This window comes from Mytilus galloprovincialis, chromosome 12, assembly GCF_965363235.1.
Source record: "Mytilus galloprovincialis chromosome 12, xbMytGall1.hap1.1, whole genome shotgun sequence".
Classification (NCBI taxonomy): domain Eukaryota; kingdom Metazoa; phylum Mollusca; class Bivalvia; order Mytilida; family Mytilidae; genus Mytilus; species Mytilus galloprovincialis.
In genome coordinates this window covers 65,287,111-65,359,199 of record NC_134849.1, presented here as the reverse complement: position 1 = coordinate 65,359,199, position 72,089 = coordinate 65,287,111, and the positions used below count along the sequence as shown (strand labels likewise).

Here is a 72,089-nt window from a genome sequence, read left to right as displayed (position 1 = left end):
TTTCTAGACAGTTTGGATCCCACACACTTGTAAAATGGGCCAAAAAATTAAACACAAACAGCCTACCAAAGAACCTCAAGTTTTATTTTGAACCATGTGAACCAATTTAAAACCGGACCCAAAATAAAAAAAAAAATCTTAATTTACGGTTAGATTTAGCATATTAAACCTCATTGAAATTGGTCAATAAGTGATTTATAAAAAATATTAGAACAGTGTTGTTGTTTTTTTATCCCTTTTATCCCATTCTTTACCAATAGACATGATGGATGAACGTTTTTAGTGATGAAGTGTCATAGCATTGGATATTGATTTTCCCTATATATTCAATTTAATTTAGTACCCTATCGGAACATTTTAAATGAAGTCGGTGACATATATACTTTATTTACATTTTCTGATGTACATTTTCAATATCTATCAAGTTGAGTTTTTATTTTATTTTTTAAATCTATGGACTGGTCATTTACTGAATGATCCTTGACCTTAATAAGTTTTCATTAATTTAAAAACACTTTCAACTCTTAAATGATCCACATGTTGTTATATTAAGACTACAATGTGTTACATTTGAAATAAATATCAATTCTATTGAATTTTTTTGAGTGTTCAATGAATCTTTCCTTCTCAAGGTCAGCACTATGAAATCCTTAATTAGTGTTTGAGCAAGCTAAGTCAGCTGAATTAGGAATTTAATGCATAAAAAAGGAATAAAATTCATACAGTGAAAATGCACCGCATATACAATACTAATGAATCGCTCTACAGAGAAAATGAAAGTCAAGTATCATTATTCAACAGTAAACATGACTCGCATAAATATAGCATCATATTGGAATTCAATTCAATATGGACAAACTGAATAACAAAGGCTATTCTACGTTATACAACATTATTAATTGTGTTGAAATGAATATGTTTCTGCAACTACATCTTTCCTGCGAATTTTTAATCACCTGTACGATTTGTTAGTAAAACGTCCTAAATATTCAACTATTTCGGTATATATTTCACGTATGGATGGCTATTGGCGCTATAAAACCCCGTTATCATCTCTTATTTTGTCTAACTTGAATAATTTATTACTGAACATATACGTGTGAACTGTTTTTCTTCATTTTCTTCAAAAATAATATTTATTTCGTCTGTTTATTTACCATTCTACATCAGAAATGTTTGGCAAATACAGTGAAAATGGTATTTTAGGATCCGCACTTTACCTACACTGTTACTCCTAAACCATGTAATCCGTAAGCTGTACAAACCCACAGACTTTTTACTTAAGGTTTTTAGTCCTAGCTTAGAAAATTTGATGAAGGTTATTTTCTCAATTTTTATTTTTTTCTTGTTTAATCATCTCCGCCATAATTAGAAATTTCTTAATTTGTACAATGTTATAACTTAATTTCTTAATTTGTTATATGCACTTTTTTAATTTGTAAAAGGTAATTTTTTATTTTGTAACATGTATTTTTTTCCTTCCGATACATAATTTGTAACATGATTTGTTTTTAGCTTGTATTTTTTCTTTATAGAAACGGAACTTTTAATTGGCTGTCAGTGGCAACAATTGCATTGCAACAAACTCTCAAAACGTGACTCAAAAAAAGAACAATTTACATTTCACAATTTAAAAGTGTTAGAGGAGATGGTTAAAAAATGAAAAATTAAAATTGAGAATATGACCTTAACCTCTGATCTTGAACACATTTCTAATTTAGGACTAAAAGACTTCAGATCAAATGACTCTTGATTTATACAGCTTACGGTTTATAAGTAAAAAAAAAACATAATATATGGTATAGGTAGATAACTCAGGTGGTGTTGAACAAAACTAGCTAAAATTCCTGAAGATAAGACTTACAATTAAGAAACAAAGATTGAGGTTTTGGTAATTTTTTGTTGTTACGAAGGAGTTGCAATAACTAGAAGAAAAAGTGTTTAAGGAGATACTCCTACAAAAGGGGAGTTTCAAAAACTGCTTGATATACTGACCGACTTTCGAAATGCAACACTAGATTATTTTTTTGTTATTTTTGAATAAATGTGTCACCTTCAAAGACGATGACTGCCTGTTACAAATGCCAAAATGATTGTCAAAAAGGTCAACAAATTATGTGTCTGACATGTTTTGGGTTCTGTTCCACACCTTCTCATTTTGCATTTGTTCAACCCATTAATTGGTTTTGGCAATTATGCGGTTGGAACTTGAGGGCTTTAAAGGTTTTCCTTCAGTCGATTCTTTGGCAATTCAGTTGATGGGAAACATTTATGTCATGAATCTGTACGTAATGGCATTTGGCAATTTGATTAGCAGTTGACGTTGTGACCGTAAACATGTCTGGCAAAAGACGTTGCGTAATCAAATTCTGTTGACTTTTTATTGTCACTACACGTTGATCTGTTCTTTGATGGCCAGCAACAAATCTTGTCTTCTTGTATTGTTGTCAGAAGGACAATAAAACGAGATTCTGAATGCATAGAGTATGGTTGCAGCACGTTTATGATTTCCTGTTTGCAGTATTCTTAAGGACTGATTCAGTTTTTATTTCTCAGTCTTGGCAATATGGAAATGCAACATTTTTCAACAGATTCAAGTGTGGCAAAGGATTGAAAGAACTGTTTCACAAAGCAAAAGAAAACTGAAACAATCTTTCATGGGTCCAAAATTTTGATTTAAGAAATTCGTGCGACTTAAAAAAATCAGTATGTTCAATAACCACAGGTAAGTCAGATTTTGATTTTTTGTAAAGAGAAAGAAGTATGGTAAGCATAAAAAGTAGAATCAAACAAGATTTGGTACAAAAAATCAACAAAATGAATGTTGCGTTTTTAAAGTCGTTCAGTATATTATACATGTTATATCCAAAACATTTAAGCGATATCTTGTGAAAAAATTTGAATCGCAAGAAAAGGGATTGGCGAACAGCTGAAAAATAATAACCAGAAAACAATTAAAGGGTTCTTCCACAGAAAGGTGGAAGGACGTAATAATAATCAGAACAAAGACATAAAAAGTCTTTCCAGGAAAACGTTGAAAGAACTTATGATGCTAGGTTTGAATCGCACTATAATAGTTTTCTCTATGTGCTAATATTTTAAAGAACATGTTAGATATTTGAAATAAACGAACGATTAATTAACCAAAAAATGTTATATACGTAGGGAATTGCTAATTCAAAGAAGGAGGTACATTAAGCCCATATAAGGTCGAAGTCAATACATTTTTAGAACTGCTCCTCATTTCCTCATCCTATAGGAAATGCCTCAAATAAAGAAATATTCATGAATGTCAAAAGGTTTTGCTGTCATGATAAAATATAATATTGTGCGTCTACTATAAACGCAAATGCAAATTAGATTGTTACTAAGTAAGTTGTTGAAATTGTATCTGTTTAATTTTTCAGCTTTAACAGAGCTTGAAATCGAGGGACAGATAAAAAGAAATAATTTTGTAAAGACCAGAGCTGTCGATGAGGCTATTAAAATAATGGAATCTCAAAACATGGTCGTACTCACAGGATCAGCCGGCTCTGGAAAGTCTGCAACTGCTTTTTGTTTATTGAAACATTTTCAAATGACCAAAAGCTATCAAGCCTTGAAAATATCAACATTTACAGATCTTTCAATTCTTGTTAAACCAAATACTGACGAACCTTACATAGTGCTTTTGGAAGACATATTTGGTCGGACAAATTACACATATGTGGAAAACAGTGATAGAAATGTGTTAGGCGAATTGGGTACATGCATAGGTAACACATTGAAAGTTATCATAACAATAAGGACAACAATTATGAAATCATGCATGTCCTTGTTTTACACAAGCAATGTATTCTGTGGGCTTCATGTTGTGGATTTATCAAGGAATTTTCAACTAATTAAGGCAGAGAAGAAAAGATTGTTAGAGAGATATTTAAAGTTGAATAACATAACTGTATCGGAATTTGGAAACTGCATGGACGATCAATTACAACCAGATGCAGCTGTTACTATCAGCAATAAAGTAATAGATGAAATAGTACACTTAGATACTGTGGGTGGTTTTCCGGAAAATTGTCGTCTTTTTACAACCATTCGATGTTTTACTAGACTTGGTATCAACTTCTTCCGCCACCCTACTATCTCACTTAGAAATGAAATTGATGCTTTGAGAAGAGCAGAAGGAAATGACAACATATGTTTCAAACTAAAGTCCAAGTTCACTGCATTAGTATACATGCTGCTGAGTAATGACGTCCTGCGTAAGAACTCGTTAGATTTCTGTAAAGTTCAAGACATTTTTAGATCTGTGAATGGTTGTGGTACAATTATGGAACACCAGTTTATTGATGCAGCTGATGATATGATAGACCAGTACGTGACATACAGTTCTTTAGAGAACGCGTATTACTTCCAGCATAGAATAGTTGCAGAAGCTGTTATGATTTCCTACAGTAAATGTAACATATCACAAGTAATTAGTTTGTTGAATCCTGACTTCATTGCTGAAATGGTAAAACCAGACTGTTACATGGAAAAGGATGGTGAAGTGGTTTTGAAAATTCCGTCAAATAATTACAGACATCTTGCTAAAGTTATTAAAGAGTTGTTGCTTCTAAATTGTATTGGGGTATGCTTTATTGAATATATTCTCACCAAAAGTGAAATTTTTGAAAACGTGGAATTTCTGCATGCAATTGTAGGGACATTTGAATATCTATTCAAACCAAAAGATATTTTTTCAAGTGAAGATATCAAGTTGAAGACACGTGTGTGTACACTTTTGGATTTAACATTAAAAAAGACTGCTTCTTTGGATAATCTATCTTGCTTTAAGTTCATCTGGGAATTTTTCGCTGAAAAAAGTAAAACCCCATATTTTGTACATTCAATGTGTAGCGTATTCATTAGATTTGATAAAGAAAGGAATCAGATGAAGTTACTGGAATGGATGGTTTGGAATAGCAATCAAATGTTTATTAAACAATGTTTGGAAAAGACATTTTGCTATCAATCTCATTTCTTGGAAACATTAGTAGTTAATGACGCTTTAATAACAAAAATGAATGAGGTCTTTTATTCACCTGGAGATAATAAGGTCCAACAAATTATCATTGATCAAGCATGTCAGATAGGCAACAATGAAATCTTTCTAATGCTGATGAGCAAATATGACAATGATATCAATTTAGAAGAGACATTTTTAAAAGCATGCTGTAATGATGATGATGAAGTAACAATTGTGGAATGGCTACTTGGTCAATACGATTTGCATCGATTGAATATCAAAAAGGCTTTTGAAAACATTTGCGAATTTTGGGATATGTACAAAAATATTTTAAAAACTTTATTGAAAACTAGTGCAAATTACGATAATGAATTCACAAATAGGCTTTTGATTGAAGCTTTCAAAACTGGACATCTAGAGTCAGCTGAGTTTCTAAGACATAGAATCGATCTTCGAACATTTGATTTTAGAACAGCTGTATCTATGGCATGGGACAATCATAAATATAATATAATTGAATGGTTATTACAACGGTCACGTGATATGCAGATATCGTCACAAATTGATGCCATACCAGTTATACGAATTATGAAATGGAAAAACCTACCTCACTCAAGTAACATAAGACAATTGCTAGACGATTCAATGAGTGCAGGAGATTATGGAATTGATCTCATAACAGAACGAATTAAACCCAATATGATAAAAGCGTTAAATGTATTTAAAATTGTAGCTGAATATAGTTGTCACTGGCAACAATCCTTCATTCAATCTTGTCATCGAACACATTTTGACATAGAAGGTGTCTTCCTAGATGCATGTAAATCAAAAAACCTTGAGGTGCTTGAAATGATTTTAAATTATTATGACGAAGAAACTTACGGTCAATTGATAACAAAAGCGGGTGAAAACTTTTACAGCCTGAACTTTTATAATGTCTGTCATCTCTCAAAATTGCCTTCTGTTATTTTACAGAATACGCCAATAGGTTTTCTTCACAAAAATCCTAGCCTATTTCCTTTTGCAGCAAAAGAAGGAGATATTGAGAAAATTAATATATTTTTGAACGAAGTAGAATTTAGTAAGCTCAAGGTTGATGAGGCATTCGTTTACTCTTTGGATAATAATACATTACACGTAACTGAATTATTGTTATATAAGTTTCCTATTTCAGACCTTAAGATATATGAATACCTCATAAAAGTTATCAAAGCAGGAAAAGCTGAATGTTTTGAACTTCTTCTTCTTCGATATGGTAATATCGATTTATTAGATATTGACGAATTACTCACTGTGATAATCAATAAAGGAAAATTCAAAGACTTGTTGTTGGACGTTCTTAAAAGAAATATTTCCAAACTCAACCTACAGAAAAAATTGCAAAATCAATTAGTTCAAGCATTTTACAGAACGGACTTAAAAATATTTGAATTGCTCTTGCGAAACGTAGATCATGAAAATATCGATGCCAAATATATCGTTATGGAAGCATTAAAACAGGCGAATTTTGACTTCGCACTTCTGATTTTGAGAACTGTGAGTGTAAATGTACTTAACATGACCAAGGAAGTTATAGATGAACTTGTAAATGCTATTGATTTGCAAGATGCAATGTGTGTACGACGAATACTCATGAGCTTTCCGAAAGTTCATTTCTTGACATTATTGAAATATGCAATAAAAAAAGCTGATGATTCGTATATCAACGATATAATCATGATACTAAATGAAGATAAACAAAAATATCAAAACTTTCAATTTGATATCAAAGAATGTATGAATATGGCCTTAGAATATAAACAGATATCAGCCTTAAAGATTTTTTGGGAACACAGTTGTTATATTTGTAACTTGGATGTTAAATTAGAACTAATTGCCTTTGCAGAAAAAGGCAAAACCAGGATATGTGAGTTATATTTGGAAGTGATTGATGCTTATAATAATATATGTAATAGATGTACACAAACCTCCAAAAAGAAACCTGTAATTGACAGCTCTATTTTCATGCTATTTGAACGTAGTTTTGCAGATGACCACATAGAACATCAACTTATGTCACGATTACATCTGATGGAATTAATAGATTTACCGGCTTTATTTGAAGAGGCGTGTTATCGTGTTTTATCCAAAGATTTTCCTCCCTCGGACAAGTTGTGCGCTAGCATGATTTTGATTAATTTCAGTGAAGATTTTGTTGATAGATTAATAACAATAAGGCCTTCAACTCGTTTTCAGTTAAAACCTATATTTGTTCATGTATGTCATGAATGTAAAGAAGGAAAACAACTTTGTGCCACAATTTCAAGATTGGAAAAAAAGTATGACACTTCATTCTATGAAACATCATAGAACAAAGACCAACGAGTATTGTACACGTAGAATATGTTTGATAATTGAAGACACTAGTAAGTGATATAAAGAAAAGATATAGGACATATTATTCAAACGAAACGGATGTAGCATTTCTAATTTTTCAATAGTTAACTCATTAAATGTTTACTGGATTGCTTATCTCATTTGCATCAAAGGATTAAATCACTATATAGAAGTTGCAGTCATCATTTATGCTATATGTTATTTTAATCAAGCAGCCAGGCCTAACAATGTAAGAACTCATATAATAATATTAAAGCAAGCTTGGTTGATTTTATAGTCCTTTTGAGTGACATTACTGCCAAACAAAATTATGATGCTATGAACATGCTTGAACAAGCAAGCAATATGTCGGAAGAAATGTACGACTAGTACTTGTAGCAAACGTTTTGTGACATTATATGAAAACAGTGTATTCCGACATATTGGCCATAAGCGTTTATAGTGTCCTTGGTTAAGTTACAGAAAAATGCAATGTAAACGTTCTGAAATAATTTGACAAAACTGCAAAAATGCTAGCCTTAACATAAAAGAAGCCATGTGTATGGTTTTTTTAACCGTGCATGCCTTCGAGGAAATAACCTTTTGATATAAACTCAAATACATCAACAGTTTTCGTTTTAACACTGAATATGTTGGAGATAGTCGCAATAGCTTTCGATCAGAACTTACATTTTTGTAGTTCCTTGGGCGCTAAACTACAAGAAAAGAATATATACTCTAATCAAAACGTAGTGAAAGAGAAATAAAAATAATTGCAGAACAAGCGTGTTTAAATATTATTCATCTTTGCGATTTATTACTATGCTATGTACTTTTTGTTTTCGGTTAGAGTTTGCAGTATTGTTTATATAGTTGATATACGAGTTTAAATTCCTGTTTTAATTGTTTTACACTAGTATTTTTTTACCCTTTATAGCTTGCTGTACGATTTAAGGACAAGGCTCTGTAGTGAAGGCCGTACTTTGACCTATAATTGCTAACTTTTTACACATTGTGACTTAAATGGATAGTTGTCTCATTGGCACTCATACCACATCTACTTATTTATTATCAATATTACATAATTTAGCCTAAAAAATGCTAGAAGACAACACGATGAAGTTTGAATTCCACGGTGGTTTTTTTTTCGAAAATTATCGTAAAAGCTATTTTTTCATTTAAGTATTTTAAATATGTAATGAAAAATACACGTTAGATATAGTTTGGGTCAATTTTTAGACATTTACTAAAAATTTCTTGGAAATTTTTCTCCTTTTGACAGACCATTTACAATACAATTGTGTCCTTAAGTTACTAATGTAGTTACAGACCTGTACTGTTATAAATCACAGTTTATGACCAAACTCAGTAAAGACCTATTTAAATTGCATTTGATTGATGAATTCGACAACACTTATCATTATTTTGATGATAGTTTCTCTTTAAATAATAAAGAACTTGCTAAATATACTCACGAAATTTATCCAAAGAAACTTACTTTAAATGAATGAATTATAAACGGTAATAACTGTCCTTTTCTAGGTGAATATATTTCAGTTTTACACGCGAAACTGTACACTTAAATTTACGATAAAAGGGACGATATTTTTCCTTCCCTATTGTCAATGTTCATCATTTAGATTTCGCACATTCTTGCGGTGTTTATATATCACAACTCGTTGGCTTTGCCCGTGTCAGTTGTGACGATCTATGTTTTACTAGTAATTAATTTATTCGTAGATTTCGTTACAACAAATTACTTAAAACCTTTACCAAATTCTTCCATACGTATAAAGATTTGGTTTTAAAGATTGATCGATCTGTAGAACCTGCATACAGGATAGCACATCCTTATTTTTACGGATATGCCGATCGATTTAGACACGATCCGGGTAAAATTGTCGATCCTTTGATTAAACTTATTCTAAAAGGTAACATATTGAAAAATGTAATTGAATCTTTGAATATTGTTTTTATTTGTATTAAATATTGATTTTGTTATCTGTAAATTGAAATCTATCTTAATAATATTGTTCGATACATATGCACATACATGGCTCTTCAGTATAACGATACCTGTATCTTGACATTGCACAAGTTCATGTTTTTCTCGGACTCTTCTTGACTTCTTTACACAAAATCCACTGAATTGTAGATATGTACTAATTTATAAGATAGTCTTAGATGCATGATTCTTTTCAAGAGTTGTTATTGGCTATTACTAGCTGTCAGTAATTGCGAGTGCTCTCAGATCTTAACTTAGTGTATTTTGTTGTGGAAATGTGTTAATACCCGTCCACGTCCACTTTTTGTTGTGTGTTTTGGTGGGCTTTTTTGTTAGATGAATTTCAATGCTTGTTATCGTTATTCCAAAGAAACTGTGACAGTAAATGATATGATGTGTTTGCCAAATAACTGTTTACAAAAAGGCGCAACTTCAACCTATTTAAGTCGAAGAGTTTTGGTTAACCCTTATAGGAGTTTTCTCCACTTTTGTATTTGAAATCAATATTTCTCCACAACCATACAAGGGATTGACTTGAGATCACTGACCTATGACTTCAAAATTGAGGTCAAGGTCAAAGGTCAATTTGACGTTCTAACTTTTTACCTTTGCTAATTTCTGGTTCATTATGAAACAATTAAGTCTTCTGCATAAACCTATTAATCTTATCTTTTTTATAAAAGTTTGATTTACTACATAACATCAACACGGCGTGACATTTTCTTACATCGTTTTTTAAATTTCATTCTTATTATCGAGGTGGAAAGACCTTCAATTGTTCTCTGAAGAATTGGTTTTTAATTTTCTTATTGTAATTATTATTATATATATATTGATGATAATTTATAAGCTTAAGTATTGTTTTATGATTATTGTAATTATTATATGTATTGTTATAAATATAAAGTGATATGCCTTTATGATCATCAGTATGATAACCCAAATTGTTATATCGAGAAAGGTTATTTAAATATGAAGATATGATACCTTTGTTGCATGTGTTGTGTTTTTGAATAATAAACTCATAATAGATACCAGGATAGAATTTTGTATTTTCGCCATATTCGCGTTTCGTCTACAAAAGACTTAGTAAAGTACGAAGTTAAAGAGCATTGATGACTGCAATTCCTAAAAGTTTGCCGAATGCAGTTAAGGTAATCTATTCCTGAGGTAGAAAAGCCTTAGAAGTCAAAAATTAAAAAATTTTGTAAATAATTAATTTATAAATATGACCATCTATAATACTAAAATTACGAGGTCCAATTTGTCAGCCGTCATCACGTAAAAACGAAGAATCAAAGAATTCAACTTTATATATAACTAATATAGTACAAAGGTGTAGATTAAAAATTACACCACTCCAGGCCCTTTGGTTTTCCATGTAATTAATATTGCCAATAATTAAGAAGTTCCGGTTCGAGTCTGATACCGATACCAATAGTATATTCACTTGTTACCGATCACCTTAGCTGTACGTTCCGCATCTGACAGGCGCACCACCAAACGGTGTATTCAGGATTAATACGCTATATAGTATTACACGGGTCATAATCACAGGGTTGACACTACTTAATTGTCAAATTGTTACCTATTGTAGTATTTTAATCAGTTAGACTTTCTAAGATAACAATACGAATACTTAAAATCTGGACTAAAATAAGGCGTATAGGTACAGTTTTCAAATTGTTAGCGGGCATGACGTAAAACAGCGAATCAAAGAATTCAATATTTATAACTAATATAGGACAATGCTGTTGATTAAAAAATACTCCATTCCAGGACCTTTTGTTTTCCAAATAATTAATATTATCAATAATTGATGAGTTCCAGTTTGACGGGTTCAAACAGAAAGATTTGAAAGCAGAGAAAACTATGTATCTTATAATCAGCATGACATTATCAGATGACAATACTAATACTAAAATAAGGCTTGCGCATAGTTATATACTTTAATTCAGTCACGGACCCGCGATATACGGGTGTGTTCTAGTATCAATGATAATTCTTATCAGCACAGAAGTACTGACTCACGTGCTGGTAACCCTGGTTTTCTTTTTCTTATCTGAAAGCATAATATTGAAACTATCTTCTCATATTTTATCTCAAAATTCTATGGTGTAGTTTTCGTTTTATGGTGGAAAATTGGGTTTTCCATCCATAATCTATACATAGTCTGACAATTTTGCACAACCTGTAGTTTGAAAATAAGTCCCGTGATCCATAATTTTATTTATGTTTTTAAACAAGCAGGATATAAACTACATTTTGGCAAATTATTATAAAATTCTATGGATTATAATTTAAACACCCCATTTACCTTAACATTGTTGTGCTAATCATGTTTTTAGTCGTTTATCTTCTTCACTGGGATTCAAATGGATGATTTTGTCGTAGAGTTTATTTGTTTAGACGTACTTATATACACAAGTTTTGATGACTGTATTATGTTTTGCTTTATCAAACACATGTTGGATTTCAAATTGTTGTTCAAATATCTAGCTAGTGGAAATAGCTTATGATAGAAATAGTTCATAAATTGATGAAATAAAGTGGATAGATATATAGATATAGTAGGTCTATGTTGTTTTAGACTTTATTGAGTATGATATAGACTAGGTCAGCATGGTTAAGTATTGGTAAGGAATGGTTAAGACTTATGGTGAGTAAGGTTCAAACATGTCAGCTGTGTATAAAATGGTCGAGTAAAGATCAAGCACAAGATCAGACAGTTAAGTATGGTTCCGGCTACAGTTGAGTAATATCAAGTAAATGGCAGACCAATTCAAACAGCTCGAGTAAAAATCAGAACAATAGTATAGATATAGGCAAGTGTATGTAGGCACTGCTTATATGTCTAAATAAAAGGAGTACGTTCACTGGGGGTAAAGTTTGATTTTTTTATAATCCGGGCACAATACTACAAAATTTACACAGAAAAAAGTTTAAAATAATTATTTATACAAAATCTTCGATACATCACCATAAAAATTAGACAAAGTTAAACTTATCCTATCAGATTTTAAATGATAAAATTATGAAATTCTGAGTTAATATACAAAATAAGATGTGGTATGATTGCCAATGAGACACCTGTCCACAAGAGACTAAAATGACACTTACATTAACAACTATAGGTTACCGTACGGCCTTCAGCAATGGACAAAGCTCATACCGCATAGTCAGCTATAAAAGGCCCCGATAAGACAATGTAAAACATTTCAGACGAGAAATTAACGGTCTTATTTATATAAAAAAAATGAACGAAAAACAAATATGTAACACATTAACAAACGACAACCACTGAATTACAGGCTCCTAAAACTATAATTATATAAATAGAAGTATATGTTTACTGATCAAGTTAAATCAAATACATTTATTTTTATAGATCCATTCGCCACACAGGCTCTTGTCACAGATTGTTTCTCCCTATATACCTTAACATAACTCAAGGTACTAGACTCGCATTTTCAAAAAATGTCAGCCGGTCGCGAAATTCCGTTATATGCCATTTCTCGGTTGTCAACACAACTAAAACTTGTTATGTCAAAAATCTAAATTGATTTATCTAAACTATGATGTATAACACGTCTACTGTTGTTGTCAGAATCATCCGTAGCCGGTCTACAAGATGACAATAGTGGTTAACTTCTTGTTTATTTCCTGGCTGCACTGACAGTAAATGGTACCAAGATTATTTTACTTGATTGTTTGCTTATTTAGTCAAGCAACACTTATATCTCGCTTAAAAAAGATTCTCTTATTGTCTAATTCTATTACAATTTATACCTTTCTGAACCCATTGTATAAAAAACAATTAATCTACATGCAGTTGCCGGTCATATCTGAACATTATTGGATGAATTTAAGGATCATAATTTGTAACCAACTGGAATCTCTCAATATATTACAAATGATTAAACAATTGGTTTAAAAGAATTTAAATCCACCATTGTTCTTCTTTCGTAATAATGTGACATATTAAGTTCAGTGGGAATATCTATCGTGCCACTACACTAATTGTGTTTGCAAATATCGTAATCCATGTTGAACATTATAGTTGTTAATCGGTCGTCTTCAAAGGTTAATATATTATTCCAGTAGCGAATGATGTTTGTCCTATGTGGAAACTAACTTTTTCTGTACATTATCTTCTGCTTGAAACTTCCTATTTCCATATTATAAAGATGCATAGTCAAGAATTTGAGTAGCACACGACTTAAAAAAGTTTGTCATAAAACTGTAACCAAAAATCCTTCAAACTATTGATGTACGAGATAACTTAACCGGAGATTCTTACTGCACCTTCAGCCAAAGTCTCTGCATGTACATCAAAGACAACTTACAGCTTATTGTTGATATGTATACTGGAGCTTGTAGGCTGGAGAATGCTTTGAACTTAATTATAACGGTTTTCGTCTATATTGTTTAAGCGCAATTTTTACAAGATAATGTCTATATATTTGATGTGTTACCCTCAGTTTCAGTTTGTACCCCGGATTTGTTTTTTTCTCTATCGATATATGAATTCTAAACAGCGGTATACTGTTGTTGCCTTTATCAACGTAATCAAAGCCCATTTTTTAAATCAATGAATGCCACAAAGACTTTCATCCTTACCACATTACTTTTCAAGGTAAACATTTGATCTCCAAAAGACATAATTTTCCTACATCCATACGTCAGTGTATCAACTTAATTGTGAAATTACCAATCAACGTACCTCGCGATCGATTGTGCATGATGCCTGGTTTGAACTGTAAATTAGCCGATAGGAATCTATTCTGAAAGATATCAAAACTTTAGAAGGAGTAACAAAAAATCTGATATTGCTATAAAGAACCTAGTCGGTTTGGTATTTCAGATCCGATGGCATTGAACACTTATAGTCTTAATCATTTACGATCTTAAAATCCTATTTTTGCAGATAATTCCTTTTTTGCAAAAAATTTAGTTATGCTCACACAAAATAATTGTAAGAATCATTAGAATCAACGACTTCCTTCACGATCCTATATGTCATTCTGTATATCTAAAAACAAATTGCGAAAGAAAACCAAAACCTAACGGAGGTCAAATGTTGCGATTGGATAATGAAAGATTTGGTACAGAATCGCGAAGGCAAGCTTATCGAGAAGACATCTACTGATCTGTTTAAATGAACTATACGGACTAATTAACTAAAAAAATAAAACTATTTGTCAACCAGATGATCCGCAGGGTGCAGCTTTATACGACCGCAGAGGTCGAACCTTGAACAGTTGGGGCAAAGTTGGACACAAAATTTAAGCTTGATACAGCTCTGAATTTGTATTGTGATTAAATAGTTGACACTACATAGGTTTCTGACACAGAATGAATGGGGTCTAAGAACTTAAACTTAAACTTGCAAGTTTTAAATTGGACATTTACCTATTATGGTCCAATATCCAAAATCTAAATACATGGTTAGATTCTGCATACCATTGAACCTCAAGCTATAAATTTTTGATAAAATCAAATAATGTTCAATTTTAGACCCTTTAGACCTCAATGAGGACCAATTTTAAAACCAAGCCCAAATATTAAAAATCTTAATACATGGTTAGATTCAGCATATTGAAGAACCCCATATATTCATTTTTGTTGAAATCAAACAAAGTTTAATTTTGGATCCCGATTTGGACCAACTTGAAAACTGGGCCCATAATCAAAAATCTAAGTACATCTTTAGATTCAGTATATCAAAGAACCCCAAAAATTCAACTTTTGTTTAAATCAAACTAAGTTTAATCCTGTACCCTTTGGGCCTTAATGTAGACCAATTTGAAAACAGGACCAAAAATTCAGAATCTAAATATACGGTTAGATATGGCATATCAAAGAACCCCAATAATTCATTTTTTTATGAAATCAAACAAAGTTTAATTTGTGACCCTTTTGGACCCTAATTCCTAAACTGTTGGAACCAAAACTCCCAAAAACAATCCCAACCTTCCTTTTGTGGACATGAACCTTGTGTTAAAATTTCATAGATTTCTATTTACTTATACTAAAGTTATTGTGCAAAAAAAACCAAGAAAAATGCTTATTTTGGACCTTTTTTTGGCCCCTAATTCCTAAACTGTTTTGACCAAAACTCCAAAAATCAATCTCAACCTTCCTTTAGTGGTCATAAACCTTATGTTAAAACTTCATAGATTTCTATTCACTTTTACTAAAGTTAGAGTGCGAAACCAAGAAAAATACTTATTTGGGACCATTTGGCCCCTAATTTCTAAACTGTTGGAACCAAAACTCCTAAAATCAATCTCAACCTTCCTTTTATGACCATAAACCCTGTGTTTAAATTTTATAGATTTCTATTTACTTATACTAAAGTTATAGTGCGAAAACCAAATGCCTTCGGACGACGACGACGACGCCAAGGTTATACCAATATATGACCGTATCAAAATGGTTTAACATTATTATCTGAATCTCAGAAAATGTGGACTAAAAGATAAACATTTTTTTAAATCTACAAAAAGCAAATTGCTCCTCGATATTTCAATGACATTAATTCTGTAAAAAAACATTTTTTTCTACGTACACGTAGTATGATAATGGTGTAAAGAATATTGGGTGTGCAAATTGCACATATGAAAAATACACAATGTAATCATGTTACAGTGCAACGTTTAAGGAGTAAATATTCATAAATAAACAAAAAGCATTATACTTCAGTCAGTACTTGAGAATGATGATGTTGGTAAGAATAGGCTAATTTCATTACTTATAATATTTGTTGTCGGTTTCCAAAATCTTACGAAAAACATTGGTCGTAAGTTATTCTGAAAATGTTATGGACTAGCAAGTTCTTTTACCCCTTAAGTATGTGAAAACAAGTAGTGGAGGATATGCACAAGAATTAACAGATGCAATATATATATATCTGCAATAGTAGTATACCGCTGTTCGATCGAAATCAAAATAAATGTGTAAAAAACGCCCTGATGTTCACGTGGTAAGGGTCAACGGGGGTGCTTGCCTTGACTCAAAACAAAGGGTGGACAACCCAATTATTTTATAATTGGTATTAATTGTGTTGGATTTTTTTTACACATTTTGCAGTATTTAGTAAGACAAAATTTAACAGATGCAATATATACATCTTCAATAGTAGTATACCGCTGTTCGATAGAAATCGAAATAAAATGTGTAAAAGCGGCATTAGCATTCTCTTTTTCAAAATCTACAAGAGTGTCTTTAACGTGCAAGAGATATGGCTCTCTCTTAACACGGGTCAGCCATTTATCGTCCCCTTCCGACGGACTATTATGGTCTCCTGGTGTTCACGTGGTAAGGGTTCTTGTCTAGACTCAAAACATAGGGAGGACAACCCAAATATTTGATAATAAGTATAAATTGTGTTTGTTTTGTTTTTACACATTTACGGGTCATTTTACTTGTCACATAGCTGTAGCATCGCTTGTAAATACCAATCTTGGTACCACGTGTTCAAAAAGATCAGATATCTTGCTAAAAATACGTCAGAAATTAGACAGACTAACGATCAAATGGATGAACATTAATAGTAAGGCTCAAAGTCAGGAGATAGAAAGACAAATTGACCGGTTGATAGACAGACGATGGTATGTGGAAAGAGGTTATTAAATACACCCTTGGAACAAGTGCGTAATTCTTTTATTTAAGCCAGTGATGATAACAAAGGACTCATACTTAAAGAAACTGGAATATACAATCATGGCAATTAACATTCGAAAATTATAATAAAAACACATGAGGCGCTGATTATTTTGACTTAATCGAATTAGAGGTACTAAAAAAGGGAAGAAATTCGAATATTATATAGTAACCTCTGGAACCCTTATGGGTTATTTTAAGGGTTCCTTTAAAATACAGAGTACATGGAAGTCTTCATTTATGGAGTATCGAATTCAACGTACCAATTACAACCGGACGTGCCTGCTTATTTCACCATCTGCTAGCCACTTTACTATAGCAATACTTAAACATGTTCCAACGGACGGCACAAATCCAGGAATGTTTTCAATTATCTTAGTCAACTGGTAATGGTTTGAATAATCAGAAATTGAATCAGTTGAATATGTTATTGTTGGTGAATATGCCATCAGATCTGAAATACAAAACCGACTAGGTTCTTTATAGCAATATCAGTATTTTTGTTACTCCTTCTTCAGTGTCCATGTCTAATAGAATAGAATTGTATCGGCTAATTTACAGTTCAAACTAGTCATCATGCACCACTACTGGACGAAAAAACAACTGTCCATACCAGTAACAGTCATTGTACGACTGTTTTAGTCTGTAAAAGACCAGCAATGACTGTCAAATCTGTCATATTTCGTTGCAACAGTTTATTTATGTCTGTCCCAACTTTTCTACGGGTTGTGAAAGTCAAAAAATGCTACCATCAGTCATTTCAGAACTGTTGCAGTGGTTTACGGTGTTGTCACAGTCAAAATCTATTTATTACAGTCTTTCTAATAGTTGTGGCAGTTGCATAATGTCCGTCCCAACCTTTTCATAGTTGAGACAGTTAAAATTTGTTTGTGTCAACTATTCAGACGTTGATGCAGTCAAAAAATGTTTGTCACAACGTTTTTAGAGTTGGGACAGTCGTTAAATGTTTGTTACAACTTTCTAAGGGTTGGCACAGCCATTAAATGTTTATAACAACTTATAAAAAATTATAACAACTTATAAAAGGTTGACACAGTCGTTAAATGTTTAAAACAAACACTTCATAGGTTGATACAGTCGGTAAATGTTTTAATACAAATATTTTAGCGTAACGGTAGTCGGCCATCAGTGTAAAAAAATCACGTCGCACCCGGCTCTCAAGATTTGATTTTGTTGTGAAATAGTCTTTACTTATAATATTATCGTCTATTGTGCGATTGTAAACTTGTTTTGCTGTTTATTCATTTACTTTGCGATCGTTGTTTGTCTTTTGTCGTTTTCTATTTATTGCCGTAGCATTGTCCGTTCATTTTTGACAGTCATGTGCGTTTGACTTTAAATAATCCTTCTGATATCCTTACTTTTTATTTTATAATATCTGTTTTATAACATTTTCGTTCATAACTGGTTTTAAAAACCAGCAGCTTTTGTTTAAAATAGAGTTTTAATATTATTGCAGAAGAATAAGAAGATGACAATGAATTCATTCAAATTATAATTTACAAGTCTTTAAATTTATTTCAAGTACACCCTTGTACATTTTTCTATCGCGCAGAATAATTTGTACTTGAAATAAATTTAAAGATTATGACTCAGTTACCAATATTGTACAGCATAATAAAACAGCTTTAATTCGAATTTCACCAAGAAGGACATTTCCGATGATTAAAAAAATAATTAGCAAAATCTGTCAAGTTTCATTAAAAACGGAAAACAATTCTTCACCGTAAACGATTTACCCTCTTTAATTTTTTGTCGGCAAAAAACCTTTGACCTCAGGTCGGCAAACTATATTTTTACACAGGTAACTACAGATGTTAGACCACATGTTCAATAATCTTAGCTGGAAATTACAATCGGCGAGTAGAAATTATCAATATTTTATAGCATGTCTATCGAATAATCATGGATTCATAATTTTGAGGGGAAAATGTGCACATTTGTCGGCTTACCACAGGAGGTTGAAATCCTATCAATGAGGGTCTATAAATATGTCAACTCGACTATCACAGTAGAGCTCTTGGTCAAATTAGACACGCTATTTCTTTTTGGCCCTTTATGATGCTTTATGGATGTCACAGAGTCCATGTGATGAAATAATGAAATGTTTCGCTGAAACATTTACTCCCATTTCTCAAAGCCTTTTATTGTCTGAGAATAAATTTCTATGTTAAGACCAAAATAAAATCTTACTAAAAGCTTAAAATCTTTAAAAGGTTAATTTTTTATATAAAATGTGATTGATTATTGTGACATTAAAGTCGAATTCCTCTCTTCATAGCAACATTGGACTTATTTCTAGCTGGGTTCAAAGGACATGGTGTTGTTGCTGTGAAAAAGGAGGCTGTTTTTCCAGAATTCGATTTATTGGAGACAGTGCATTGCCCAAGAATTATAGCCGTATTTGCAGGCCCATACTGTGCTAAAGTTGGGTTTGTGTTGGCACCATTCCTTATTCCTCTTTGTTGGCCAAACAAGTTTTCCACTAAATCGGAATTAAGATACCCAGGGTTAATGCTATTACCATTCTTAAGCATAACTTGACAAAATGAAATAAATCCCATTATTGACGAATTAATGTCTTCTCGGGTTTCTCTGGTTATTAAATTTTTGGAGTCTACCATCATAACAGATTTTTTTACAGTCTCTTCCCACGAATTAAAAAAGTTAAGAATGTTCATTAGTTTTGCAAACTTTGGATTATCCATTGATGAAACTGTCTGATTCTGGGTACAAAATATTTCTACCAACTGGGAGGTATGTTCAAGTAGCTCTACAGTTGATGCCAACATCTGAGGCCTGGGTAAAGTTGCCTGATACGATTTCATGAGATAAAGCATGTCCTTGTTTAATACATGAATTGCCAATTGATTGCGCATTTTTGATGCAGGTGTCAGATATATATGTTCCTCTGTAAGCTTATGATGTATTGCAAAGCCATTTTGAAAATTGAATTTAAATGCTTCAATCCAGTGCTCCCATATTATTGGTTTATCATTAATAATGAGATATCTTCCAGCTTTTGTTTTGTGTTCCTGTTTACTAGACTCTGTATTATTTCTAATTTTTTTAATGACATGCATTATATCCTGAATAGCAAACATTTTGTGACTTTTACAAAAAACATCACGAAACACAAAATCATGTTCCCTGGGATTACATTTGTTAAATAACATATTTGTGAAAGTGCGATTGGTTGAGGCTCCATCAGCCATAACATAATCAATAGTAAAGCCATGATCATCCATTATATCAACACACTTCCAAAATGTTGTGTAAAGTTGATGTGCTGTTGCCGGATAAGATCCAAAATATGCAATAGGCCATCTGAAGCCAGTAAGTCCATGGAAAACAAACTGGAGAGCATGAGTGGCAAGCGCCACAGTTTTTTTTCCTTTACAAATTATATCAATATTATTGTTAGTGGTGTCCATATCAACAAAGCCAACAATATTCCAGGAATCACCAGATTTTGTGATAATTAGGTCATCCTGAATAGACATTTCGTCCATGTTTTCCAAATTCAGAAATTTTTTGTTTTTCCATTTCTTAAGTCATCCAAGTAATATTACCTTGGTTAAAACCAGGAGTTTGTTTTACAGAATTTTTATAGTACTGCAATAACCGTTTTGATGGCAATTCAAGAAATCCAGATTGTTTAAGGTCATTGTATGTTTGTGGAGACCTTATAAAAAGAGTTAGGCACAAACTAATTATTTTAGGGTCCCACCTTCTCTGATGAACATCTAAACCTTTTTTGCAGTTATTCAGCTGCGATATCAATAGAAGTACAAAATTTTCTGAGACATCCGTTTTTAAAACTAATTTCAAAATTTCTTCTAGATCATCATGATCCTTCTCTGAAAGTTGGATTGAATTTTTCACAGTTTCATCAGGAATAGAAATAGGTTGATTTTCATCGATTGGATTTTTCACAGTTTCATCGGGAATAGAAATAGCTTGATTTTCATTAATTTGAGTGGTTATAATTTTATTTTCAGGCAAAGGTTTCAAAGATTCTGGTTCAATACAATTCATACTATTTTTCATTTCTTTTAAAGCTGGTTTTTCATCGACACATTTTTTTTTAACGTTCAGTTGGGATAAATTTTCATTTTCATTAAGCCGTTTCTTGCTTTTATTCTTGGATTGTGTTTTAGAATATGAATCTACACATCTCATGCAGGTTACACTTTTTCCGATCCAGTTTAACATAATTTGACAGGATTTTGATTTCAGTGTTTCATAACTATTTTCAGGGTCAATCAACAAACAACAAGTTTCCTTATGAAATGCACTTGAATTGACTTCAGCATGAGTTTTTATCCCACTACAAAGTTTAAGGGAACATATAACATTAAGCATACCATCCACATTTGCCTGGTTTATCTGCAGTGGAAATCCACTTTTGAAATTTGTATTATTCAGTGTCAGCCATGTGTCATCTTTGCCAAATGTTACATCACAAAATTGTTGTTCATTATTAACCAGAGTTGGTAAAGGACATCTTATTTTATAATGATTTTCTTCCTCAAGAGCTGAACAATAAGCTGGAATAACTACAGGGCTGCTATTCTGAGGCCTCAATTTTAACTGTTCGTATACAATTTTTTTTTTGTAATCACTTTTAAAGAATTTATTGGTAGAACTGACACCAAAAATTCTTGGTATCAGCTTACCTACTAAGTCTTTACTAGGAGGTGCTTGTTTCTTCAATGAGTAGAATGCCAAGCAAGCTTCATATATGTCCAGCAATTTTGTCTCGCACTTCTCCTCCTCTACATTTACATAATTAACTGCCAACCTGCAATATAAAAAATAATGTAAGTGCTCATGTTAACATCTAGCAATATAACCCAAATAAAATATATGGTTTTAATTATGATATATTTTTACAGTATAAAAATAAGATGATGTGTTAATGTGGTATGAGTGCCAACCAGACAATACTATCAAAGACACAATGTAGTTTTATAAATTATATTTTCGCACTTATAGCTTACAATAGGACCTTAAGTAGAGCCATATAGCTTTCAGTAGGGCCTTCAACGTAGATCGGTATAGCTGAAAGTAGGGCCTTCAACATAGAGCCATGTATAGCTTTATGTAGGGCCTTTAACATAGAGCCATGTATAGCTTACAGTAGGGCCTTCAATGTAGAGCCATGTATAGCTTAATGTAGGGCCTATAACATAGAACCATGTATAGCTTAAAGTAGGGCCTTCAACATAGAGCCATGTATAGCTTAATGTAGGGCCTATAACATAGAGCCATGTATACAGTATAGCTTAAAGTAGGGCCTTAAATGTAGAGCCATATAGCTTACAGTATGGCCTTCAACTAAGAGCCATGGCTCAGACCAAACTGTTTACAGTATAAATGAACCCCAAATTTACCAGTGCAAAAATTAAAGATATAGCAAGAAAACCAACTGATAATCAAAGCGCGAAGGCGCTGTAAAGGCAGTTAATTAAAGGTTGTGTGTATTTTTATTCCAATTCTATGGTTACCTTAGATGTTAGTAAACCAGGTTTTTTTTAATGTTATATTCCAAAGATTATATGGAGGCGATTTTTCTTACTTTTATATGAACTTATGCTTTTATAGCTGACTATGCGGTATGGGCTTTGATTATTGTTGATAGGCGTACGCTGACCTATAGTTGTTAATGTCTGTCATTTTGGTCTTTTGTGGACAGTTGTCTCATTGGCAATCATACTACACCAAATATTCTTTTTTATATAGTACATTGTGTCCAGCTGGTACTTTTTTAAACATACTTATAGTCAAATACTGTTATACTTTAGTATATAGTGTGGAATTTTTTTGATAGTAATAAATACAATTTTTTAACTGCATTTTATTCAAGTTTGCAAATGTGGTTGGTTACTGGTAGTCATGAATTACAGTCGTTTCATTGGCAATCATACTACATCTTTGTATTTATAAGGATCTATATTGGAACGACCTGTGGTTCAAATATATATGGATATACTTTCAGCTAAACTTTGATAAGTAATATTTGTGTTTGTCTTTTATATTAAGTGTTGATTTGGTACTATAGAACTATGCAAGAATATCCTGTTGCACTTATGTATTTGTCCATCTTTTATGTATGATGGTATTTACCAGTTATCCTTGGATACCCCAGAATATTAGAATATGGTGAGCTATATGCAATGTTTATGCAACACAGGTCACGGTATAGTATTTGAACTAGGAAGTTGGTATTTAATCTTAGTGCACTTTGATGTTTATGATCAATTTGTATGACTGGTTGATATAACTGACTTACACATAGTTTATTGTGTATCTGTTGATTTATATATTGGCTATACTAAGTTTCTACTTTTGCATGGATGATAATTGATATAGTGGCCATATTATAAAATACATTTTGCATTGAGATGTTATATTATATTTATTTGTAAACAATGGCAACATACTGACAATCTCAAATTTATAGCAATGTAAATTTTAACAATGAGGTAGATATAAGCTACACTTTTAACAAAGTATATCTTCATGTAAATATATAATCTTGTAACTATGGCAACATACTGACAATCTCAAATTTATAGCAATGTAAATTTTAACAATGAGGTAGATATGAGCTACACTTTTAACAAAGTATATCTTCATGTAAATATATAATCTTGTATTGCACATCTTAATTGATAAGTAGTATTTCATAAAAACATTAACATTAAATATTAATACTGTAACTTATGATGAGAGATATGTTATTTAATGGTTTTGTATAAAATAGATGATATCATGAAAAGGACTATTTACATTGCACTATACTTTGTTAGTTAATTGTGGATTTCTTGCTATTTTGATTATATTTTCAACCTGGCAACAAAGATAGAGTGTGTATAAAATAGTAATTAATAGTATTTAGACTTATAATAGTTGCATTCACTTAGCAACTTCTTTTTGGAGTGATTTTTAGTGTAGTATATGGGTATAAAAATTACATTTACTCTGTATATAGGAACAGATATAGTAGCATAATTATCCTTATACTTGGTAGTACTGAATGACAACATTTTAGATTTGTTCATACAAATGATTATATTTGTAGTCCTTTAACATTTGTCTGTATAATCTGAACCAAACATTCATTGTAATCAGATATATAACATGTATTACATAATAGGTTTTATTTTGATGTTGCTCTCCACCTGGCAACAAATGTTAGTACATGTATTACATATTAGGTTTTATTTTGAAGTTGCTCTCCACCTGGCAACAAATGTTAGTACATGTATTACATATTAGGTTTTATTTTGTAGTTGCTTTCCACCTGGCAACAAATGTTAGTACATGTATTACATATTAGGTTTTATTTTGTAGTTGCTCTCCACCTGGCAACAAATGTTAGTACATGTATTACATATTAGGTTTTATTTTGAAGTTGCTCTCCACCTGGCAACAAATGTTAGTACATGTATTACATATTAGGTTTTATTTTGTAGTTGCTCTCCACCTGGCAACAAATTTCAGTACATGTATTACATATTAGGTTTTATTTTGTAGTTGCTCTCCACCTGGCAACAAATTTCAGTACATGTATTACATATTAGGTATTATTTTGTAGTTGCTCTCCACCTGGCAATAGATGTTAGTGAATATATAATACTTTTATTTTCATATATACATGTATGTATTTTGATTTGCTGGACCCAACCAGGGGTATTTATTTTTTCAAATCATGTTATTCTAATGTTCTGCTTATATTGGTGTGTATTATATGTGATATATATGTATTGACTGTGTTGGGTTTGAGATCTGTATATCATAATTATTTGGGATATTTTTTGTAACTCTTGGTTTTGTATAATATATGTTTACAGTTATATGACGAAGTTGTGTTAGAAATAATTTATATTCCAGGAAGTGAATATTATTGTAGTTGTATACATAGTTTACGATACATTTGACATAATAATAATTTATATGGATATATGTTTTTTGTTATAAAGATATATGTAAGGTAACGATTGTCTTTCTGAAGCTTCATGTTTCATAAAATACTTAAGCATTTTATAGTTGCAATATATAATAGATTATCTTATAACTTAGATTAGTTCAACATATACATACACATGACAACTATATGTGTGTATATTAAGTTTAGTATCTAGTCATATCTCATGGTGTCTATAGTAACAATAGTGCATCATTATGATGCATATATGCATCTCACAGTGAAATTCTTCTAAAAACTACATAAATATGTCAACATATATACATATAAGAAAAAGTTAACAATAGTTTATCATACATTTAAATATATTACTTGCTAAAGCTCTATGTATCTATGTTGCATCCTATAGATGCACATATGTAGCACCAAATATTATAAATTTCTTAGAACTTTAGTTATTTCAACATATACATACATATGATAACTGTGTGTGTGTAAAGCAATAGGCAAGCATCTAGCCATATCTCTAAATATCTTCAGTAACAACATGAACAATGGACATCATAGTGATGTACATATGCATCACAAAGTAAAAATATCTTCTTAAAACTTCATAAATATGAATCACAAAGCAACAATATCTTCTAAATACTTCATAAAATGCATCACAAAGTAAAAATATCTTCTAAAAACTACATAATAATTTCAACATATATACATATAAAAATCAACTATAATATTTGACTTATCCCATAAAGTTACTATCAAGATTGTAGTACCCTTTGGACATGTCTTTAAATCTAATACTGTTGGAAAGTTTAATATTTGCATTATTTTTACATCCCATCCCACATCATCATTGGAAGTTAGTTTAGTGCCTGAGACTGAACATGCAATAAATAATAGTTATCAGTATGATATGTAATATATATAAGCTTGTCATGCTATTGTTTATTTATTTCAGGATAACCTTTTATGTAGACTCATAACCTTTGTAAAATTTATAACTTTATGTTAACAGATTATCCATAGATATTTGCACCAAGTAACAATATTCATTCATATAATCATGTATTTGTATACAAGGTATACTATGTCATATCACAACCAAGTTTACATGGGCAGATAATATTTATAATATATGTTAAAAAATATACAAGGTATACTATGTCATATCACAACCAAGTTTGCATGGGCAGATAATATTCATAATATATGTTGGAAAAATAGCTAGTGTTCTCCCCAGAACCTTCATTGATATTTGATGATCTATTGTAAAATGTGATGCTATCTTAAGTACTTTTCTTTACAGATTATTATATGGATGGGATTCTTTAATACTTTAAGAAAAAGATTGTACATTAACCATGATGCTAACAAGGGTGGTAATGATGTTTCTAACGTAAGATGTTGTTTTAGAGACGTCTAATTGTGACATATCGGGAGAAGATGCATATTTCTACCGATTCTTATCAATTAAACTAATTTAATTTGATTGCAAGTGCATGGACCCCTATTTTTTAAAACAACATTTTGTTTCATTTTGCAGGGGGATTATGTGGACCAAATTTTATGAACTGTATATTGCAAATAGTGCATATTTTTTTTCATATTGATATATAGACAGCAAATGTTGATATTTATTAAAGTTGATATATATTTTTTGTTACATATTTGATTAAATCAGATAAAAAATAAATGCTATTTGAAAACTATATTGTATGCCCTTAATAAATATATCTGGGGAGAACACTGTCAAACAGCAGCTATACTAAATTCTGTAATTTAACATATATTAATTGTCAGTATTTCACTGTCGTTTCCTTTTACCTCTATCATAACAGACAGAGGTAGTAGGGGGGGTAGGACAGTGTCTACCTCTTCTCCATCACCAACAATGGATGACATCAGGTCTTCTTCAATTTTATAATCTTTGTATTCTTCTGTTCCTGGTATATTACATACCAACACTATATGATTGTCTTCCATGTAATAGCCATCTACTATTACATTAATACTTCTTACTGGTGCTTCTCTAATCTGAAATATTGTGTTGTTATTAGTATGATTGGTTACATTTGTTTTTAGACTTCTATATGGATTATATTAATTGTGTACTACATACTGGTTATTTTACATATAACTGGTGATTGTTGTATGCAACTATCAATATCGTCTTACAGTATACACAATGTAGCATGCAATATCGGTATTTTTGGAAGTTTTTGCCTTACAAATTAAAGGTGCTGACCTTGTAATTGATGGCTAAATTTGACAATATGTGACTTGTATTGTTGTCACATTGCAAATCACACCACATTTTCTTATATCTAATTATGAGTTAGATGACATGTGCTCTGTTTTAACAAACCTATTTTAGGAGTTTGTTACATTCTCTATTTTTGCTTATTTTGCTCTTTTTATATATTGTTGTTCTACTGTTATTGTCTTTTTGTCCTCTTTGACTAGTACAACTGTTTTGTAGGATCTGATTATCATTTGTTAAATAATTATTTTTGTGGATTTCATTGTCACGAAGAACCTCATATGCCTTTGTCAAACGTTTGTATATTAGTTGCCTTTTGCAGAACGTAAAACTCCACAGTAAATATAACCCACAATAGTAGATGACAGTAACAATTTATATATACATACATGTATATAGGAGTCTAAATTGAAAACTACGTTCAAACCTATGACTGCGTTGGATAAGAACTGCAATTTTTATACGTGTGCATGTCAAACAAATTTCGTTGTAGAAGGGTCTATAAACAGCACAAACAACATTTTCCAAAAGACCATAAGAGTGAAAAAGTATATTTAAACAAAACGCATTTGACTAACAGGTCGAACAACTGATGTTCTTTAACCCTGCTGACTGCCATTGACTATTGCCAAATAAAATTGATCACAAGATGTAACAAACTGGATCTTAATATAAATTTAATACGTCACAGAAAAAAAATAGTTGTTAACTTGTGGACAGGATGTTGTGCCACAAACATTCGGTGTCAATATTTCTTTAGTACAACATATCCGGATTTCGACAATATATGTGTTTTCAGTGATGTTATATATATATATATGTTTCTTACTAACCTCTATTTTAGTGTTGTATGTATTGTTCAGTGACATTTCATTGTTGAACACATGAGTCTTCACATTAGCTATATAGTAAAACTCCCCAACTGAAAGGGCAAGACTGGCATGCTGTCTCCAAAGTGACAGTTTGATTTCACCACTGTCATCTTTAAGGGTAATGGCCTTGTAATCAACCTTTTCCTGAGTTTTGGATAGTGTTTTCTGAGTAGTAGCTTCTTCCTGTAAATATATATAGAATCATTTTACAATTGAACATACATGCTATTAACTTGATATCTAAACAATGTTTTAATATAGTGCTTTAAAGAAAATAATTAATAGTATTTACCAGCATATCAGACTATTTTGAACAATCACTCTGCCATTACTATCTATGTAATCAATTGATGCAATATTAAACTATGATTTCAAGTATATTGTTCAACTTTATGTTTTTTTTAAAAGATTTATCTATTATTTGTTATTTTTCTATTGATGATTATTTTAATCAACATTGGTTCTGTGATCTATATGATTATTACCTTAACCACTTTTGCTATTATAGAAACAGCCTGGCCTAATCCTGCTGTTTTGGCAGCACTTATCATCATAGTTGGACTATCTACGTCCTCTATCAGGGTCTTTGCTGTCGTCAGGTATCCAGTAGGTATACTACCCATTGCCGATGTCCTTGATAGTTTTGTTTGGCTGGTTATAATGATGGTATTGTCCCTGTAAATGTAGTTTCTCATCATTATTTGGTTGCCCTCTTTCATCATGGTAACTTTTCCTTCATCATAACATAGAGCCAGCATGGCTCCAGTAACATCGGCAAGGCCCATTTTGGTGGTGGATTTGCTTTTACCATCTAGCTGGTAGTTCCTTGTTTGGCCTTGTTTTACAACAGTTGCCTTAAGTGGTACATGGTAGGGTTGGTTCCTTCCATTTGTCTTGAGAGCTTGTATAGTGTTCATTCTGAAAGTAAAATGCAAAGTATTATATATAAGCTTGTTAAATTAGTAAGTCTAATATGGATATTTAAACATATAGGTTATCAAGAAGATAGCTTGGTACTGAATTCAATTATTTCAGAGATATATTAATAAACAAATGAAGTAGTTATTACGAGAGTATATTGATGTAGTGTGAATGTTATTTAGATTCCTCTCAGCTAGATACAAATTGACATCAATTACATGTCATGATGTGTACATGTATACAAGTATAGCATTATACTTACTTTTTAGCTTGTCAATACTAACTGCAGGAATGCAGAGGTATTGATTAGTATATATATATATATAGTTCAGGTCTATGACCTGAACCTGATGCATATTTTAGTTATTTATAATATGTAGTGTTTAGTGATTAATAGTTGACTGTACAAGTACTTGAACACACATTTTCATACTGTATAACATGAACATAATGTAATTTTCAGAATAAAAACTTATATTTACATATGCCACAATACCAGGCTGTTTAACTTATTTACTCATAATAGTAAGGGAACGACTATTCAACTTCAAGGTGGGGTAATGGTTTTATATATCATAAGTAATATTCTGGTGAAGCTGATGACATAAAATATGTTAAATGCAAATTCTCCTCATACATGTACTGTCAAGTGGTTAATTTTGGAGATCTATTTGATTGATTGAGTAAAGATAACCTATGTATATAGATATCTTTTGCCTCAGGGTATAACCATAGCCATTACAGTTAAATAGTTCTTATCTTACTATATATATATTCATCATTTACTAAACAGGCAGGCACATGTATATAGGTTTGTGATCAGAGTAGTAAGATTCTAATGCACCATACTTTAAATCATCATTTTCAATGTTTGTGAATATTCGATCAAGACTGCTCCGATAGTCTGTTGTTATGTGAATAGGCAGTTCAGTATAATTCAAATTTGTAAATATTTTTTTCAATACATCATCTTTTTGTGAATCTATGTTAAAATCACCAAGTATAACAGTTTTTTCTCCAAGGGGGATAGTACAGGCAAGACTGTCTAATAAAAGTTTGAAGTTATTGCCACTTGCAATTTTAGGTGGACTATATATAAACAATGCTCTTAGCCTGAAGTTATTCTTGCATATTATAACAGATGTTACTTCAATTTGTCTGTATGTTATCTTTTTCTCGAATGTGACACAATTTCTACCATAAACAACAGATCCATGGTATGGTCTTGCTCCTGGTCTTGCCTCACAGTCGTTCCTATAAATTGTAAAATTTGGGAGCTCATAATCCCCATCTTGGTCTGCTAAGTGGAGCCGTGTTTCAGCAATGCCAATTGCATCACTTTGTAATATGTTATTTTCCTTCTTTAATTCGTGTATATGTAGATGCAAGGATCTAATATTGTGGAACACTATGGTAATCATATTTTCACTATATGACAGAGTGGGTATTACCAGAGATAAGTTAGCTGTGGACCTCAGTCTGTCCATTTCTATCATTACATCTGTGGAAACTGATATTTTCTCTTCATATAGATTTAAAATATGCAGACCTGACAAACTACGTACTCGGCTTAGACCAACATAGTGCATATGGCAATTCTTTCTATTACTGAAGTTGACAACTACATTATTTAATGTACTTCCTTGGGATTTGTGTATTGTTTTCGCAGCTGATAAGCGTAATGGGAATTGACGTCTGATTATTTGGTAGCCTGAGTTGTAGCCAACTCTAAATTTACGGGTTATTTCAAAGACAGGTGTCCAAGATGGTTCAACATTGGTGTTTCTAAGATAACTGTATTTTTGTCTTTGTTGCATTCCTATGTTAACATCGTCAAATAGAACCCATATTATGCTACAACGCTTTGAACCTTCTACACGATAATCTAAGAACTTGATACAGCATGAAGCTCCATTGGTCAAGCCATCTTCTATACTTATATTTGTGCAGATATCTGCATTCAGATTTTCAGCTAATTTTAGTATAGTTTGCAAACCCATGGTTTTAGAAGGATCATTTTGTGGTATTTTTTCAAGGATTGTTTTGTGCAAAGTAATGTCTACATCACCAGTTACTATGTCAATGCTTTCTATATATGCATTCTTTGTTGTTGACAACTCAAATATTTTGTTATTGTATTGTTCAACCTCTGCTCTAGTGGTGTATAGATGTTGGTACTCCTGTATTGTGTCACTTTCAAATTCTATAACCCTACTTTGTAAGACTGTGATATCTGATTCAGACTGTAAACCCTCACGTAAGCGATTTAACAGATTTGCAAACTCACCATCTTCCTGTTGACGCATAACAGTTTGGAGTTCATACAGAGTAAAATTATCTTGCCATAAATTGGCAAACCCATATTCATTACAAAATGGTGAAAATATCCAATTATCCATAACTGGTTTTAACTGATACAAGTCGCCTATAGCTATAATGCTAACACCACCAAATATACTTTGAGTTCCCATTATTTCTTGTAACCGACAGTTTATGAAATTAAACATTTTACAACCAACCATAGATATTTCATCTATCAAGACCACTTTCAACTCCTTATATTTAAGGCGATAAACATTTAATTGCTCCATGTCTAGGGGTTTGTATTGAAATCCTTTACTAGCAGGTATGCAGAATGTGGAATGAATAGTATTGCCATTGATATTGTGGGCAGCTTTTCCTGTTGGTGCACATAGCAATACCTTTACTTCATCTGGATTTGCACCTGGATATGCATTTAAACAGCGAATTAAAGCTTGATAGATAGCTTTTGTCACAACTGACTTTCCCACACCTGCACCACCAGACAGAAAATTATACAAGGGGTCAGTTTTAATTTTGAACCAGTGCAATATATGATAAAAAAACACTTTCTGCTCATTATTCAAAGTGCTAACAATCTGTCTATACTGGGACTCTGGTATCTTATTTAACATATAGTCATCATCTTCTATTTGTTTTCTAGTAACACCCATATCTGCACCTACATCATGTGTCAGCTGTTTCCCCGGATCAAAGCAACCATAGCGTTCAGTTAATGTCTGACCCTCATACATGTCTTGTTCATCAGTGTGCAAACATTCAGGCATGAACTGCGTATCTATAGATTCATCATTATCATCTCTGTTTTCTGCATTCATTTCAACTATTTCCAAGACTTTCCTGTTTCTTTCATATGCATTTCTTGTTTCTTTGATCGTATTTTCATGGTGTTTATATAGGGCATATACTTCCTGTAAAGATGTTGGTATATCATTTACTTCCTTTCTCCAATGGTGAAACAACATAATTAGTTCTCGATAATGATTGGTAGGATCATTTTTCTCATTGTATCTGACATATCGCAGAACCTTTTGGAATTGTCTTTTTCTCAATATTCCACCATCAGCCATGTTGTATTCTGTTCTTGATTGGATTGCTTCTGATAGCTCATGTTCATTTGGATCATGTGGATTGTCATCTTCGTTTTCTATATCATTGGTTTCAGGCAAATCAATTTCAGTCACAACTTGTCTTTTCAATTTTTCCTTTTGATAAGATATTTCAAACCACGAGACAAAATCAGCTAAACACCACTTATCTAGAGCTTTTGGTCGTCTTTCATATCTCTTTATCCAATTGTCACTTTCTACATCAGTTGAACTTTTAGACATATCTTCTAAATCAGAATATGATTTTAGGAGAATCAACCGTTCTTGCGGTGGACTGGTATTGATGAATATAACCTTACGAGAAGATTTACGCAATGGCATTTGTAATACCAAATACACTGCTTCTTGTGCTCCTATTTCAACATGAGTCAAGAATTTATTACTGACACAGCGAATTTCTTGTTGGATACTAAGATTATTTTCTCTGCACTCTTTCACTGCCCTATACATTAAATTTGACATTCCTCTTTGACCTTTTGATACATATGATACTATGTATGCAGCACATGAGTAAGCATCTAGTATAAACTGTACATCTATATTAGCAGACCAACAGTTTAACATTACAGGATTGTACGAGTTAATCCTAATTTCTGACAGTTCTCTTTTTAGAAACACTCTTGGTCTGGTCATAGACCAACGTATTGCCTTTATATACTCAGACTCTTTTAATTTGAGCTCAATTAGAAAATCTTCATAGCTGATGTCACTACCAGATTTGTATTCATCTAATTTCTTTGTAATTTTACCATATATATTTGCACAATCACTTGCCTCTTCACGCTCTCCTGCAGACATAGGTTGCAATATTCTGGTTTTAGACATAGGAGGTTGCGGAAAATTGAATCTGCAAATTGACTTCCCCTTCTTTCTACATGTTCTAGCATGACGATGTGTTTGATAAGCTAATAAATTTATGAGATCTGGCTGCTTTAAACATGTAATGTGGTCATCTATGAATTGCTCTATCCTTTCATCTTGATCATTTGATATATCAGGAGCATTCTTCACCCATAGGACCATGTGTATGTGTGGAGACCCACGTTGCTGGAATTCAACCCTATAAAAATAATCAGTCACCTCTCCTAGTGGTTTTACTAATTCGTCCATTAAAATATCTTTAAAGAACTTTTGGACTCTATAATCAAAATAACGGGCACAGGTAACAGGGTCAGACTTGATTAGCCTACACTTTTCTTGCCACGGCATTAGGTTTATTTGCAGTTCTGAATACTCTGTATGGTCAACTAGTCTACCTAGACATTGTAACAAACTAAGCCAATGTGTTTCTGCAGCAGAAAGCGAGCAAAACCAGGCTGGTATCCCTAACTGTTTTATAAGTGCAAACAAATCTTTTTTAGCAGCTTCCCAATAAGCAGGAGAACCCCTTAGATTTCTCAAAATTTGATACCCTTCCTTATGTCGAACAAAAGTGTCTGCAGCACCAGGGGCCAATACATCCTGAACAGTAATTTTTTTCCCTTGCAATTTACATTTTCTCATTGCTAACTGAATTTTATCCTGCAAGAGCTTTAACTGAATTTTTTTTAATTTGAAGAATATATTTGGTATGGACAAAGCTACTCTTCTATCATAATGTCTCAGTTCCCATTTGGAGATAGTACTGTAATGTAATGGGACAACACGTTTATTGTTTGGCATGCGCGATTGTCCACAATATATTGTAGGAAATGACAGAAACTCACTATTGATGTCTTGGTAGATTCCTAAAGGTGTATTACCTTCACCGGGTGCTAAATTTAGTGTTTTACCAAATTCTCTGAAATCAACTGGCTGCAAAACTGTATCCATATTACCTGTATTTCTCCTGTCAAGATCAGTTTCTTCAGTCCAGTTATCACTATCAGAATCATTATTTGTATCTTCATTATAATTTGGGTCCCTTGGGGGATGTTCTACTACATTATTGTTTCCTACATTTACAGGTGGCATGATATTATTACTGTCTAACCAGTTCTCATTTAATGATATTCCTTCACTTTTAAAAAGGGCTGTTTTTACTAAATAATTGACTGCATTTTACACTCTCTGTAAACCAGGTCTGATTACATGATGTACAAACATAAGAAGGACCCTTGTTTACAGACAGTTGGAAACACTCTTGCAACTTTTCAAGATCATTGACTATAGTACAAGTTTGCCTGCCTACATTGTATGAGGACAGATTTGCATTTTGGTTCTCTATATTTGTACATGTATTATCAGCAACACTTATCTCTGCATTAGATATAATAAATGGTTCTGACACTTGTATTAACTCTATCTCAGGGTTATTATTCCCTGTAGCTGCATTACTTCCCTTATTTTTAACTCTTTGCTTTGAAGTCATATCTGATGGTGTATCATCTTTTAAACTGCAGGACCTTTTACTCATTATCACACCTTCATCAGAAGCTATATTTTTATTTTCTATATTCTTAGGAGTACATGTGCTTACATTTGAAAACATTTTATTTTCTGCTTCACTTTCATGTAATATGTGTAATAACCCAGTATCTGTGCTAATCTTTCTCCGTTTTGTATTAATGTCTGTATAGGTATGTATGGTACTACTTGACAGTGTTCTTTTAACGGATGATCCATTCCCTTTTTCTCTATTTTTCAAATCTGTGTGTACACGGTTTAATTGAACTATGGGAAAATTCATATTGTTCTTGTCTAATGGTTTTTTTTTAGGGGGGAGTTTAATTTTATAAGAGTGGTTTTTCTTTGTTGATGGTTTAGCTTTAGTTAGCTTAATGCACACCATATCATACTGTATTTCTTGCAACTCACTTGTAGTGAGGGTACCACAAAGATTTCTTAAAAAAGAACACAAAGACTGCAAATTATCATGAAAAGAAACCAAACATTTTCCGTCACCAGAACAAAACCCAAACTCATTACGGCTATGTGGATCATACACAGCATACCTATTACCATCTTTTATAATAGCTATAGCACAGTCACAAAATATCACTATACATGCCTGATTATGCACTGCTGAATGGAAAATTAAATTTATGGCAAACTCCAAGCACATTATACTTGTGTCTACATAATACAATTGAGACTTTAAATTTCCGCTATATATTAATTGGTCAATGCCATTGTTTAATTTAAATATACTACCTCCAACTTGTAACAAAGTAGGTAATTCTGACACAGTTAAGAACCTTGGCGAAATATTTAATGTCTGACAAATGTGTTTGTACATAGCATCACCCTCATGTAAAGTACAATTTAGGTCTTCAGTTGTCCAGTTACTCACAGGATTAATTGTAGTAAAAAGAATAAAGGATATACAGTTTGGAACACATTGTCTTCCTATACTTATATCAGAAAATATATCTGAACCTTGATGATAATCACCATATATAAATGATTTTCTAAACCTCGACATGGTACACACTCTTACACCATAGAACTTTTTCTTAACAATATAAATAGACTATTCTGTAACATTGGATGCATAAACTATTTCCATGTACATGTATGTCTCCAAGAAACTTTTTCCTAGATAAATCAAAAAATTATTTCCGAGTACATGTATATCTCCAAGTAACTTATTCCAAGATAGATCATTATATTATTCCCAAGTACATGTATATCTCCAAGAAACTTATTCCAAGATAGATCATTATATTATTCCCAAGTACATGTATATCTCCAAGAAACTTATTCCAAGACTGATCAATAAAATTGTTTCCAAGTATAACTCGAAGGAATGTGTTTCAAGATAGATCATTAACTAGCGATACAAATGGTCAACTGTCACCTTTATATATACCGGGTCCTAACATATTTTATGTGTATACTATAGTTAGTAAGACACAGAGTTATTACTTGCTACTAATTTATACTACAATAGTACGCTTTTCCTTAATTAACTCTCATTGGGAAGCTACATGTAGCAATGTCATAATTGATGCTATCACAGTCATCTTGAAATGTATCTATTTAGGTTAAATTACATGACTTGATGGATAACAAATACTTAATTGAATCTTGTGCACTGATAATATAGTATACCTTCTACTTCTTTTTTGCGGTTAATACAAAACAACTTAACAAGAACTTGAACACACTAGTCACTACATGCTCATCCAAAAGTGGCAAATGCATCAGTTAATTGATGCATATGATGGTAGCAGCAAAATGGCAGAGGTAGAAGTCCTCTTTTCTAGTTAGCACTATTATGTACAGCCCTAGTCTTCAGTATACATGTATATAATTCAGTCGTTCAAAAATCTAAACATCAACAAATGTTTAAGGCCAAGAAAACACTAGGTCTACATCAAGAGAAAAGAAACGTTCATACAACTCGTGTTTATGTGTATTTGAAAGAGAATATATCTGGTTAAACGATTTACAAAGGAGGATAAATAGGTAGATATTTTCTACCTAATATCACGTGGATATGTTTACATATTTAGACTTGACCCAGTATGACCCGTACAAGCAGTCACTGACCAATTGTTGTAGGTCACCGCCGTCGTTCAAACACTAGACTAGAGTTATAAATGATTAAGCCTGTACTATTTGTGAGAAGTGCATCTGTTTGTTCTGTACAATTAAATTGTTTTACCTGATATCTAACTGTTTTCTTCTCAATTCACTTTGACTGTCAAATTCTGCGAGCTTGTTCAAAACATACGTATTACTGCGCCCGGAAGTGAAAAATTATGAGAAATCCTCGTAAAATAATGCTATTTTGTATTTTGTGGAATCCATTTTATTATACTTATCAAAAAAGATAAAAAAAAATTACGATTAATAATTAAATTGCATATCATTATACGCAACTTTCATGAACTATTTTTTTCATAGCTGTAATCCGGTTATTTTGGCGGGAATTCATGCAATCGTCACAACTCGGCCGATTCCGTACCGATATATAGAGAGAATCGGAGTCACCCGAGGATTGCCGATTGGGAAAACATGTACACACACACACGTAGATTGACTGGTTCGCTGATCGTAATGGTACACATCAAATAGGTAATGCCCGGAACGTAGTATCGGGAACCAGGATAATACGTAGACAACATACATAACTAATTCCAAAATTGATAACGCCCACAGGCCTACGGTTTCTCGTTCATAAACGGAATTCCGCTTTGAATAATAGAATATGCAACATTAATCATGTGCAGTCGACCTTTTATTGTTATATCAACGTCTGAACTAATTAAAATATCTTTAGATGTCAGATAACACTCGAAATTGACGCGACCTCTTTACACACGGAATATAAATAATGATCCTGATAGTTTGTAGTCAGGTTGACTGCTTATAATGCAAAATACACATTAATAAACAGTTTTTTAAAACGAACAATACACACTGATTGTTACTTTAAGCCCCAATGTAAATGAAAGAAACAAAAATCATATCATATTATAAAAAGATGAGGAGAAAATTGAACATTTCCGGATCTATTCCTGGCCAAAAGACCCCCTACATAGATTTGATTGACGTTGCGTATGAAAAGATGTACCTCATGACTTAAAAGTCAGGCCTGAAAGCACTGCCTTTAAAAAAAGCAAAACTAAGGACTATCACCAAAAAATCAAAAAAATCAACATGTTCAACAACCCTTTCCTTTTTATTTATATATAAGAGAAGTGGTGTAACAATATGACACACAAAAAAAATACAGACTAAGAATTAATTTTTAAAAGTATAGTCAAGTCTCGAGTTTATATATATTATAAGAATGATCAGATTAGATAAGCTTACATACAAATATTGACAACATGATGCTTTTTAATTAGCTCTAAGAATTGGTTTATATTTCCGAACTAATTGTAATATTTTCTTTATAGAAAAATTGTGCAATCGTTAAAATTAAATCTTAATGTGGCAGTTACTGCAACTACTGGAATGGCAAGTCTGCAGATTGGCCATGGTGCAACTACTTTGCACCATTGGGCCGGGATACTTGATGGTCGTCATACATATGAAAAGTTGGCAGAATTATTTGACAATGATGACCAGTTTTCTAATGCCAAGAAGAGAATTGAAGAAGCTGATACACTGATAATTGATGAAATATCAATGCTGTCATTAAAAGTGTTTGAAATGGTTGAATTTGTGTGCAGGCATGTCAAAAAGAATACCAAAATTTTTGGTGGTATATAGGTATTATTTGCTATTATAATGTGTTTGATAATGTGTATGAAATGACTGACAAAGGTACATCAGCTATGCACAAAGCAAACAATTATACATGTATATATTTTTTTAATTTTTCAGAATAAAGTAGCTAAATTAAGGACATTTAACTTTTTAAGAACATCAGCCAAACAATAGATACAAATATATACCACTATTTAGATGTTCAGCTCACTATGATTTTTCTTAATTGTCTTGTTCTATATGAGTTAAAGAATTATGGTCTTTCATGCATGATTTAAAATGGATTTGTGCAATTAAATTCATAATTATTTATATTAATATAAAAATTCTATCTGTGTCTTCATAACATAGAAACCAAATAATTACAAATGATAACATGTGATATGAGTGTCAATGAGATAACTCTATCCAAGTCACAATGTATAAAAAGTTCAACAATTATAGGTCAAAGTACAGCCTTCAACACGGAACATTAGTTCATATTGAATAGTAAGCTATAAAGGGCAGCAATTTAGGTTTATTATACTCCCACTTTAAAAAAGGGGGTGTACTTTTTTACAAATGTCTGTCCATCACTCAGTCCGTCCCATGAAATTTTTGTCGCATAAATTATTGATTTATATATCACCAAGATCATAGAAAATGTAATTCATGTTTTTTCCCACAGGTGATAGGATGTGGTGATTTTAAACAGTTGCCACCAGTACCAAATCGCCGATATGATGATCACGGTGCATACTGCTTTGAAAGTGATAAATTCAATTTGTCATTTCCTCATCACATCAATTTAATAGAGGTAAAATATGTTCAATTCATGCTAAAACCCTATCAAGTATATATACCGGTACACATTTTTGGATCAGATTTTTCTCCCTTTTATTCAGGTTATTGTGTATGCTATTTTAATTATGCCCCACCTACGATAGTAGAGGGGCATTATGTTTTCTGGTCTGTCTGTCCCATGACCGGTCAGGGTAGTTTTTGATGAAGTTGAAGTCCAATCAACTTGAAACTCAGTACACATGTTCCCTATGATATGATATTTCCATTTTAATGCCAAATTATAGTTCTTAACCCAATTTCAAGGTCCACTGAACATATGATAGTGCAAGAGGCACAAATTTGATACATTAGCATGACTGAGGACAAGACTCATAAAATATAGGGAGCAAACATTTATTGCTATGCCTATTTATTCCTTGGTCATTGATTTCCTGATGATATCTTGAGTATCTATTACTTGATTGAAATAAATCTTGTACCCATGGAAAACTGTATATTTAAACAAGGAAAAAATTAGTATATTGTAAAAGCTTTTATTTGTCCTTCAAAGTAGTATATAATTAGGGCCCTGTCTAGTGGCAGGTCGACATATATATGAACAGTCTGTCCGTCTGTAACAAACTGTGTCTGCTCTATATCTTGAGAACCATTATCATTTCAAAATTTTGTAGGTCAAAGTTCTAGGTAAAAAACTTAGGTTTCAGTATAGAACCCCATGGCCATGGTCTATTGAAAAGATTGTGTCGGCTCTATATCTTAAAAAACATTATGATTTCAAAGTTCTTACTTGACATGTATATCAATTGACATCAGAGGGTGTGTCCTTTTATATGTAAAAAGATCAAAGTCAAAAGCTTAGTTAACAGTTGAGATTCAAATGTCATATGGTAAAGATAATGTCTTGTTATTTACAGCGGGGCCCACAGTGATGGCTTCTATCTCTTTGATGTCTATATAAAAAAAAAGATTTGGTGTAATTGCCAATGAGACAACTCTAAACAAGAGACCAAATTAAATGACAAAGAAATTAACGACTATAGGTCACCGTACCCCCTTCAACAATGAGCAAAGCCAATACCGCATAGTCAGCTTTAAAAGGCCCCGAAATAACAAATGTAAAACAATTCAAACAAGAAAACTAACGGCCAAATTAATGTATAAATAAAAGAACGAAAAACAAATATGTAACACAGCAACAAACGACAACCATTGAATTACAGGCTCCTGACTTGGGACAGGCACATACTTAAATAATGTGGCGGGGTTAAACATGTTAGCCAGATCCTAACCCTCCCCCTAACCTTGGACAGTGGTGTAACAGTACAACATATAGGAACGAACTATAAAAATCAGTTGAAAAAGGCTCAACTCATCAGATGGATAGAAATACATCTAACAAAAACAGAGTGGCTCAGCACTTAAACATCCCAACAACAGAATGACTATTAGTACTGATCTGAAAGTACTCGCAGTTACTGACAGCTAGTTCAAAGCCAAAAACGACTATTAAAAAAAATCATGCAAAATTTTAGTTAATTTAAAATCTTAGAAATTCAAACAATTTCTGAATTGGTAGCTGCTTCACACTTCTTGTAAAACATTAGCCACTTAAAGTATTTGATTCACTTTTTTTTCAGGTTGTCAGGCAGCATGAGGTTATGCTCATTAAAGCAGTAAACCAGCTTTGTGATGGAATGCCAGATGAACAAACTGTTTCTTTCCTAAAACAACTGGATCGTCCATTGAATGTACCAAATCATGAAGTCACAAAATTATTTGGAACCAATTTTGATGCTCAGTTTATTAATCATGAAATGTTGGAAGAAATAGATGAAGACTTGGTGGTTTACAAGGCTGAAGATGAAGGGAATGTACGTATTTTGAGAGACTGTGTGGCTCCCAAAAGCCTACTGTTGAAGAAAGGTGCCAAAGTCATTTTAGTCAAAAATATTACTCAGGGACTTTGTAATGGCATGCAGGGAGTTGTACACCATGTGGCAAAGGATATTCTTCCTATTATCAACTTTAATGGAAAGTTAGTTACTCTTGAAAGAGCTTCCTTTGATGTTTTTGATCTGAAACAACAGAAGAATTTGGCTAGCAGGAAACAGTTTCCTGTAATATTGGCATTTGCACTTACTGTACATAGAGCACAAGGACAGACACTGCAAAATGTGGAAGTTGATTCTTTTTCATTTTTTGCTCCAGGACAGATGGGTGTTGCAGTTGGGCGTGCAGTCAGCATTGACGGTTTAAGGCTGGTTAATTATAACAGTTCAGCTGCTAATAAGAAACATCCAGATATTGTTTATGAATTTTATGACAGAGTTTTTAATGATTTTTTAGATGATTTATCCTGTTGTAAGGATACATTTGTTATGCCATCTGTCGAATGTCCCCCGCCAGATGACCCAACTGATCAGGATCCAGATGATACTTATATTTGTATGGACATGGATGAACTGCCAGTTTTAGCTTCACCATGGGATATTTTTGAATTTCAAACAGAAAATAAATCTGCGCCATTTATGTCGGATATATCTCCTGATTTCTTCGTATCATTACCTTTGAAAGACCATGTGAATTATCTATATTATAATGTTGATGCCATTGTTAGTGCGAAATTGGATAATTCTGATAATTGGATTAATGCATACACCAAGTTGAATGAATTTGTGTTATCTGATAAACATATATTGTCTATTCAGAAACTATTTAAAGTGAACAATATAAATAAATATCAGAATAAATTGTCCACCAAAATAGTATTTTGGTTAATGAATAAAGAAATAGAAAAAAAAGCTAAAGCTGTAACTGCTAAACAGATAACTGACATTGAGGCTGAAACAAGCATAGAGGAAGAATTGTCCTCAGCAGGAAAAAGCAAAATTAGGTATTTGACTGGAGCCTGTGTCCAAAAAATTACTAAACGTTTAAAAGAGTCTGTATTAAGAAAAATGGGTCAGAGCACCAAAAAAAGCAAGCTGGCTATGAGGATGGACTATAAAAAACAGTGTTTGCTGAAGCAGTTTCGCATTAGTGAATTAGATGTTGCTGACAATGATGAAAGTATGGTTGAAATTGATTTTAAGCAAGGACCATCGAGGGGTTTAACAATACCAAATGACAGTGTATTTAACTTTTTCCTGTCTTTACATAGTGTATTACAACATAAATTAAGTCTGAAACAAATGCATTTATATTTGGAAGACTTGCATAACCATTGTAGGAATGCTGTTGATAATGATGATGTACTAATTGGCAAATGGATTTCATTATTTGATATTCAGGATGATGGTAAAATTGAAGATGAACTATTTTTAACACTTATTATGGAATTATATCGGGATGTAACTGAACATTTTATTAGAATTTCTTTTGTTGATTCTTTAAAATATTTCAAAAGAACCATTCCAAGGAAAAAAAAACAGGCATTAAGGACAAAAATACAAGCCTTGGGCGATAGGCAAACCCCTTCTTCTTCGAAGGTTGTTAGTCCTAAAAGGAAGAATAAATGTAGTAAAGATGATGAACACTTATCTCTTTCAAAAAAGAAAAACTTTGCACATGAATGGTCTGAAAGTGAAATATATATTTGTTCCTTATGTATGTTGGAATGCGATTGGGAACCAGCAGAAATGCAATTTGAAAGTATTGCATGTGACAAATGCAACTGCTGGTTCCATTACAAATGTGTAAATATCAAAGGAACAGAGAAATTTTTGAAGAAAGACCAGAATAATTGGTTCTGTCCTAATTGCAGCAGAAAAGGTAAAGGAAAGGGAAAAGGTCGTGGTAGAGGAAAATCCACTTGATTAATCTAGACTTTAATTTAAAAAAAATATAATATGATGTCAATTTTCATATACATACATATATATGGAAAATTTATCAATTCAGTGAAATGCTTCATTATTTCATCACAAATCAAATGGAACATTGCATAGAAAATTATTCAATTCAGTGAAATGTTTGGTTATTTCATCACAAATCAAATGGAACATTGCAGCAAGATATGTTTTGAGTCAATCGCACGTTTACAGAACCATTCATGTGCCAAAAGAAATCGCAATCAGTGAAATGTTTGGTTATTTCATCACAGCAAAAGTCAGCCATGTATGCATTTAACTTTCAGCAAGATGTTTGGTTATTTCATCACAGCAAAAGTCATCCATGTATGCATTTAACTGTTTCAGCAAGACATTTAGTTATTTCATCACAGCAAAAGTCATCCATGTATGCATTTAACTGTTTCAGCAAGACATTTAGTTATTTCATCACAGCAAGAGTCATCTATGTATGCATTAAACTGTTTCAGCAAAACGTTTGGTTATTTCATCACAGCAAAAGTCATCCATGTATGCATTAAACTGTTTCAGCAAAACGTTTGGTTATTTCATCACAGCAAAAGTCATCCATGTATGCATTAAACTGTTTCAGCAAGACGTTTGGTTATTTCATCACAGCAAAAGTCATCTGCGTATGCATTAAACTGTTTCAGCGAAACATTTGGTTATTTCATCACAGCAAAAGTCATCCATGTATGCGTTAAACTGTTTCAGCAAAATGTTTGGTTATTTCATCACAGCAAAAGTCATCCATGTATGCGTTAAACTGTTTCAGCAAAACGTTTGGTTATTTCATCACAGCAAAAGTCATCCATGTATGCGTTAAACTGTTTCAGCAAAACGTTTGGTTATTTCATCACAGCAAAAGTCATCCATGTATGCTTAAACTGTTTCAGCAAAACGTTTGGTTATTTCATCACAGCAAAAGTCATCCATGTATGCGTTAAACTGTTTCAGCAAAACGTTTGGTTATTTCATCACAGCAAAAGTCATCCGTGTATGCATTAAACTGTTTCAGCAAAACGTTTGGTTATTTCATCACAGCAAAAGTCATCCATGTATGCGTTGAACTGTTTCAGCAAGACGTTTGGTTATTTCATCACAGCAAAACTGGGACATGTATGCATTAATCTGGTTCAGCAAGACGTTTGGTTATTTCATCACAGCAAAACGGGGACATGTATGCATTAATCTGGTTCAGCAAGACGTTTGGTTGTTTCATCACAGTAAAACTGGGACATGTATGCATTAATCTGGTTCAGCAAGATGTTTGGTTATTTCCTCACAGCAAAACTGGGACATGTATACATTAATCTGGTTCAGCAAGACATTTGGTTATTTCATCACAGCAAAACTGGGACATGTATACATTTATCTGGTTCAGCAAGACGTTTGGTTATTTCATCACAGCAAAATGGGGTCATGTATGCATTAATCTGGTTCAGTAAGACGTTTGGTTATTTCATCACAGCAAAAGTGGGACATGTATTCATTAATCTGGTTCAGCAAGACATTTGGCTATTTCATCACAGCAAAAGTAGGACATCTATGCATTTGCCAATATACTTAGGAGTAAGTCATCTGTTTCAGCAAGACATTTAGTTATTTCATCACAGCAAAAGTAGGACATCTATGCATTTGCCAATATACTTAGGAGTAAGTCGTCTGTTTCAGCAAGACATTTAGTTATTTCATCACAGCAAAAGTAGGACATCTATGCATTTGCCAATATACTTAGGAGTGTGTCATCTGTTTCAGCAACACATTTAGTTATTTCATCACAGCAAAAGTAGGACATTTATGCATTTGCCAATATACTTAGGAGTAAGTCATCTGTTTCAGCAAGACATTTAGTTCTTTCATTACAGGAAAAGTAGGATATCCATTTGCCACTTGGTATATTCAGCGAAATGTTTGGTTATTTCATCACAAGAACACTGGGACGAACCTTTGCCACTGGAACATTCATTTCAGCAAAATGTTTGGTTATTTCATCACAAGAAACTGGGACGAACCTTTGCCACTGGAACATTCAATTCAGCAAAATGTTTGGTTATTTCATCACGAAAAAAATGGGACAAGCCTTTTCAACTTGGTACATTCAATTCAGCAAAATGTTTGGTTATTTCATCACGAAAAAAATGGGACAAGCCTTTTCAACTTGGTACATTCAATTCAGCAAATTGTTTCGTTATTTCATCACAAGAAAACTGGGACAAGCCTTTTCAACTTGGTACATTCAATTCAGCAAAATGTTTGGTTATTTCATCACAAAAAACTGGGACAGGCCTATGCACTTGATCATTTAATTCAGCAAAATGTTTGGTTATTTCATCACGAGAAAACTGGGACAAGCTTTTCACCTTGGTACATTCAATTCAGCAAAATGTTTGGTTATTTCATCACAAAAAACTGGGACAGGCCTATGCACTTGATCATTTTATTCAGCAAAATGTTTGGTTATTTCATCACAAGAATCTGGGACATGCAGTTGCCACATTCTGGGACAAGGAAAAAGGAAGTTAGTAGAAAGGTGTGTTTTATTAAGCCACATAATTTTGTTATTTGAGGTTAATTTCAACTTCTTTTTGAGATTTCCCCACTAATAATAGAACCTGATGTATAACCAAAGAAAACATGAATATAAAAAAAAGAAGTTGTGTGATTGCCAATGATACAAATCTTCACAAGAGACCAAATGACACAGAAGTTAAACAACTACAGGTCACTGTACTGCCTTCAACAATGAGTAAAGCCCATACTGCAGAATAAGCTATAAAAGGCACTAAAATGACAAATGTAAAACAATTCAACCCAGAAAACAAGGCCTAATTAATGTAAAAAAAATGAACGAAAAAACAAATATGGACACAACAACAAGCCACAACCAGGGTTGGGGGGGGGGGGGGGTGATGTGGAGAAGAGAATATATTAGGTTGAATTCATGATTATTAAGTTTTGCAGTCTGCCTGTTAATATTTTGAATATGAAACATTATTAATTTCACAATTTATATGTAACTATTACAGGAGGATATAAAATAGTTTCATCACAAGAAAACTGGGACATGACATTGCCACATAAAATTCAGCAAAATGTTTGGTTATTTCATCACAAGAAAAGCGGGACATGCCATTGCCACATAAAATTCAGCAAAATGTTTGGATATTTCATCACAAGAAAACTGGGACATGTATGCCATTGCAACCATGTTAAATTCAGCAAAATGTTTGGTTATTTCATCACAAGAAAACTGGGACATGCCATTGCCACATTAAATTCATCAAAATGTTTGGATATTTCATCACAAGAAAACTGGAACTTGCCATTGTCACATTAAGTTCATCAAAATGTTTGGATATTTCATCACAAAAAAAACTAGGACTTGCCACTGCCACATCAAGTTCAGCAAAATGTTTGGATATTTCATCACAAGAAAACTGGGACTTGCCACTGCCACATCAAGTTCAGCAAAATGTTTGGATATTTCATCACAAGAAAACTGGGACTTGCCATTGCCACATCAAGTTCAGCAAAATGTTTGGATATTTCATCACAAGAAAACTGGGACTTGCCACTGCCACATTAAGTTCAGCAAAATGTTTGGATATTTCATCACAAGAAAACTGGGACTTGCCATTGCCACATTAAGTTCATCAAAATGTTTGGATATTTCATCACAAGAAAACTGGGACTTGCCATTGCCACATTAAGTTCAGCAAAATGTTTGGATATTTCATCACAAGAAAACTGGGACTTGCAGTTGCCACATTTTTGGACATTACAGATTAAAATGAGTGATGAGAGGAAGGTATGTTAAGCCATATTTTTTTTTATTTGATTCTTTATTACACAATATCAATCAAAACCAAGCAGTAAATTATAGTTCTATAAAATCAAATCAAAGGTTTGAGGTCATTTTCAACTTCTTTTGGGGATTTTTTTCTTTTATATTTGTTGATAGAACTTGATTTTATACCATGAATACCAAAGACAACATGAATATAAAAAAGATGATGTGGTGTGATTGCTAATGAGACAACTCTTCACAAGAGACCAAATGACACAGAAATTACCAAATATAGGTCACCGTATAGCCTTCAACAATGAGCAAATCCCATTTTCTTAAGATTATACCATAGCAAACTATGATATTATTTAGTTATACCATGGTTTATTTTTAGCAATTGTTCTATTTAAAAGCGACCTTGACCACAATTATACCATAGTTTTATGATGTCACAACAATTTGAATTCTTTTTGAAATATCTTTTTGGCTCTGAAAAGAGCCTTTTCAGCAAAAGCTGTAAACTCATCATCAGCTTTAATCTTCTGATTCCCCGTTGACAAGATTCTATTTCTTCTGACATGTGTCCTTGCTGCTCTCCCTCATTAAAATTTATTTAAATCGATTCTTGTCCATCATCAGCTTTCACATCTTTGTGTCGTTTCGTCCATGCAATTCATCCTGAATCTCCATTGCAACAAAATTATAGCTGGACAAAAACCATCTTTAAACATTCATTCTTAAAATTGTCCATGTAATGTTATTTTTACGTTTGCAGCAATTCGTGAAAGTCCTTGTAATTGTCATTGTCAAGGATTGGATCTTTTCCTATATACAGGTAAATCTAAATCTTCACATATTTGAGTCAGGCTAATGTCTCCTTCTCCATCATTATGTCATCCCAGACTTTTTTATTTTTTTTATTTTTTTGGGTCCGAATTCAGTATGCCTGAAGTTAGAATATTAAAATTTAAATATAACGTATACATAAATCCGGACATCCTGGCATTTCAATTTTTCAGGTGGTGATGCCAATAGGAATCCTCTAGATTTTTCCTCTATTTGAAGGTAATGACTGAATATTTTTATTGCTGATTATTTTTTAACCGATGGATATAGTACATGTAGTATGAAAAAAATCAAAATGGAGATATTATATAGTGTCTTTAACAACATTAAAAGAGTAAAATTGTGATATTTAACTGGTGTCGATACATATCAATTAAATTCATTTGCATTGAAGTCTATGAAAAGTCTAGAGGATTCCTATTAGTTTCATCTCTCAACATTGTTTACATAACTAAAATGCCCGAGCAAAAATGCTAATCATTGATTGGTCAGTTATAAGTTGTGATGTCACTGCAAATTTATGTATGTATAAAAAAGAGGATGTGGTGTGATTGCCAATGAGACAACTCTTCACCAGAGACCAAATGACACAAAAAATAATGGCCTGATTAATTTACAAAAAAATTAACAAAAAACAAATATGTAACTCAACAACGAATTACAGCCTCCTAACTTGGGACAGGCACAAACATACATAATGTGGCGGCTTAACCATGTTAGCGGCATCCTAACCCTCCCCTAACTTGAGACAGTGGTAACAGTACAACATACGAACGAACTATAAAAATCAGTATTGTTTGAAAACCCATGGACAACCTCACAAGACAACGTCCAGGGATGTCAACAAAAACCTTGGTATCATTTACAGTACACTGAAAAACTATCCAAAAACTATAAAATATGTATAACATAATTATTTTCATAACTAACTATTACAGGAAGAAGTGAAATATTTTCATCACAAGAACACAGGATGTTAACTGGATTTTTTTTCAGTTAAGTATATATATATATTAATCAGTAACTAAAATAGAAAATCAAAAATGCCCCAGATTTAACAGTCAGGGGTATGACTCAAACAAGTGATTTCATTATCGCTTATTTCAGTGATTTTCAAATTTCAGTAATCACCTATTTAAGTGATTTTGGTGTTTTCTTTGATCTTCAAATGCTGATTTCACTAATTTTCCATGAAATGGCAATTTTTTCTGAAATTTGTCTACATAGATCAATTATCTCTTTATCTTGATATATCAATTTTATCAGTGCGCTTGGGCAGCAAGTTAGTGCGCTGAAGCTTTTAAAAGAACCCTTGGGACTATTTCTGTCTTCTATATACTATATTTCTAGAGTTTACTACTCTACCAATAACATAAAGGTCAACACATTTATGTAATCTGCTTTGTTTTCTTTATAATTAGTATGATTTACTTCAAGGTTTTGACCGTATCTACAAATTATCCCAGTTTAAGCATAATCCAAATAAATTTTAAAAACTGACAAAATAATTTAGCAAAAGAGCATTTTTGCATGTATTCAGTTGTATTTTCAATAGAATAGTTTTTTTAACCCTATGTAAATCTAGATTGTGGGTAAATTATTGAGAAAATGTTATATTTTTGAGTGTAAATTCACATTGCGATAAGACGTGTCACGGTACTTGTCTATCCCAAATTCATGTATTTGGTTTTGATGTTATATATATATGTTATATTTGTTATTCTCGTGGGATTTTGTCTATATGTGTTACATTTTAGTGTTATGTCGTTGTTCTCCTCTTATATTTAATGCGTTTCCCTCGGTTTTAGTTTGTTATCCCGATTTTGTTTTTTGTCCATGGATTTATGAGTTTTGAACAGCGGTATACTACTGTTGCCTTTATAATAAGTGATTTAATGTTTACATCTCAAATCACTTATGCAAGTGATTTTAAAAAGTGTTTCTAATTTTATAAACATTTTTCATTTTTCAATAGCGCAATCACTTTAATAGGTGATCCTGAAATCACTTGTTTAAGTAGTACCCCTGACTGTTTAATGTTTAGTCAATAAATTCAATGTTTTAAATAATATCAAACGTACCAGGCTTTTAATGTTAACCAGACACCTGTTTTGTGTAATCAACACTTATCAGTGACTCAAATCGAAATATTAGTTAGGCAAAAAAAAATCTAGAGCATAAGACAAAATGATATTTGATATAAGTGCCAATAAGACAATGTAATAGTTATGTAATTTATGACACAGGTATTGACTCACTCCAAAGAGCAAGCTATAATGGCCAAGGCATTGCCAGTGTAAAACAATTTAAAAGGAAAACCAACACATACAAAACAGGAAAAACTGATGACCAATAAATGATTTTTTCGTGGTAAAGTCAATATTCCAGATACAATAAGAACTAGACTTGCCATTGCGAGCAATAGCAGATGTCACCCCGTTCCCCCATTGCCAGGCCATCTGGCCGTTTCCATGACAACGGCAGCCATTTTGAAATTTCCAAAAGTCAAAAAACATATCTTTATATGCTAAATCAACTGTCTATAAAGTTTCATAAAATTTGGAGAATTTTGAAAATTTTCGAGTTTTTTGCCATTTCTATGGTAATAATAACAATGAATAATAAGCTAATAAGAATAGATCTTTTATATTTGTCGTTTGGAATGATTGTAAGGTACACACGTCCAACTTTCAGGACATTAAGTTTTACATCATTAAGAATTGCATTTTACAGTCAATACATTGTAGTACTTTTATTATTTCAGTGAAATATTTGTTTATTTCATTACAGGAGCACAGGAGCACTGGACATTTATTGATTCTTTCCATAGCAACACCACCAACAGCAGCAAAAAAGTTCAAGCATTTCAAGAATGGAATGTTCTGTCCAAACAAACATGTCTATCACACCTTCAAGAGCTGACATTGGAATCATTATTAGTAGAATGGAAAACAGGGATAAAATCTAGCAAAAGGCCCAGTCGCACATGGCCCCTAGATTTTGAGCTGGGCTACTAAATTACCTGGAAAATATACTGACTCAAAGACAGACTGAAATACAGACATTGACTGAAGAAATGAATGAGGACAAAGAAAAGATGGGAGCAGATTACAAACAAAAGCTTGCTAATATAGAATCCATACTGAAGAAAGAAATGGCAAATCAGAATGATTTAATGAATGAATTAAAACAAAATAAAGAAATAAAGAGTCAATGAGCTTCAGTCTGCTCTTCGTGAAAAAAGACCAAGCTATGAAACTTCTCTAAAAACCAGTAAAAGTGCTTGGGACTATGAACTCATTAATTTTAGGGAAGAGTATAGTGTGAAAATGTCAGAAATTGAAAGAGAAAAAAACAGACAAATAGAGGATGTAAAGCAAAGAAGACTGAACATGGAAGAATCATGTCATATTCTGGAAGATAAATGGAAACATCCTTGGCTGAAAAAAATAGTTTAAAGCAATAGGTAACAATTTAACTAGATAAAAGTGATCTTGTTCATGTATTTTTTTGCATGTTAACTTTTTATACATTGTGATTTGGATGGAGAAGTGTCTCATTGGCACGCATACCACATCTTATTTATATTTGAATACTTTCATCAAACTTTTATTGAAAAAGTCACCTTTAAAAAAAAAATAGTGATAAAAACATTAAAAAAAAACAATTGAGACATGATGACAAAGCTATACATTTTGTATGAAGCCATTCTTAGATTGCGTGCACGATCAACGGTTTGACAAGCCTATTATATTGCTCAAAGACCATTCAATTCTTATAATTACATATTTTTGCTAGGATGAAGGAAAAAACAATCTCTATCATTTTTTTGTATATATTTACCTGTACATATAAAGCATGTGCTATCATGGGTGTTACATATCATTGTGCTATGAAGAATGATGTGAGATTGTTGTTAGCCAATCAAAATAACAGATTTATATGTTGAAATATACTAGTACTGTAATGTAATTATTTGGATTAAAAGGGGTGTTTTTTTTACCTGCGTCACCAACGGTGAAAGCAGGTCTAGTAACCGCTCGACTCCGTCCGTCATTCCGTCCGTCCGAAAGACTTGCATATCAACTTTAGTCAAAGATTTCTTGGCTTCTATGAAAGGGAATGATTTTATATTTGGTCCAGAGCTTGATCATGTTGAGTTGTAAAGTGTAAGCAATTTTTAGATCTGCGATGCAGCCACTTCCTGTTTGCTGATAGTTTGAAATTTAGCTACTCAGTGTACAAGGAAAATTTTTCGTCAAAGTTTTCTTGGCTTCTATGAAAGGGAATGATTTTATATTTGGTCCAGAGCTTGATCATGTTGAGTTGTAGTGTGTAAGCAATTTTAAGATTTGCGGTGCAGCCACTTCCTGTTTGCCGATAGTTTGAAATTTAGCTACTCAATGTACAAGGAAAATTTTTCGTCAAAGTTTTCTTGGCTTCTATGAAAGGGAATGATTTTATATTTGGAACAGAGCTTGACTATGTTGAGTTGTAGGGTGTAAGAAATTTAAAGATCTGTGGTGCAGCCACTTCCTGTTTGCCGAAAGTTTGAAATTTAGCCACTTATTGTACAAGGAAAATTTTTAGACAAAATTTTTTGGTTTCTATTGAAGGAATTGTTTTAGATTTTCTGTAGAGCAAATATATGCAGTGACGCAGGTCCAGACCAGTATTGGTCTTGAATGCTGGATACTATCCATGCATGTCTGTGTCCACACAGTAAATTAATTATAAATTTCCGGATCTGCATTATTCATCATACGTAGCTGTTATAGTTTTAAATGATAAAAGCAAACAGTTTTACAATTTTTTTTCTAATTATTCATTTGACAATATATAGTTTTCTTATTATTTCAGTGAGACGTTTCAATATTTCATCACATGAACACTGGGACATCTATAGAAACAAGTGGGACATGCAGTTTATTGATATTCTAAATAAAAAAAAATTGCTTCCAATTTCATTTCAAGCTTTTGTATTTGACCTTTAGAATGAGAAGATTTATATTCAATTCTTTACACCGCCTCGGTGATGTAATGGTTAGTGTGGTCGCCTCGAGTGCGGTAGGTTGTGGGTTCCACCCTCGGCGGGGTCAAACCAAAGACTTGAAAATTGGTATTTGCTGCTTCTTCGCCAAGCACGCGGCAATAAGGAGTTAGAGCAAAGACTGTTCGGCCCGGACTGTTCAGTCAGAATAATGTGTCTGGGTAAGTGACATATATTCCTGCGAACTGTTACCTTGTGAGCTAGCATGTTAAAAATCCAGGTCAGTGTGTCGGTCGAGTACAAAGCAGGGTTAATATTCATTAATCATTATCATGTTCTCATCCTGAATATGCATCTGACTTGCCACTGGACTTTAAACAACCATCCATCCATCCATCCATCAATTACTTATTGTTTGATTGCTGGTAACCCTTAATTTAACTGCTACTGTAATTTCCTTCCACTGTAGTGTAATTGTAGTGTAGTTTGTAATTGAAAACAGACAACCATTTTGACTGACATATTGCTATCCACATAAGTTGCTTTAAAAATCTTCCCTTCTATATAGACTGATCAGAATCGTATTTAGAACATCTAATCGTATAAATAAGAAGATGTGGTATGAGTGCCAATGAGACAACGCTCCATCAAAGTCACAATATATAAAAAGTTGATAATTATAGGTCAAAGTACAGCCTTCAGCCTTCACCACAGAGTTAAGTTTCTGTTAAAATTATACCCCATGACGCCATCAACCAACATGATGAAAATAGAGTTATTTTTTTCAGTTTCATGCAGTTTTCAATTGATATTAAGTACATAATTTTATAATGATAAAAGAAAGGTAAAACCGACTTGAAAGGGACAATCAAACTTGAATGTAGAAAGGAAACTTACATAAACATGGATAGATATGTATTTCATTTTTTTTCTGCTTACAGACCCTTTGCATATAAGCTTATTCCATACAGAGATTAATAATTCAATTAAATGTGTCCTCTATTTGAATTGAAACAGGTTCTCTGGTTATTGCAGTGGTCAGTCTGTCTGTTGACCATTTTCAGTGTTGAGACTACAGAATTTAAGATTTGGTCCATTTTCAATAGTGGCCTTTTCTAAATCTTGCTTGTAACAGAGTTGCAGGAGATTCATATTGGTTTTGGTTTAAAAAACTTACAGATTATACTCTCAAGATTATTTTTGTGGTATGCTATTAATGAGAGACATGTAGATAATTTGCATTGACTCTTATACCAGTGGTGCTATTTATATTTATAGGCTTTCAAATCTTATTCTATTTTGATATTGGTATAGAAAGCCTCATAATTAAAAAGTTGGTCTATATACAAGGTCATAGGCATAGGCGGATCCAGGGGGCCCCCCCCTTTCGTGGGAAAAATTTGGTTGATTATATAGGGAATCACTGAAGCATGACTGGAGCGGGCTCCCCCTTAGGTCAGTCAGCGCCCCCCCCCCCCCCTTATGAAAAGTTCTAGATCTGCCACTGATAGGTCAACCCTTGATTTGTAGTGTACACCATATATTGTTACATGAATGGTGTGATACTTTATGAAAGTCATTCTGCATACATGGTCATAGACATATATGTCAACATTTTATTTATATTATGCTTTATATCTTGGTGAATAAATATAATCTGGTAAGTAATTCAAAGGTTTGGTCTTCTAACACGGTCGCAGAAATATTGTATGTTTTGACTATTTGTATAGTTCACAAGAATTGTTGCATGCATGCTTCATACGAGAACTAAGCTACAATTGTGGTCAAAAGGCAGATTATTTAATCTAATACATTGGTTTGAGTTGAGTTTACCCGAAAGATATCTTGTATACTTGCAGCTGTTAATTATATTTATAAACTGGTAATTTAAACTAGTAAACAGAATACCCAATAAAAATCTAATCTGGTGATTAGTTAAAAAGTTTTGAATGATCATGGACAGGCCCATCTTCTTATCACTAGTCTATTACAGATTATTATGGAAGACAGTCGTCCTACAATATTTAAAATTGTTGACGAGCAAGCACACTACAATATATCTGTTTATGTTATGACCAAGCATTCATGCATGTGGTGGTATGTCAAAAGAAACTGCTAAAAACTGCCAAGTATCTAGACCAAAAATTGAGTTTACTGCTACATACCAAATAATAGGGTAGGTGGGTAGAAGATCAAATATTTTTACTATTGCTTCCTTATTATTAATATATAGAAATAGTTTATAAAAAAAATGAAATTCTGTTTATATGCAAACAAGAGGTATCCTTAATTTATTTGATTCAAAGTATGTTTTTTTTCCATAAGATGAAATGACTAACTTGCAAATTCATAACCTAAGGTTATTTGTCAATAAAAAAGCAAAAGTAGGTAAGGTGAAAGTACATAAGTACATATCCACTCAGATGTGGGTGGGGTTTACAGAATGGAGAATAAGGAGTGGGGGCTAGAATAAAAAAAAATACCTGCAAATATTACAGAACAGTCAAAAGTATATCTGAAAGCAATTTCCAGACAACAGTAAGCAAGTAATTATTACATAATAGCCATTGTTTTTATACAAATAAAGTTTGATGTGTGAAAAAATTAAAGAATACACTAACAGGAATGATCCATCATTTCAAGATTTAACAGACATAAATATAAATTTGATTAGACTTCATGAACTAATGAAATAAGGCAAAATAAAATTTATGTGTGCATTCAGTTACATCTAAAAAAAGAAAGTTACATGAAGAGAATTTTTAAAGCCTTTTTTACATTGGGTCTATAAGAACAACATTCTTACTTTAACGGTGCTTAATGAAAAATGACAGAAAAATCTGTAGGGTAGGCAATTAGTAATTTTAAGACTAAAAAGTATAGGGTAACTGAAAACTCACCCCATATATTTTTATTTGTCCTAACCAAAATGAATGATTATTATTGCACCATCTGTAATATGTATTTAATTAATTATTAATTATTTTTCTAAAACCATAAATCATTAGTTGTTGAAATCTTTTCAATTTTTTTTGACACATCCATTGATAAAATTTCAAGAACCTGGGCATATTTTTTTCCAAAGTACTAATATATTTTTCCAAATAATCATTTAGTTTACATCCCCTTTCTACAAATATTTCTAACATAAGGACCCCTTCATTTTTTTAAAAGTGCAAATCAAGCTATCCACTGCTGGAACTGATACTGAACATAAATAAAAAATTACAAATTTCTTATTTTGGTCTGTGCTCCCCCTTTTTTGTTTTCACTTAGAAATTCTAATTAAGGATATAATTGGGCAGGTTACAGGTTTAAGGTACTGATGAAAACATGTATTACCATATAACTGTATCTATTTGCTTTGACATGATCACTTGAAACAGTAATAGAAAGAAGAATTCTTCACAGCCGGGAAGCAATTCTCATAATGGCGTCGAAAATGCGACAAAGTTGGGTTACACTAAAGACCTGAAAGTGGACCTGAAAAGACCTGAAAAGACCTGAAAAGACCTGAAAATATACAACTAAAATTATTCAAATTGCAATAACTTTTTTATTATTGAATGGAATTTCGTCAAGTTGGAATTTTATTAGTTGTCAATATCCACATTTCATTGAAATTTAAATTTTTTGAATTAAAAACAAAATTTTGATGCCAAAAGTTGGACCTGAAGGGAGAAATTAAAAGACCTGAAGGGACCTGAAAATCTATGTTCGGACTAGTTCTAACTTCAATAACTTTTTTAATATTGAATGGTTATCTTTCAACTTTAGATTTTGTGAAACTAAAAATTCAGTATAAAGATAAAATAAAAAAAAAAGATATGAAAAATATCGTTGGGGTGTGAAAACTCGGACCTGAACGGAAAATTAAATAACATAAATTTGCTTGAAAAGACTGTGGTCAAATTTATTCAAAATCTTTAACTGTTTTCAATCAATCTCCTTGAAGTATGAATTTTGTTATAGGAAAGGTATAATTTATCATTAAAATGATAAAGAATTTTATCGAAAATATAATGGTTGAGCTACAAAATTCGGACCTTGTCGGGGAAATAAAAGACATGAATAACAGGATCATAGGGGTAGATGTATTTAAACTCGCACAGCATTGTCTTTTCTATTTGTTTTAATTTTAGACAAGTGTCCATTGAAGAGAAAGAATGACTTTATATTTATACAGGAACATATTTGAATACAAAATACCTTGTTGATGATGAATCCTAAACCTAAAGAGAAAAAGAAGATTGCCCGGTGAAATTATTCAAACTAATTCAACTTGCTTATACTGCGTTAATTTATATATCTTAAACTGTTTTATTTATAAAATAAAAATAATAGTATTGCTACCCCATGAACCAAATATGTAATTTAAAGCCGTGTGTTCGTCCATTGGAATTTTTATTTACATAACGTGTGCCAGTTGTAATTTACACCTTGTATTGATATTAAGTGATAATTGGATCAATAATCTAAATAAACATTTCACTTTAATCTTTTAATTGGATTATCGTTAAAATTAAATATTTTTATCACAATTTAAGTTGCTTTTGACTCTTCTTGAATGAAAATGCAAATGTTTTATAAGCTATGTTGAATTAACTATATATGTACACAGGTTCATTCAGGACTTTATTTTTCATCCAGCAGGTCCGACATTTGTCACAAAGTGCAGGTTCCAGACTTGGGACACACACACAACGATTGTGATGGGGTTATCATAGTTTAAAGACACCAAATCTTTTTCTTAATTATTTATTTCTATGGTATATCATGTCTCTTTGACTTATGAGTTTTGACATGTGAGTTTTGATTATTCTTTGGTATCTCCCGTCTTTTTTGTATCAGTTTTGCGTATCATATTAGTATCTTCCGTCAATAAAAATTAGAAAGAAGGATGACCGAAAGAAAGTGTGATCCCAATGAGACAGTTTTCCAAAAGAGAACAAATGACACCGAACATGAAATGTTAACAACCATATTTTTCGTTTCTGTTTATTATTTTCTTTTGAAAAAAAAATAGCGGATTTTCGATTCAAAAAATGGCATTTTTTAAAAACGGCCATGACGTCCCGAAAAAGGCTGCGTAAATACATTTAACCTTTTTCTCATTCGTAACCAAGTATACGGTTAGATGCGGCATGATCCAGACTTTCACTACGTTGTTATTAAACGGCTGAACAATATTTCATTGCAAATTAGATGGTGAAAGATGAAAATACGGGCCGCGGAAGTGACACTTGAAAATAAATATATTAAGATTGAAATGACACACCAAATAGTAACGTATATTCCTATAGATGAGATGATAACTATTAATATTTTGTTGAAGAAAAGCTCACTGATAGAAAAACTCGGTAGGTAAACCAGCTGTGTGACGATTCAACAAGTCGAAAAATGGGACGTTCAAAGGGGAATAACTCGATCCCTAAACAACAACAACACGACGGTGATCATATTATGACTGAACAAATGTTTGCCCCTTATTATTGATTTGTAAAGCAGTGTTACTAAGCACAAATTTGAGATTATTAAAAATGTGAGTTTCAGTTCCTAAAATTAGCATTGAAAAAAACGGTAAATTTGTTAAATACCAGGTCTGCCTGTCAGTGTCCTGTCCTGCAACTGTAAGGAGATTAATAGATCAGTTTTGCCCATCCTCTGTTATTTAAAAAAAAAAAGTAAATAGTGGTCTCCAGAGACTGAGTATTTGAATATAACACGTCCACCGGTTTTATTGGTGGATACACTCCTGATAATTGTAAGAATGTATTGAAAAATATTTCATGGTTTCATTTCAGTTATTCAGCTGCCATAAAAAATGTCATCCCTAATTTCTGAAGAAAAGAACAGCTCATAGTTGATAATTAAATTAATCAGAGACATATTAAACCACATATTTTAGGTAAATAATTGTTTGTAAATATTGCCAATGACAGAAACAAAATGTTTTAATATTTATTTCTTTTTAACAAAAAATGAGACCACAGAAATATATTTTTGTCCATACTGTTCTAACAATATCTAGAGGCCCTCTAGCAATCCAGTTCAAAGAACAATTAAACAATAAAAAAATAATTTAAAAAGTATATTAATCTTCATCTTCATTAAAAAAAATCCAGATGAAATAAATTGAAGTTACTAGATTATATCTGGTAGGCTATCTACAGAAGTGCATTTTGTAAATTTTATGTTAAATTTTTTCAATATAAAATAATCATTACCTTTGAACTGAATTATGAGCAGAACTCGTGTTCATTACCCCTTTATTAATAATTTAAAAACCCTTATTCAATTATCAAAAGAAAAAAAATACATTTGAAAAATGAAGATTTGTTTTTGATTATTGGTTTCACAGCTGAATCACAATTTTAAATAAATCAAAAAAGGAAATACAATACATTTCAATAGTTAAAAAACTTAACTAAAATTCAAATGAATAGAAATTAATTTATTATTAAAGTACTTACAGGAATAAATTTAGAAAATGCCAAAATAATATGAATAGTATTAAAATCTATATAATTTTGAATGCAAACAAATTATTTATCATTTATTTCGGACCCTTTTAACTGAAATAAGTAATTTGGGGACACAAAGTCTTTTATTTTATACTTTGAAACAAGACAAAGAAAAATGGAAAAAATACCTACTATTCACAAGTTTGGTTCCTAACAGTTTAAAAAATGTATATAACCGGTATGTATAAAAACATTATTTTTAAACCAAATAAAGACATTTATTAATAAGGATTTAAAGATTTTGATTAAGAAAAAAATACAATTTTCATTTAATAATTTATCAACAAATATATTCTGAATTTCATGTTGAAGATTTACATCCCATTTTTAGAATAGAAACATGATTGCTGTGTTTAGCAGTACACAGAGTTCTACTCCTGGCTTTAACATATTTAAAACATAACAACCAGCAAAGCCAGAAAGGGGTATTTGCAAACTATTTATAAACAATAAACAAACAATAAACAAAACAACCTACAAACAATGTAAACATACTTACATTCAACCTGACAGTATTTTTACACTTTACCCACCAATTATTGAAATTAGGTTAACCTTATGTTAAGAAATTATTTTAAAGAGAAGTCTGAGCTAATTTATCTATAAAAAGGTTACCTTTTAAAGTTAACCAGTTCTTTGAAAAAAAGTTGGTCTTGCTATTTTGGTTCTTTTCTAATAGGACTCTATAGATTTTAACTGATTGTGTCTTTTTAAAATTATACTTTTCATTCTTTTTTAAAAGAAATAAATTAGAAGTAAACTTTGAAATTTTACCTTTTTTTTTTAAAGAAAGCATTATAATGAACTGTAAGGCTACATAACATTAAAAAAAAAGAAATATTAGTATCACCTCCACCTACTATTAAATCAGCATAATATAACCAACCTCAAAAAGAGGGAAACTTACAAATGCTTGGTAATCTGAAATTTCATAATTGTAAGTTTTATAATTAACCATGAAATGGTATGTGACCAGTTTTATTGTACTATAAAACAAAAGATAATGTTGTAAATAAGTAAAAATATAAATAAAGGAAATGAAACCAAAATAATATAAATCATATTAAATAAATAAAACTATAATAAATAATTAATAATAAATATAAAAACAACAAAAGTGAATTAATAAGTAAAAAGCCAGCAAGTATTATGTGATGACCTTAATAGCATTCAATTATCTCGCCCTGTGAACTTAGCGTTGCAAATAGGCAAGCCATTTTACCACACAACTTAACATACATACAACATGAAATCTGATATCTTCAACATGGAATCTTGATATCAAATACAATTGTAAAGGTGCAAATGTACAATATGACAAAATGCAACCTATGACATGGAAAACATAGTGACCTACATTTAAATGGAGCTGTGACCCATGACCTTAAAAAGATATAGACCTTGCAACCTACTTGTAATGGTGTAAATTTACTAGAGCCCCATCCCCATCATGTCAATTATGTTACAATAAATTTTAATATTTATAAATATTTTTAAATGTTTTAGAACCCATTCTAATCATTTTCTATCAGGAGAAAGTATGAAAAAAAAAAATCCAGTTTATGTGACATTTATTTTTCAGAACATTCACATTTATTGACAAAATAAGAACACCCCCTTTTTTTTGGTTGATCAATGCATTTGAATGGGGACATACAGTTGGACCCCCCCTCTTTGGCCTGGTTTGGAAACCTCCCCTTTTTGAAATGGCTGGATTTGCCCCTGTGTGCAGTTGCTCAAAATTTATTTCCAGGAAGAACTTGATTGGAATTGATATACTTTATGATATTGGACAGTATATGTCAGTCAGTGAACTCTATCTAATGCCATATGTGTGTGGTAGGACCTAGGACGAGATCAATTGTTGCTTTACACAGTTTTCATTATATTTCATAGCTACAATAAGTAAAATATACAAATGAATGACCACATGGAACATCAATTTACTTCATGCATGTTATCAACTAAACTCATCTGTATCATTAGCAGTTAATGAACAATCGTCTTACCAAAAAGTATGATTTTTTATATAAAAATTTATTAAACCAATGGCTGACATCACCATAAACGTCAGTGTCCAACCCTATGGACAACGTTTTATGATGCCTGTTTGGTTCAATATCATCAGACTTATCAAATTCATCTCAAGAATAAAAGTGAAGTTTTGAAATAAAAAATTATTAAATCCTTTATATACTATGTATACTTTTTTTTAGTACTAGTTGGTTTAACTTATATTCAACTGCATACCAATAATAAATTTGTAAAGTTGAATAAACATTGAAGCATGTTATATATATATTTATTACAAATCTTAGTTGTAAAGTGGATAGTAGTTCTATCTGAATGGTGTTTGTGAAGGGGACTAAGTATTTAATAAACTGTTTGACACAGAGATACATGTATGTCTTAAATTTGTAAAGTTGTATGACAACCATATAAGCTATGCAAAACTTTCAAAATCAATTAACCATGACTAAAGATATAACTTCAAAATCCTCCATGTAAAAGACATACCAAATATCATAGACTTCTTATAAAATTAAAGGAAAAAATGCTTATACAACTTCATAACAAATATGAAACAAGTGACAATTACTGGTTCCCTTAAAACTGACATGGATGGATAGTCTCACTAGCAATCACATCTTATTTCAATACTAATTAATGACTTTAAACTTAACAACCAAGAAGAGGCCCAAAAAACTCTTGGAAATGAGATTTATAAATGACTATACAACTGCTTACCAAATACCCTAAATTTAATCAAAATGTTTCCCTTTTAACTGATTAAGCCATAAATCAATTTCATTCAGATTTATAAGTTCACTGTTACAAGTTTGGTTAAAAAAATATGCATATCATCAGATACAATAGAATAATCTTAAATGTAGTAACATTCACAGTAAATGAATGAATAAATCAATACATATAAGTATAAAATTGCTTTCCAGCCCCAAAGAAATTGTGTCTGCAAGTTGTTTTATATCTTTATCATATTTATATTTTCAAGATGGTTAAACTTTCAGAACACATGTATATAACACTCTTGGCTTAATCATTAGGTTTTCAAATATTTTTTCCACCCAGTTTTTTAATAATAATGCAACAATGTTCTAACTGTTAGGACTGTAATTTGACCTATATAAATTGCTAACTTTACATTGTGACTTGGATGGGGAGATGTCTCATTTTCACCCATACCACATCTCTTTATTTATTTCATTTAGCAATGAGCAAAATGCTGAAAAAGTATAACAGAATCATCATATTGCATTGACCTTTAAACACTTAAGGGAAATAGAAAATAGTTATAGTCCTTTAGGAACTATATGGTTTTATCTCATTAAACCAGTCATACTGTATTGGCTAAAAAATCTTCAGGAATACTAGAAAAAAATATAGACAAATTTGAATAACACTTATTTCCAGGTAACAGAAAAACATTGCTTTGTAGTTAAGTTATATACCAAATTATAATGACCAACACCATTGTACAATTATGCAGCTATTCAATAAACAACTGAAAGCCTAATTTTTAAAATGGGTTTGCTATTGGTTTGTTATCTCATTAATTTATACCACCAAATTGCATTTGTATGAATCATTAAATCTTACCATTGGCAATTTACCCAAGTTCTATTCCATTTCAAAACTTTAAAGAATAAAATGTTCACATAGGATCCACAAAATAATTTTTTAGATTCAAATCCTCCAACTCTATGAACTCCTTACATCTTATTTAATTTACTGGGTAAAACAATATTAACAGCAACTGCTTGCCAATGAGCACCTAATTCATCCTCAATACCAGAGCAATTATATCACAGAAAAAAGTGAAATAGTTTTAAGCAATGAAAAAAAATAACAACATGGACATATAATATACCTAAACCCCTCAGAGAATTTTTACCCCATAGAAATAAGCGTATGCAATTGTATCACTACTGCTTAGGTTTTACACTGAAATAATTTGAAACAGATAAACAAGCTAACTGGGTTTACTTTTTGTCCATGTTTTTTCATCAGCTTGTGAATGTGATAACAAAACAAAAAAATTGGAACTATTAAGAATTACAAATGTAAATAGTGTCTCTATTTATACCAATATCAACCTAACTTATTGATGGTCCATGAAGAGACTGCAAGAAAGTATGTATATATATACCAACATAAGCCAAACTTATAGACTACTGTCCAAGAAGAGAATGCAAAAAGAATATCTATATACCAAAATTTGGAGGATTAGATTCTATAAAATAATGCCATGTTTCCTATTTGATAGATGGCAATGACCTAGGCTTGCAAAAACACCAAAAAAAATATTTGTTTATGATTCAGATGCCTTTTTTCATGTTATTTATTAAAATTGAGAATGGAAATGGGGAATGTGTCAAAGAGACAACAACCCGACCAAAAAAACAAAAAAAAACAGCAGAAGGTCACCAACAGGTCTTCAATGTAGCGAGAAATTCCCGCACCCGGAGGCGTCCTTCAGCTGGCTTTTCAAATATTTTAAAACCATTGACTAACAATTTTAAGTATTTGTGGTACCATACTTTTTTTCTTAAATTTTTTAATCATATCTGATTGGATCATTGTTGAAGATCGTCAGTATTATATTTATTGTAGATGCTGTACTGAAAATGTGTGTGGCTTTAAAATTCTAAATTTTCAACATTTACTTCATAGCATTCAGTACAGCACCTCGAAGACTTTTAAAAAATCTTCGAGTTCCTTCTAAATTAAGGTGCGTTCCATCCCATATGAACAACTTGTCCTGAGCTACAAGGCAGGATCCATGGAACCAAAAGTTGACTGTAGGGTTGTCTTTAAATTCCAAATATAAATACTGGTCTATGTATTGTTTGCCATAGTGGTAAACCTGGGTTGGCAGTGACAAACTCCTCCTACCAAATATTTCACATACAACTACCTTTTTAACTCCATATGTCTGCTGCAAAATATTTATAAAGGAAACCACTTTCCTTACATAAACATGCATATCAAAAGGCTTGTTGTCTAGGTCATTGCCACCTATTTGCAAAACTACAATATCTGGAGGAAATTCCAGGCATTCGTCACGAATGCTACCCTTTTTATCTTTCAGTAGAGTATCAATGTTACCACCCCCAAAACCTAAAAAATGTGTTCTCACACCTGCCTCCCTCAAATTGAGGTTCTGGACAAGTATCCTATCCCATGTGTTTGTAATTTTATAAGACAAACGATGAATAAAACTATGCCCTAAAATCAACACCATTGTACGATTAGACATGTTACTCACTGGGACTTGGTTTTTTTGGTAAATCTGCAAGAAATAACAAATTTCAATTCATTTCAGCTTTCTTGTAATTGATTAAATAATTCAAAAATCAGTTGTACACTCCTCTCTGATCATCAAGATAAATATGAATCTGTTTCAATATTCCTCCTGTTAAAATATATTTTGGGAAATGTGACAGATGAATTCAGTACATTGATAATTTCTGGTAAATGTAGTTTGGAAAGCCATTGACTATTTCAGTTGGGGACTGATATAGGAAATAAAAGGGGGGGTTACAACCTGCTACTTGATAACCTGATTAAAAAAAAACACAATTAGGATGATTTTGTCATGTCACGTATCAAATTAGCCTTGACTTGTTTAAGAAAAACAACTGAACTCGTTCTTAATTTCCTGAATTTTAGAATTTGAAAAAATTAAATTGCAATTAAAAGAATAAATAGAACAGAATATTTAACTTTTTGAAAACATGAAATTGCAATTAGAAGAATAAATAGAACTGAATATTTAAATATAAGTTATCTTAAATTGAATGGATACATACTGTTTAAAATCTTTCAATTAGCTATAACTTTTCTATAAATTGCCCCAAAAAATTGGGTTCAAACTAAGTCTTAAAAAAATGTAAGAGTTGTCTTCCTTAGTGCACTTAAAATCTGATTTTACAGCTTCTCATTTAAGGCAACCAGAGTAACCTCCCATATAAGTAATGAAAATTTAATTAAACAATCCCTATTGGCGAAGTTCACAAAACATATCATGAAATATACTTTTGAGTGGCTATATTATGTAGGTCTCAGCTTCTTATTTGTGTTTTGAATAACCTGAAGTGTAAATTAAAAAAAAAAAAAAGTTAGTGATCTGTTTCCTTACTGCTTCTGGACAAAAAGTGTTCTTTTTCTGTCTAGTTTAATATAGCTTTGACCTGTTTAAGAAAACATTGAAAGCTAATACAAATTTGCAAAGGTTTTGGAATCTGAAATTCAATTAAAATAAAACTGACAAATTAAGTAACAGTTTTCCTTACTGCTTCTGGTTGAAAAGTGTGTTTTTATGTATTGTCTGTCCAGCTGAAATTTGACCTGTTCAAGCAGTAAAGGCTCATAATAAATTTCCATTCTTTTTAGAAACCTGAAGTGCAATTAAAAGAAAAGCAACAAATTGAAGTGATCTGTTTCTTTACTTCTGGTAAAAAAAGTATCTTATTAATTAAATTTGGGGAACAAATGCAAAGCTATAGATTTTGTATGACTGATATGGAAAAGGGGTGTGAGGGTTTGGTGGGGGGTGGAGGGGGGGGGGGAATTTTCTTAAAGAAGTTAACAATCCTAGTCCTAGTACTTGATACACATTTGCTCCTGTCCAGCAGCAGGAGCTTAGTTTTAATACTTAATTTCCTATTTTTTTAATTTGAAACTTACAGTGCTGTTACAAAAGAAAAGATTTAAAAATTAATATTCAAATTTAATTAAAATTGATTCAAATCCCCAGGAAACTGTTAAAAATGAAACTTTAAAAAATGTAAGAGTTGTCTTCCTTAGTGCACTTATTTACTTAAATTTCAGCTCTTTATTTAAGGCAACCAGAGTAACCTCCCATATTATTAATGAAAATTTTAGTAAATTTTGGACACTCCTTGTTGACAGAAATCACAGAAAATTTCACAATAAAATTGACATTTCAGTGGCCATATTATGAAGCTGTAAACATTTTTATATATGTTTTAACGAACTGGAAATTCACAATAAAATACAGACTATTACAGAATATTATACATTGTATACATGTATTCAACATCTTCAAATTCCAATGTACATACAAACAGAATAAAAGTTGAAAGCGAGGAAACAGCATATATATAGTACAATGTATTAATTATTAGAATGGTTAACAGGTGTGGACACAGACCATCATGGATAGTAACCAACATTCTGAGAATATTGTCATCCCCTACCAGTTGAAATTTATTGTTCCTGATAAAAAAAACAAATTTGAACTTGATATGTAAATTGTCATGTGAAAACTATATACCAAATATCAAATCAGTATAATGAAAATTTAATTAAACAATCCCTATTGGCGAAGTTCACAAAACATATCATGAAATATACTTTTGAGTGGCTATATTATGTAGGTCTCAGCTTCTTATTTGTGTTTTGAATAACCTGAAGTGTAAATTAAAAAAAAAAAGTTAGTGATCTGTTTCCTAACTGCTTCTGGACAAAAAGTGTTCTTTTTCTGTCTAGTTTAATATAGCTTTGACCTGTTTAAGAAAACATTGAAAGCTAATACAAATTTGCAAAGGTTTTGGAATCTGAAATTCAATTAAAATAAAACTGACAAATTAAGTAACAGTTTTCCTTACTGCTTCTGGTTGAAAAGTGTGTTTTTATGTATTGTCTGTCCAGCTGAAATTTGACCTGTTCAAGCAGTAAAGGCTCATAATAAATTTCCATTCTTTTTAGAAACCTGAAGTGCAATTAAAAGAAAAGCAACAAATTGAAGTGATCTGTTTCTTTACTTCTGGTAAAAAAAGTATCTTATTAATTAAATTTGGGGAACAAATGCAAAGCTATAGATTTTGTATGACTGATATGGAAAAGGGGTGTGAGGGTTTGGTGGGGGGTGGGGGGGGGGGGGATTTTCTTTAAAGAAGTTAACAATCCTAGTCCTAGTACTTGATACACATTTGCTCCTGTCCAGCAGCAGGAGCTTAGTTTTAATACTTAATTTCCTATTTTTTTAATTTGAAACTTACAGTGCTGTTACAAAAGAAAAGATTTAAAAATTAATATTCAAATTTAATTAAAATTGATTCAAATCCCCAGGAAACTGTTAAAAATGAAACTTTAAAAAATGTAAGAGTTGTCTTCCTTAGTGCACTTATTTACTTAAATTTCAGCTCTTTATTTAAGGCAACCAGAGTAACCTCCCATATTATTAATGAAAATTTTAGTAAATTTTGGACACTCCTTGTTGACAGAAATCACAGAAAATTTCACAATAAAATTGACATTTCAGTGGCCATATTATGAAGCTGTAAACATTTTTATATATGTTTTAACGAACTGGAAATTCACAATAAAATACAGACTATTACAGAATATTATACATTGTATACATGTATTCAACATCTTCAAATTCCAATGTACATACAAACAGAATAAAAGTTGAAAGCGAGGAAACAGCATATATATAGTACAATGTATTAATTATTAGAATGGTTAACAGGTGTGGACACAGACCATCATGGATAGTAACCAACATTCTGAGAATATTGTCATCCCCTACCAGTTGAAATTTATTGTTCCTGATAAAAAAACAAATTTGAACTTGATATGTAAATTGTCATGTGAAAACTATATACCAAATATCAAATCAGTATAATGGTAGTCTGGCATGACTAAAAGTAGAAATGCAGAAAATTGATTTGTTGTGTGATTTTTCTAGTGCTTGATCTAGGAAGATGTGGTATGAGTGCCAATGAGACAACTCTCCATCCAAATATCAATTTATAAAAGTAAACCATTATAGGTCAAGGTATGGCCTTCAACACAGAGCCTTGGCTCTCACCGAATAGAAAGCTATAAAGGGCCCAAATAATAACAATTTTAAAATCATTCAAAAGGGAAAACCAACATTGTAATCTAAATGAAATTGAGAAAAACATATGAACTACATTAACAGACAACAACTACTGAACATCAGATTCCTGACTTGGGACAGGTGCAAACATTTGCAGCGGGATTACAGTTTTAATTGTACCAAACCTTTTCCCTTTTCTGAAACCGTAGTAAAACACCAAGGGCTGAGTATCATATATACATGTATCTCTGCAAAATATCATCAACCAGAAGAAAATTGAAACTTGATCTGTAACTTTCAAATATAAAGTTATATGACAAATATGAAGCCAATATCTTCAAACATAATGGGGAAAAAGGGCAGAAAATGGATTACTTATAATAAAATGTGATTTTTCTAAGACAAGGGTAATAATTCTGATAAAAGCTAGTCAAACCAGAACAAAATTATAACTTGATCTTTAACTTGTCATGTTCATACTATAATATACCAAATATCAAACCCAATATCTTCAAGCATAACCAAAAACAATATGTTTAGCTGATTTGCAGGATGGACGGATTGACAGATAGACTGACAGACAGAGACTTAAGAGTGCAAACCTAAAGTCCATTCAAAATTCACTGGTAGGGGACTCAAAAACTATGGTACATGTATGTATACATAATATAAAGAATATTATAATATTTTTTCCCCCAATTAGATGGTTAATACAAGTTAGATATCTTCATGCATATGCTGCCATTAATAAATAAAATCTTTGTAAATATCCAATAAAAAATAAAAGCCTATTTAATCTTAAACAATATTTTTTGCAAAGAAATATAATCAGAACAGAAGAGGCTAAAAGGGGGGATGATAAACTTTTTCTAGATTCTCAAAACTGAAATTTAATGTAAGAAAACAAATTTTGTTCTGATTTTTAACTGTTTTATGTTTAGAAATACTAGTTTTTTTAATATGATTCTTCATATGATCCAAGAAAGGAGGTTTACATATTTGATCATTACAAATTATAATGATATGTATTTTTAATAAAAAAAAAAAAAATAGGATCTACTTCGCGACAGCCTTTACTCTTAAATGTATTTATAGTCAAACAGTGGGTGCCCCCAGTAATTTAAAGACAAATTCAAATAATTTTTATGGTAAAAGAAACCCCACTTTTCAAGAATTTAAAAATTATTACAATTCTATTGATTCAAATCAGGAAAAATATATAACAGGTTATATGACAATCAAGTTCCTTGATAATATGAAAAATTAATACAGTAAATGTTTGAAATATTAAAAAACACATCAGTCTGTAGGTAAGGCAAAAATGTAATTCTCAAAAGTGTCCCAGTAGTTAGTGTAGTTAGTGGCTGAATTTTCAGATGTATCCATTGGAATTTCATTATGGTCAATTTCTGAACCAGAATCATAGGAAATGTTCTCATCAGGTTCACTATCCTCGAAATGAGAATCTGGATCTGACATCTGCAATATTCTGATGCACATTATTAGGCAGATTTACACAGTTGACACACTTGCAACCCGGTGAGCAGAATTTGTTGGCTGATTTCTTACAACTACACCTCAATGTTGTACACCCACTTTTACAAGAGCAACCTTTGGTATACCACTGTATGGTATCATTCACTTTTTGCATATTCTCTTCAGAGTCCCAAACAACTGTAACATCCCCATTTATCATATTCCATCCAAAACATTTAATATCTGGAAGTGACATAAAATTAGTGCTGCTCTGTTTCCAATACTGCATAACCCAGCAGCATCTTAACCAATGCAATTTTAATGCCTCTGCATTAGGAATCATTTCGACTTCTGATACAACACGTTCCCACATATTCTCACGGAATTTCTTAATAAGTGCTAGGTGTTTATCTAAGTCACTTTCACATAATGTGTTGTCATACATTTCCTTCACTGAATAGGCAGGCTGGAATGCTGCACGGTGTTTTGAAAAATACACACAGAGAATGAGGCGGAAAAAAGCACATAATCCTTTGATGTTATCCTTATTGCAAATTGAAAGATCACTTGATATGAAGTTGGCATTAAGACGAAATATGTCTAAAAAGGTTTTTTTGCCATATCCATGAAAAAAGGACACAAAATCACATCCACTTGCTATGTACACCATCTGTAAACAATTCCCTGAGTTTCCTAGCTCTTTTAAACATGCATCATTTGACATTTGCAATGAAAACCTGTGCATATCTACAAATTGTTGATCAAATGCGGAATCTTTCAGCTGTAAGTATATGGTCTTGTCAGCTAAACAATTAATGAACGGTAGCCCAACAAAGAATGTGTCTGTATCGGGACTGTAGATGATGATTCTTTGTGATTTAGACTGTATCGCATGCAACCAAACTCTTGTATCACCCTCTTCATGATTACTATTAAAATCAGAGAATTCACTAATCTCTCCATCACCAGCACCTGAGAACTGAGGTAGTTTACAAACTTTCTTTTATGGTCACGGACATTTAGGAAATTTCTCCAGTTGTTTGGCAGAAGCAAATCTGATGACACAGTATTGTAGGTAATATTCTCTTGGTTGAATTCTTTTGTGCGCCTTGATCTTTCAATATCCTTGGGACTTTCACCATTTCTATTTGGGTGATCGAATACTACATGTATCTCCTGAGCTTTAAACTGAATATGTGTTTTTACTATCCATCTGGTAAACAGAAATTCTGCATAATCAATGAATGTTCTATGTGATGATAACGGAATGGTGTTGATAAGAAACATTCCTTCAAGAATAACAGTACTCTGAATGTCATCCTCAACGACTGGTAGTGAAGTCAGAAAGGCATCCCTATAAGTAGATTTCAGCACTTTCAATGCATTTGACTTTGTTCCCTTCACTGGTAGGCTGTCAGATTATTGTGAAATTTAAATTTCCCGCATGTAAACTTTTTACACAGAAGAGTTGTTTCCCTTGAACTTCCAAGCGAACAATTAAATTTAATGAAGGGACGGATTTTTTAATAGTTTGACATCATAATACTTTAGGAATAATTATGAGAAAGTACTTGATAAATTTGTATGATTTATTTCGACTGTTTGTTTAATTAAATACTATACCTCATTTACATATATTCACTGCTGATTGGAATTTCCTCGACTTCCTGCCATGGCCAAAAATAATGACAAGGATTCTGTCAGGACGTAAAAAGAAGCTGTAAATTAATAATTAGTGACCTGCAAAGTAGTTTAAGTGGTTAATTGAAGTAACAATATGTTTATTAGTTGACGCATAGCGTTTATTCCGATCAAAAAGTCCCAGATTCAAAAAAGTCAAAAAAAATTGAAAAACGCGTTGCATTCCTGTCGCTTCTCTAGATCTCTACGAGAGAAGCTCTACTGTGATAGTCGAGTTGACATATTTATAGACCCTCATTGATAGGATTTCAACCTCCTGTGGGCTTACAGACCTTACAATTTGTTCCCATTGGCGGATCAAAAGGGGGGGGAGAGGGTTCGAACCCATTCCTTTTTTTTGGCCGCTCAATGCATTTGAATGGGGGCATATATTTGGACCCCCACTATTTTGTCCTGGGTTGGACCCCCCCCCCCCCCCTTTTTAAAATGTCTGGATCCGCAACTGATCCTACGGAATCTATGTATTTAGATACTCCGATAGGCTATAGCTATGAATCAATGTTCTATATTAACACACTCGTGCAAAGTTGCATATTCCAGGGAAAATATAGGCTTTGAGCTTCAATGTTAAAGTTGAGCATCATAATAAATCATTGAAAGTCATAAAGGACACCGTTCCCCTCCCCCTATTATCATGTGTGAACAGTATGCCATTTATT

General features: G+C 32.0%; 1 protein-coding gene and 3 long non-coding RNA genes across 4 annotated transcripts in view; 2 read left to right on the top strand and 2 right to left on the bottom strand.

Annotated features, from left to right (window-relative positions):
* The window catches only part of LOC143054562 (uncharacterized), an 18,713-nt gene extending 11,997 nt beyond the window's left edge, over positions 1 to 6,716 (top strand). The window contains exon 3 of the long non-coding RNA XR_012971733.1: positions 3,408 to 6,716. This is a non-coding gene — a long non-coding RNA (uncharacterized LOC143054562). The remainder of the gene's footprint in view (positions 1 to 3,407) is intronic.
* An 11,798-nt stretch (positions 6,717 to 18,514) lies between these two features.
* Positions 18,515 to 56,313, bottom strand: LOC143054561 (uncharacterized). The gene is made up of 2 exons (XR_012971732.1): positions 56,200 to 56,313; positions 18,515 to 21,840 (listed from the first exon to the last, which is right to left on the bottom strand). It is a non-coding gene; the product is annotated as an uncharacterized LOC143054561 (long non-coding RNA).
* Positions 23,432 to 37,190, bottom strand: LOC143054558 (uncharacterized). The gene is made up of 4 exons (XM_076227579.1): positions 37,048 to 37,190; positions 28,593 to 29,025; positions 28,069 to 28,290; positions 23,432 to 27,009 (listed from the first exon to the last, which is right to left on the bottom strand). Exons 2-4 carry the CDS (start codon positions 29,022 to 29,024, stop codon positions 26,755 to 26,757), a joined length of 909 nt encoding a protein of 302 aa, XP_076083694.1. The 5' UTR covers position 29,025; positions 37,048 to 37,190; the 3' UTR covers positions 23,432 to 26,754.
* Positions 38,274 to 51,323, top strand: LOC143054560 (uncharacterized). The gene is made up of 7 exons (XR_012971731.1): positions 38,274 to 38,603; positions 39,268 to 39,396; positions 41,021 to 45,764; positions 46,261 to 47,042; positions 47,797 to 47,856; positions 48,806 to 48,862; positions 50,658 to 51,323. It is a non-coding gene; the product is annotated as an uncharacterized LOC143054560 (long non-coding RNA).
* Positions 56,314 to 72,089: the final 15,776 nt, after the last annotated feature.

Coding starts and splice junctions, on each gene's coding strand:
- LOC143054558 (XM_076227579.1), bottom strand. CDS start 29,024: ATGAACACTATACAAGCTCTCAAGACAAATGGAAGGAACCAACCCTAC. Junction 28,291..28,592: donor TAATAGCAAAAGTGGTTAAG/GTAATAATCATA, acceptor ATATATTTACAG/GAAGAAGCTACTACTCAGAA. Junction 27,010..28,068: donor CATACAACACTAAAATAGAG/GTTAGTAAGAAA, acceptor ACAATATTTCAG/ATTAGAGAAGCACCAGTAAG.